Genomic DNA, 72089 nt, shown 5'->3' on the forward strand with positions numbered 1-72089 from the left:
CTTTTTCTTAACCCTGAAGGAAAAACCATTTCTGTAATTCGAACAAACAAATCATTCACGTCTAGAAATTGACACGTGTCCTTATTTTAACACTAGTGAGTTAAAATGAAAGTGCTGCAGCAGCAGGTGATACAGAAAGGCCATGGTAAAAGAGTAAATAACATAGAAAACGCATGGCAAAAGGGCAGCTGCGTGTCAACTGCACAGCCAGCGGCTGAGGAAGAATAAAACCGATAATCTCTTAGATCGGTGATCGGTCCGCATATAAACTAAACGGTGGTGATCGGTCCCCTGCTGATCTGCGTTCCAGGTTTTATTACCTTAATTTCCAAAAAAAATATCCACAAAAATAGAAAAAGGCACAATGGGAAATTTCCATAAATGGGAAAGAAACTTCGCTGCCTTTCCTTTCATGAACAAACCAGCTGCGCCCAACTCTCTCTTTCCTCTCTCCCTCTCCCCTTCTCTTTCCAAAATTGCTGGCTTTCACTGCTCTGCAAATTTCCTGGTCGGACCAAAACTTCAGACCTGAAACCACCCCAACGAAGGTAAACAAAAAAACAGAGGAAAATCAAGTAACTAATTTCTTTATGGTTTTCCTTTTTTCTTCTTCTTCAATTTATGGTAACTACGAAATATTGGACAGTTGATTGTGGCTGGTTGGTTGATCTGGGTTTTGTTTTACTTATTTAGATTTGAAACGCTAGGGTTTGTGGTCAATAATCCTTAAAATTATCAGAAACCCAGAAAATATAAGGTAGTTTTGGAGTTTGTGGACATTTATATATATGTGGAAATTCGAAATGGTTGGTTTATTTTATTTTACTTGAATTATTGTTTCTGAAGGGGGTAGGAAGAATTGGAGAAAATGATGAGGGAGAAGATCAAGATCAGGAAGATCGACTGCTGGCCGGCAAGGCAGGTGACCTTCTCAAAGAGGAGAAGAGGGATTTTCAAGAAAGCTGGAGAGCTGTCGATTCTGTGTGAATCTGAAGTTGGTGTTATCATCTTTTCTCAAACTGGCAAGCTCTTTGATTTCTCAAGCTCCAGGTACCAACCCTGTACAACATCCCACCGCCTTATAAATTCTTTCGAATTTTCCCAACTTGAACAAATATAACCAAGTACATGACTTGATAACTTCTCTTTCTGAGAGAGAGAGAGAGAGAGATTCAGTCATTTGGATCAAAAAGTTATATATTCCCAAATGACCAGAGAGTGCTAACTGGCTAGATAGATAATCTATGCATGTACACAAAGACAAACTAGATAAGGCAGAGAAGAAAGGCTATAGAATCCAAAGGCTAGAGAATTCAAAAGCTCACACAGAGAGAGAGAGAGAGAGAGAGAGAGAGTTTTAACTAGATAAGGTACTATGAATGCTATCTAGAATATCTAGTTCAGGAAAGTGAGGTTTGCTTTTGATTGAGACAGCTTCTAGCTAGGTGTCCTAGTTTGAGAAATTAACATTTTATTACTTTTACATGCTTTCAATCTGTGAAGTGGTGGCGATTTTTTACGTGATGCTTATCTCTTTGCTTTTCATGCTACATACAATCGTGTCCGATGCAGAAGTCTATATGTACAAGAGCCACTGGTCTAGTGAATTATATAATCTTATTACTATTTTACAGTTTCATAGTTTATCTTGCCGCTTTGATCTGATGATATTCCCCACCTATCACAAATTGGTTGTAGATAACAATAAATAAATTAATAGTTGGGGTTTATTATTTTCTTAGACCGTCATTCTCACTAGAATTCAGATAATCAATTTGAAATAAATAATCTGATAACATAAAATGATAGATAAAATACTTTGGCTAGTAAAAGAGTGACCTACTCTCTATGTACCATATATATACACGCATGACAACTTCAACACACGATGTCAGGCTATGTTCCAAAAGTTGTCCTTCTCCCCACCTAAAACTAAAATACCTGTAAATGATTACAGTGAATTTGCTAAAGACTTAAAATACGAAAATTCAATTATATATGCTTTGGATTTTCTTACTAGGAAGAAAGTGATGTGATGAAAACTTGGGAATTCATCATAGAAGCCTTGAAGATCCTTTGAGAAGGAATATGTATGCCTGCGTCAAGTAGGGCAATCGGTGGTGCAGCTATGGCCATATATAACCTGATTTTTCACATGCATGCATGAAATAATGAACTAACTTGAGTAGTTGCAAAGATTAAAACCTTCTTCCATAAATATTGTGCATGAGAGGAAGGGTGAGATTAATATCTTTGACATGTAATTGTGGAATAAGAATTTAGATAAAGTTGTGCTTTTGTTTTAGTAAAGAAAAAAAAAAGACGCTCCACATAGTAAGTGATGATGTCATTTTTATTAATAAAAAGGGAAATATCACTTTTAAAGTGGTTTCTTTAACCTGAAATGTGTTATATAGGATTACTTTATCAATCTGACATCTCAAATCAGCACGCATAGAAATATGCCCTTATTGTAGGATGATGTTTTTTAACTTGTCTACTGTGTCATAAAAAGCTTCTAAGAATTTACTAGATAGTGTGTTACTATTTTGTCATCTAGATATTCCTATTGTTACTATTCGATATTCTCTTTCTATACCATTCTGAACCAAATATATCGATAAGGAATTGTCGAGTGGATTAGGGCTGATATACTCCCACATATAGAGGGGTTTTTTACGCCACCAAAGTCTCCACACCGTAGGCAATTCGAGCTGACCTCATTGCCTTGGTTGACTATGATGAACTACTGGAAGAGGGACATCATATCCAGGTCGACTTGACTAAGATGTGGTCATCAGCACTTGATAACCATGGTGAGTTGGCCTCATTCCCTTTGTTGATAGCCATAAGATGTATAAAGAATTCAATATTTAGTGGAAACAAGTACTGTTTTACACACCTTAAATGAGAACTTTTCAACCTCCATATATTTGGTGACAGAACGAGAGGAGAGGATTCTAGTGCTGCAAGCATTCTAGCATCAAGCGTCTTCTATCATGTTCCTTCAAGTAGGCATGGAGAAGGACTTCTTCTCCCAGCTGGTAGAATTCCTATCTCGGCTATTGCAAGCTTCCCATCAAGCCATATCAATTCCACTCTTGAAATTCCCATCATTCCTGTCAACTATTAACTACAAAAAATTTCGCCATAAGTACAACATAAATTAGTATCCGAGTATCTAAAATAAATCATATTAATATGTTCGTTGTGTGTGATGTTTATGCAATTTGTAGATTGCTCATAATAACTTCTTCTAAAGGATAAAAATTAGGTTTATTTACAACTAAACTCTAGGACTCAATTTTGATTTCACTTTGCCTCCTATAACTCAAAATCACAATTTTACTCCATGAAACTCAAAATTCTTTCCACTTTGACTTGTGGACTATTGCATCTCTTTGAAACTTAAAAGTCGCATCCCTGAAACATGTGGAACCCACCACCCAATAAGACTGTCAACGTGTTAATGAATTTGATTATAAATCTTCATATGGTAACATTCAATAATAAAAAAAAATATTAAAATCAAGTTTTATAGAGTGAAATGAGGAAATTAAGAGCAAGTATTATAAATCTTCACCATGCGTTAACATCTCACATAACAAAATTAAGGCAATCTGGAGCGAATTTGAGTTTTATACAGTAAAAATGAATACTTTTGAGTCAATGGGCAAAATGGGATCAAATCGAATATCTTCGAATATCCCACTCCTACTTTACCTCAAATATCCTCATTCTTAATCATGTCCATTTTTTTTTTCACACACATCCAACAAAGCATTCTCATCTTTACTATTCATTTTTTGCACTTGTTGATGCTTGACCGTCCAACATGTTGTGTCGTAAAGCATTGTTGGCTTTATTGCCGTCCTATAAAATTGTCTCTTAAGCTTTAGTGGCATACGAGGTCGAACCACACACAACATAGACCCATGGATCCATACATATCGATAAAAATAAAATCAATAGAAAAGAAAGAATTGGAATTGATGTACTCTCACTTCCTCCATCCAGCTTGCAGTTATGGTTGAGATCTCCATTCAATTCTCCGTTCTTTTGCAAGGTAGATCCAAGATAAAGAAACTCTTTGGTACTTACTAATATCCAGTCCTCACTCCTATCTCATTTCGACTCCATTTCCCATTGAACATGCACTCAATATATTATGTTTGACCTACTTAGGCGAATTCCTTTAGATTCCAAACACTTCATTGTCAAAGGTCAAGCTTCGCATTTACTCATTTATGCATTTCATCTATCAGTACGACATCATTTGCAAAAAGCATACACTGGGTGATATCATCTTAAATGTGTCCAGTTAACTTATCCATTGCCAATGCACAAAGGTAAAAACTTAATGCTGAGTTTTGGTGTAATCATATGGTAATGGGAAAGCTTTCAATTTGTTCTTCATGAGTTCTTGTTGCAATCTTTGCTCTATCATGCATATTCTTGATTGCTTGGATACATGATACTCATACTCCTTTCTTCTTTAGAATGTTTCAAACTCTCTTGGTACCCTATCATATGCTTTTTTTACGTCTATAAAGACCATGTGCAATTCTCTTGCACATCTCTGCATCATTCCATTGATCTCTATAAGAGATAAATTACTTTTGTAGTCAAGTGCTCTAGTATAAACTCGAATTAATTGTGTAAGACTCATGTCTCTTCCCTTGGTTTATACTTAATTACTCTCTTCCAAAACTTCATTGTATGACTTATTAACTTAATACGCTTAATAGTACATGCAATCGCCCTTATTCTTATATTGTTTTGCTAACTATGGTAGCAAAGCATTGACAAATTCAGGATTGGTAATCAAGCCACCCACCAAAATGTGGACGTAGCAAATATAACAATTAAAGCATATTTGCAATGATGTCCGACTTGATGTGAGAGGAACTGACTTGGACTTTTTAGGCCCATTTTGCTTAGTTAACTTAATAGCCCCAACGTTGGTTTTGCCTTTTTGTTGTGTGTATCCTCTGTTGGTGATCTTAGTATCTCATATGTAATATTCCGACTGAACATTTTGATCCGGGTAACGAGATCAAGCAATAAAGCCTCCAGAAAGATTTGCCTTAATGTTTTGACCTTTTGGCTGGTTGGATTGCAACAGAACCAAATATCTCCAAAGTGATATTGTTGTGGATGGTTAATCTTGATGAATTATCTCCAAATCTGTATTAATTTGTTGTAATTTTGTTTTCTTGTTGGTAAATTAGTTCTGCAGCATTTAACTGTGCATGTTTTTGTTTTATTGTTTTGGGGTATTTTATCCTAGTTTGCATGCATGTTCAAAGTGGTTGATTTCAGTCACAGTTTTTATATTATTTTTGTAAATGAAAAATTGAACCAGAAAAGAACAGAGTAATAACAATCTCATACAAAACCACATACAACATGCGAGTACTAACTTTTGGGATTATTGCAGAAGTGTTTGCAAGCACTAACTAATTCTCTCTCTTATTTTTGTTGAATATTATTATTATATATGTGTCATAATTTATAAATAATAATGAAACGTGCTAATTATATTTTATCCTTTTATGTTGTGAAGTACCAAGGATGTGATTGCAAGGTACAAAAACAAATCACATACTTCTGGGGAAAAATCAGATCAACCCACGTTTGATCAACTGCAGGTAATTCAGTTGAATATTGGTTTTCCTTTTTCCCGTCCTAATTGCTCTTTAATTTTCCAATTTTAGTGGTATAACAATTAACTGTGTCAAGTGAATGTAACACATTCTGTGATCTACACTCGGAGCTATGGAATGTAATTTTACGGCATTTCATTTCTTTAACATAAATAAAAAGGTAAATTACATTTTGCATAGTTTGAGTCCCATAACAAACTCATAACTTGTTTTTTGAACATTGCTATTTCATACATCAACTTACGATTTCGTTGAAATATCATACATTCGTTAGTCAGTCCGTTAATTTAATGTTAAATGATGATGTGTCAAATGTGGGTCCCACATTTTTTATAATGTGATGTCAAATTTGTGCCACATGGACAAACAACTAATTGAAATTATATAAACTATAAAAATAAAATAAATATTTAATAATTAAATTAAAAAAATATTTTGAGGCATCAGCCCACTGAGGCTGTAAGCAGATGGAGCCCAAAATCAGACGACCCTCTGCTCAGTCTAGAATCATAGTTGTATCCAATTTTAATTGTTTGTTTGTCCACGTGGCACAAATTTGAATCAAAATGTGGGACGCGTAGTTGTCACATTATCATGGTTGGCCTTTTGGGCTAAATATGTGCAAGTACGTGTGGTTAAGTAATAACTCCAAGTTATAGCTTTAACTTCCATTGAAGATAAGACCCGCAAGCTTAGGTAATTATAATTTATCAATTTGCTTGTAAGATGTATGGTGGTTAATTAAGCTGGTATGATCGTTTGACGAGAGTCTGCTGAAATTGGTTTGGCATGCAAAAGGCAGATGAAAGGTGAGGAACGTCAAGACTTGGGTCTGGATGAACTGCAAAAGTTAGAAAAATAGGTGGAAGCAAGCCTTGGCTGTGTGATTGAAACTAAGGTATGTTCTAGCTAGCTAATTTATACTGTTACAAGTGAATACAGGCGACCATGGCTTCTAAAATCTAGGTATCCTTCGGATAGAGGAACACATTTTTGAGTCTTAGTACGTACTATTGTGCAATGATCCGGATGATCTATTGCTTAATTAGTCTTTGTTCAAATATCATTCTTGCAGAATAAGACAAATGTCTTAATAACTTTCAAATAGAGAATTTGTTATTAGCTCCATAAAAGTAATATTGCACTTCTTCCTCTAATTTCATATTTTTCACTATGCATGAGTGAACTATGGCTGGGTTTAATCAACACGTTAAGCCTTTGGTCAATTTGAATGAAGACTTTACCTTTTTTTTGGGCGGTTGTAAAGAATGTAAACTTTGACCCAAGTATATATACTTTAATTAGGTTATTTTACGAAATACATAATGTTACTCTTACCACATTTTTTATATCGTACCACATCTGGGGCCTTACGTCTATTAGAAATGTTGTACAAATGTGGTATGAAAAATATGGTTAGAATAACATTTTTGTTTTGGATTATATATCTCTATACAACATCTAATTCCAAATTTTCCATTTTTCAGGAAAAAAGAAGAAGATTACGAGTGAGATTATGGCACTTGAGAAAAAGGTTTGTAGTTAAATAGATGATTGTTGTCTCTGTGTTTATATATAAAATAGAGTTTCCAGAAAGAAAATAATTATCACTAATGAACTTTTGCTTTGTTGTCCTATGCATGCACTGATTATACATGCAAGGAGCTGAGGCTGCTAGAAGCTAACAAGGGATATTCTGCTGTCCTTGCGGAGCTTTTGCTTACGTATCATGGGTGGTTCTCTCAAGCTGATTCATTTCAGCATGATCAGGTCGAATATTACACATTACCAGTTTATAGCACTTAAATTTTCTTTTCTTTTAAGGGAAAAAAGGCCATTAGGGAAGGTCTTAATAAAAGCTTGGGTTGAACGTAGTCCATCTCCTTCGTGGCGAGCTCGAGCTCGTGTTCAAATATAAAACTGGGATTGCCACGCCTTCTTTGACCTTGAGTTTTGATATAGGTTTACCTGTTTTTTTATTTTTAGCCCGTGTGATTACTAAAAAAGAGAACTAATATTTGATGAAACCAACTAGTTTGTACCAAATTAAAGAAAACCCGACTGTTGTGAATTTTTTATTGTACGTCCATAGATTAGCTCAAGTGCTCATCTGGGTTTTGTTCAGAATTTTTTCATGTACCTAATGTTTCTTTGGGCCGTTTGGTTCGTTTCGTCACCCGAAAGAAAAATCTGGAGAAAACCAAGGGTAAAATAGTGGACTAGTGGAGGATAGCACATATGTGTTATCCAGAGAAACTAATTTTTTTTTTTAAATTTTTTTACTTTTCTACAAATATTATCTGAATCGTCTAACCTAGCTACTGGATTAGTGTCTAACATTAATCATACGATAAATTCTTCATTACTTGCACTACCTATGCATATTAATTTGATGGGACACTTTGGATGCAGTCCCTAACTATCAATATTCTTTGATTGAAACCTTGTTAGTTTTTAGTTTTTGATTGAGGTCCCTAACATTAATATAATAATGTAAGTTACTATATTTTTAAAGTAAAAATTAAAAATTGAAATTTGTAATTGTTTATATTAATGAGATTTTAAATAAAACCCATAATTTATGGGATTAAAAATAATAAAATATAAATTATACTCTCTATTATATTGTGTGTGTGTGTGTGTGTGTGTGTGTGTGTGTGTGTATACATATATGTATGGGTACATTAACCAAAATTAACAAAAAAAGGTATTGTACCAAAACATGGATACATTCTCAAATCAACGAAAAAGAATGTACCCATATAAGTTTAAACATGGATTAAAAAATTTGAATGTATTTTATATTAAAAAAAGGGTACATTTTACATATAACAAATTGATATATTTGAGAATGGGTACATTTAAGATTTAAAAAATTGAAAAATTATATGAATGGGTACATTTAAGATTAAAAAATTGAGAATCTTTTTATATATATAAAAAAACTAATAGGTACAAACTTAATTTAATTTAATTTTTTATTATTTTAGAAATGTTTGAATTGAAAATTAATTAGAAGTTTAATAGAGGTGTGAGTATTAAACCCTAAATTAATTACTAATTTTTATATTAAAAATTATATAATAAACATGTAAATTCATTATCACATTAATGATAGGGACTTGAATCAAAATTTGAGAACTAATAAGGTCTTAATCAATGAACAGTAAGAACTAGGGACCGGATACTAATTTTTCCTAATTTGATTAACTGTGAATCAATTGCATGATTTCATGTTTTATTTGTACTGCCTATGCATATTTATATTTATTTTATTAAATGTGAATCACTTGCATGATTTCATGTTAAGTTGTCAACTAATAGATTGTTACAGTGACGATTACCGGCCGTTATTCAACCGAAAATATGGGATTCCACTATCTCAATACTACAGTATACGGCATATAAAATCACTTGCATGATTTCGTACGAGATCGCAAATTCATGATGTTGGTAAGTATAACTGTACGGCCAGGATGCTACAACATTTTCAGTGAAATTGCTAATCAATTTTGTATTCTCTATTTTCAGGCTTCCTTATTTTTCCTGGTTGAGAAGTTGACCAAGATGGAGAGCACACTTCCTTAAAATTAGCAAATGAAGTCGAGTTATTGGAGGACATATCCGGGGGAGTGCCATTTTGTGTTATATTTGTGTTCCATGCAGCATGGCAATAGATTAATTCTTTAGTCTGCATTTGTAAATTTCGTGATATGTTATTAATAAGAAATAAGCACGTTAATTAATAGTTAAATAATAATTGAATCATCACCAATAAAGTCATATGATTGAAACAAAAATCATATGATTTATAAAATATAATTTGTAAAATATGACTTAAATGGATGTTGTTTATAACATTATTATATGTAGACTAAATTTAGTATCCTTAGTATTATTCTTTCTATAATTCAGATATGGTACACATTAAATTCAAGGGAACTTTAATGAAAAGCTTTCGGTACTATTTACTCTAACGAAAAATTATATTTTTACATTAAAAAATCAAACTTGATATTATTCATTTTATCATTTGTTTTATTCTTATTGTTAAAACTCAAAACTTTCATATAATTAGTTTTCTTAAATTCAAAGCTTTGAATTGACACGTGTTGCTCTGTTATAATTGTGCATTCGCTCGGTTTTCCAATTAAATATCCCTGCTTTTCCTATTATGCACATACTGCCATGCACTCTCTCTCTACCATATTTCATTTGGCATTTTCTGTCCTTTTTGTCGGCAATGCCCGTCTTCTCCAGCCGCCGTCTGTCTGACAAACCGTAAATCAAATCTGTTGGGTACAGGAGAAGGAGCCTTCCAGGAGTTAGGCGGGATCTATACCGGTGGATTGGCAACAGGTACTCTTTGATCTGTTAGTGGTGCCGCGGCTCAGCGAACTTACATCTTCTGCAGAGCCATGAAAATAATTTTGGTTTTTGTACAGATCTCAACAAACCACCGCCACAGAAAAAAAATGAACATTCAGTCACATGAAGAGATTGCAGAGAAGAGGAGAGGGAGATATAGAACCACTGACCATAATTTATTTAAATTAAGAAAATCATATGAAGATATTGTTCTACAGAGAAGACGAGAGGGGCGTGATGGCATTAGGGGAAGAGGGTTTGGAGAATGCGGCTACTGAAACTCGGGGGGTGGGGTTTGGGGAGTTTGGTTTCTCAAGTGGGAGTGAGTATTGCCAGCAAGTGTTGCAGCGATCGCTGCTACCGCTGCTGTTTGGGATAAAGAAGTGAGAGAGACGAAGTGGGTGAGGAAAATCAACGGTGTGGTACGTAAAAAGAATTAAACGGAGAATCCCCAGCCTTACTGTCGTCCAGTCCACATATTATAGACGGTCGTGATCGCATTCATCACTCATCACACCAACTGATTTGCGTTCCGCGTTTCTAATCTTATTTTCCCAAAAAATATCTAAAAAAAGAAAAAGGCACAAACAGTGATAACCAAAGGAAAATTTGTCCTATTTTTCCATAATTAGGAAACTTAATTTAGCAACCTTTCCTTTCTTGAACTGCCGGCAGCACCCCAACTCTCTCTCCTCTCTCTTCTTCTCTTTCCAGAATTGCTTGCTTTTCTTTTGCTGTTCTGCAAATTTCCCAAAACTTCAGACCTGAAACCCCCCAACGAAGGTAAACAAATAACAACGGAAAACCCAGTGTAATTAATTTATGTATGGTCTTCCTCCTCCTCCTCCTTCTTCTTCTTCTTCTTCTTCTTCTTCTACTGTAGGCTTATTGGACAGTTGATTGTGGTGGGTTTTTCTGGGTTTTGTTTTTCTTATACAGATCTGAGATGCTAGGGTTTGAGGTCAATAATCTTTAAAATTATGAAAAAAAAACCCAGAAAATATATGCTAGTTTTTGAGTTTGTGGACGATTTTATATATGTGAAAAGTGGTTGGTTTATTTTATTTATTTGAATTAATTGTTTTTGCAGGGGTAGGAAGAAATGCTGAAAAGGATGAAAGAGAAGATCAAGATCAGGAGGATCGACTACTTGCCGGCAAGGCAGGTGACCTTCTCAAAGAGGAGAAGAGGGATTTTCAAGAAAGCTGAAGAGCTGTCGATTCTGTGTGAATGTGAAGTTGGTGTTATCATTTTTTCTCAAACTGGCAAGCTCTTTGATTACTCAAGCTCCAGGTACCCATACTGTACAACATCCCACCGCCTTCTAAATTCTTTCGAATTTTCCTTACCCGAATAAATTAATATAACCAAGTACATGACCTGACTTCTCTCTCAGAGAGAGAGAGAGAGAGAGAGAGAGAGAGAGAGATTCAGCATTAGAATAAAAAAATTATATATGTATATATAAGGAGGAAAGTGCTAACTAGCTAGATAGATCATCCACGCATGTACACAAGCACACATAATCTATGGTGTCAGCTAGATAAGGCACAGAAGAAAGGCTAGAGAATCCAAAAACTTTCCCCCAGAGAGAGAGAGAGTTAACTAGCTAGTACGAGGATAACTATATACTTTCCAGTTCAGGAAAGTGAGGTGTACTTTTGATTGAGACAACTTCTAGCTAGGTGTCCAAGTTTGAGAATATTTTTCGTAGTTTTACATGCTTTCAATATGTGGAATTGTGGTGATTCTTTGTAAGTTACTTGCTGATCTCTTTGCTTTACATGCTAAATGCAATCGTGTCCGCCATGCAGAAATCTCTATATACAAAAGCCACTTGTCTGGTGAATTATGTAATCTTATTACTATTTTACAGTTTCATAGTTTATCTTGCCGCGTTAATCTGATTTCCCCCACCTATCACAAATTGGTAAGTTGGGGTTTATGAAATGAATAATATATGTATATATCCTTTTAAATGGGGTACACCGTTTCCCTTTCTAGATACACGGTATATTATTTCTTAGACCATCATTCGTACTAGAATTCAAATAATCAGTTATGAATAAATAATTTTACAATATAAAATGATTATAAAATACTCTAGCTAGTAAAAGAGTGTAACACTATCTACGTACAATATATATACATACCAATATGTATATGTATATGTATATCCATGTCAACTTCAACACATGATGTTGGGTTATGTTCCAAAAGTTGTCCTTCATCCTCCCCACCTAAACTACAATGACTGTTAATTTGTAAGGACTTAAAATACGAACATTCAAACATATATATATATATATATATATATATATATATATATATATATATATATATGTGCGCGCGCGTGCTTTGGGTTTCTCTTACTAGGAATAAAGTAATATGATGAAAACTTGGGAATTCATCATAGAAACCTTGAAGACCTTTGAGAAGGAAATATGTATGCATGCGTGAAGTAGGGCAATGAGTGGTGCAGCTATTGGCCATATATAACCTGTTTTTTCATGTGCATGCATGAAACAATAAACGAACTTGAGTAGTTGCAAAGATTAAAACCTACTTCCATAAGTAATGTGCATGAGAGGAAGGGTGAGATTAATATGTAGAAATGTAATTGTGGAATAAGAATTTAGATAAAGTTTTGCTTTTGTTTTAGTTAAAAAAAAAACTCCCTCCACATAGTACGTGATGACAATATTAATAAAACTGAAATACCATTTCTAAAGTGGTTTTTTTAACCTGGAATGTATACTATGTAGGATTTAGTATATCAATCTATCATTCCAAATCAACGTGCATAGAAAAGATACCCTTATTGTATGGTGTTGTCTTTTACGTCGTTTATTTTGTTGATGAAAATCTAAAACTAGCTTTTAAGACGTTATTTGGTAGAGAGAGAATAAGCTTTTTGTTATCTAGATCTTCCTATTTTTACTATGAGACACTTTATCTATTCCTTTTCCAAGTCGGATGCACCAATAATGAATAGTCGCGTGAATTTAGGGTTTAGTGATATCATCCATGTCAAATTGACTAAGCTGTGGTCATCACCACCTGCTAACCAAGGGGAGTTGACCTCAATCCCTTCGTTGATAGCTAGGCCACAGGAAGCAGGATACTGATTATCCATGTCAGCTCTCTACTAAGCTTGTCACCACTGAGAGACCTGAAGCCGAGTTGCTCTTGTTCTAATTGTTGATTAGTACCATGTCGGCTTGGGCATTATCTATAGGGCACGTGTCGACCGCAAAGCCCCACACCCCATCACATTTTGAGATGCCAGATGTCCATCAGATATCATTAGATATTGGTGCCTCGAGGCTGGAAACAGCTATTTTTGACCAGTAGTTTTTTTTACAAGTAATGCTATTCATATAATGTTTTTATACTACATTTATATATCATCTTAGATGATATCTAATATGAACAGCCACATCATTTGAAAAATTAGCAAAACAGGAAATGAAGGAAAAAGATTTTTCATATACCACAATCATCATTTAATTAACTAGTTTTTCTTAATTATTAGTTTATTAAATGATGAATTCAATTTAAAAATCTGATTAATTCAAATGATGTGGCTGTCTACATCAAATACCACCTAAAATGGTATGAAAATGTGATACAAAAACATAGTATGAATAACATTACTCTTTTTTTATACTCTCCATCACCTGGATTGAGCCACCTGTCAACCAGCTGTGGGGTCTCTCATGGATGCATAAAGCAGCCACCTCCAAGCAAAAGATTAGGCTTACTTCCTCTGGAACCACTCTCCAGTTCTCTCACCTCTCCCATTCTTCTTGTAAAGGTCTCCTGAATCTAACAGATTTCATTTCGAAGTGGGATACACATGTCAAATAATTATTAAATACAGCACGAAGTGGATGCAGCCCATCTAAGGCGAACCACTCAAATCTCATTGCCTTGTGCATGACATGATCAGTTATTACCGTGCTAGAGCTCACCTCACCTCGGTCTACTACCATTATTCCTTTGATTTTGACCCAAAAATATGTGTTTACTTCCCAAAAGCACACCTCTCTAAACATTATCTAAAGCAACAAAGGAACAAATTGAAAATGCTTTTGTAAATTAAGAAAGAACAAAATGCTACTTTTGGAGCATGGAAGTCCAATCCATTACTTATAGCTTTCCTTTGATGGGCAAGAGAAAGAGATACTTTCTAGTGTATTTTTAAATAATTTATGATTCGTTCATAAGATATAAGAAGATTTTGATGCCTTTGAAAAATTTATAGCTTTCTCTTGATGAGTAAGAGAAAGACATATTTTCTAGTGTCTTTTAAAATAATTTATATCTTTCATTTATAAGATATAAGAAGATTCCGATACCCATTGAAAACAAGTAGTTTTCAATGCCTCTTCTTTCACTATAAAGAAGATAATTTTTCAACCTCTATATATTTGTTTTTTATTTTTATTTTTGCCAACATCTTGAATTTTGCATTGACATATGATCTTTTTAGTCAATACTTTCCTTAAAAAGATAGAAGAGCATGTGATCTAGCTTTCCCTTGATGGGTAAGAGAAAGATATTTTCTAGTGTCTTTTTAAATAATTTATATCTTTCATTCATAAGATATAAGAAAATTCCAATACCCACTGAAAACAAGTAGTTTCCAACACTTCTTCTTACTCATTATAAAGAAGATAAATTTTCAACCTTTATATATTTGTTTTTTGTTTTTTTAAATTTTGGCCAACATCTTGGATTTTGCATTGGCATGTGATCTCTTTTTAGCTAATACTTTCTTTAAAAAGATAGACGAGCATGCGATCATCTACAAGAGCGGGTCATAAAAAACAGAACAGTCGATCCCACTTAATAGATAAGGCTTTATTGTTATTGTTGTTCTAGTGCCTCCTTTTGCTCACTAGAAATAAGACTGGTTCAACCTCTATATATTGGGCTTGTATTAACAAAACAAGAGGAGAGGATGTGGGTACTGCAAGCATTCTAGCATAAAGAATTTTCTACTACTTCCTTCAACGGTAGGTATGGAGGACTTCCTTCTAGCTACAAGAAATCTATCTTGGCTACAGCAAGCTTCCCAATAAGCCATCCACAAGTATGACTACAATATTTTCTACCATAACCTCAGGTAAATATTTTCTGCTTGAAATCTATCTTGGCTACAGCAAGCTTCCCAATAAGCCATCCACAAGTATGACTACAATATTTTCTTCCATAACCTCAAGTAAATATTTTCTTCCATAACCTCAAGTTTTTAAGTTCTTTTTACTCTCTTTTGAAACCCATGTTCCATGGACAAAATTCGTCGACCACCGTAAAAGCTTTAGCCTTGATGCTAAATCCAAGTTTATAAGCCAACACCAACCACCAACTTATTTGCTAAACTTGGGGATTTTGGGATCCTACATCTCAAGCTCTCATGGAAAGTTTAGAATATTTTTTTTCATAGTTAAAAATCTTTCTTAAAGCCGTCGGATACACTTCATCACCACCGGAAGCATTTTAACCGAACATTTTTTTTTTGGCCCAAAATTTTAACATAACATCAAACCAAGCATTTTTGAGTTGCTATAATAATATCAAAGCATTCTTTATAGCTTACCTCTCCTTCAAGATACTTTGGACATTGTTCTCGCAAACTCAAAATTGGGGGACACAAATTAGGTTTCATTCACCTCTTTACAAGCCCAACTTCTGTCCAAATATATCAAACAAATAATCTATAATGCCCGTGTGTGTGATATGTTTATGCAATTTATAGACTACGAGCAATAATGTCGTCTAAAGCTGGATAAAACTTACTATTAAACATGAGACTGGATTGCCAATATTGCCCTAAATTATGGTCAAGTAAGTGCATGTTAAGTTTTGTATAGCTTATGGATAGTCCTTTAGGCTTTAGCACTAGTTTTGAGTGACTGATGAAATCTTGTCTTAACGAGTGTAGGGTTATGGAATTTAAGGATATTTGTCCAGGATCAAGGGGCTTGTTGACATGTAATAGAGGTAGCCTGCCTTCTGACATCTTGTATTCGATTGATTACGAAGCTAAATTAAGTCCTTAAGTACTATAGTAAAGAATATAAGCACCCCCAACCCCCAACACCCCACTTTCGGAGGAGGTTTCCAGTGTTCTGCAGAGTGATCTAGGTATCATTTGGTATGCAGATGAGATGGGACGGAACGGAATGGGATGAGACGGAACAGAACAGAGAGGGAACAAAGACGCCTTCGGATGGAAACAAGGAGGAAGAAGAAGGAGACGGAGAGGTTATAATTTTGTGTTCCATGGATGTGGAACGAATCGTTCCAGGAGGGTGAGACGGAAGGAAAATTTACTCAAAATTCGTCCCGTGGAATAGCTCGTTTCATCCGTTTTAGACGCACCAAAACGTGGGACGAAACGTCTTGTTCCACTCTGTTCCGTCCTGTCTCACGTACCAAACGGTACCTAAGGGACCTATCGTTGGAACCAAATGTGAAAGAGGGTTGACTTGGAAGGTGTACCTCAACATTCTTGCATCAGCAGATAGTGAGGACTTGACAATCGTGTGGAATCAATGATAGTATGATACAACAATAAGCCTCCTAATTAAGTCCTAAGATATACAAGACCAATAAAAGAGTACTATGTGCTTAGATTAATCTTCCAATTAATAAGGAAAAGTGTTTGCAAGTACTAATATTTATTGGGATTATTGCAAAAGTGTTTGCAAGAGCAACATGCAAGTACTATTGGTTTTTTGTTGGATATAATTTTATTTTTTTGTGAATAAGTTATAAGTAATAATGAAACATACTAATTATAGTTAATCCCCTTATGTTGTCAAGTACCAAGGATGTGATTGCAAGGTACAAATCACATACTGGTGGGGAAAAATCGGATCAATTCACGCTTCACCAACTGCAGGTAATTCAGTTCGATATTAGTTTTTTTTTTTTTCTTTTTTTTCCATCTTTGCTCTAAAATTTACATTTTTAATGGTACAACAATTAATTGTGTCAAGTGAATGTAATATATTCTGTGATCTGCACTTGGAGCATCGGAAAATATTTTTACAACATTACAAGTTAGACTTCTATATATGCATGCAGCAGGGTTGGCCTGTTACACTAAATACGTGTAAGTACTTGGGGTTGAGTAATGACTTAAGTTTTAGTTTTAACTTCCATTGAACATTCTAAGTTTTCATGTGATAGATTACATTTATTTTCTTTCTTGTTTTTCTTTTATAAGCTTTTCACGTGAAAGAGTAGATTATCTAAATGATGATATAAATATATTTATATTTCCCATTTAATTAGTTGGAGAAAGAAAACACGATCAGGCTGAGTAAGGAACTTGAGGATAAGACCCGCAAAGCTGAGGTAATTATAATTTATCGATTTGTTTGTAAGATATATGGTGGTTAATTAAGCTGGTATGATCGTTTGACGAGTCTACTGAAACTGGTTTGTCATGCAAAAGGCAGATGAAGGGTGAGGACCTTCAAGACTTGGATCTGGATCAACTGAACAAGTTAGAAAAATTGGTGCAAGCAAGCATTGGCCGTGTGATTAAAACTAAGGTATTACTTAAAACTGATGCTTAATACATATTATTGTGCAATGATCCGGAAGATTTATTACTTAATTAGTCATTGTTCAAATATTGTTCTTGGAAAGAAAAAGACAAATATCTTAATTTTGTTCAAATAAGAAATTTGTTATTAACACTCCATAAAATAATATTGCGCCTCCTCCTCTTAACTTTTTGTCCTATGCTTGAGTGAGCTATGATCGAGCTTAATCAAATAAATAGATCGACACATTGTGCCTCGTATACACCTTTTTTGATCATCATGTTTAATCAAAAGAGTAATACTAAGTAGACCGAATTCATCAATAAGAAATAAGCACGTTAATCAATACTTAAGTAATAATTCAATCATCAACTTTCAAGTGATTTAGTTTACAATATTTAATCTTCCTAACATTACCCTAATAAAAAAGTCAACAAGTTTCTAATCTGACTATTCTTTTGCAGGCGTATCTTTCAAATTTAGACTTTTGGTCAAATTGAATGTAGACTTGACCTTTTTTTTTCTTGGTTGTAAAGAATGTAGAATTGAACCATGTATTTGCCGTACTTTAATTAGGTTATTTTACTAAAGAAATATTTTGGATTATATGTGTATATATAGCAACATCTAATTCCAACTTTTCCGTTTATTTCAGGAAAAAAAGATTATGAGTGAGATTATGGCACGTGCGAATAAGGTTTGTAATTAAATAGATGATTGTTGTCTGTGTCTATTTATCGAATAGCCACAAATATATACAACTAGTCAAGAATTTCCCGAAAAGGAGAATAATAAACATTAATTAATTATTAATGAATTTTTGCTTTGTTGTCCTCTTCTATGCACTGATTATACATGCAGGGAGTTGAGCTTATAGAAGCTAACAACCAGCTAAAGCAGAGGGTAAGAAACTAACATCATCTATATTTTTCTTGTATTTTATTTTTATTTAATGAAAACAATAAATCTTTTTTAAAAAATTAAATTTGGGCGATCTTTTTCTTTGTTGTTAATTTAGTCTACAAAATTTAATCTTCTTAGCATTACTCTTTTGTATGGTAGATGATGATGTTATCCGCTGGAGGAGATATCGGACCTGCGGCGATCATGGAGTTGGAAAACCTGAATAATGTTGGAGAAGAAGGCATGACATCTGAATCAGCCACAAATGTCACCACCTGCTCCAGCAGTGCTTTTTCTCTCGAAGATGACTGCTCCGACATCTTGTCTCTCAAACTGGGGTGAGCCGCTTCCAATATATATGCTGTTTGCTGTTGGCGTTTGCTTTTGACTTTTGGCTTGTCCTTATTTGATGATACGACGAAGAATAAAGGTAGTAAAATACTAGGGAGCTGTGTAGATAAGGGATATTTTGTTGTCCACGCGGAGGGTTTGCTTGCTTATCATGGGTTGTTCTCTCAAGCTTATTCATCTCAGCATGATCAGGTCGAATTTTAAACATTACCAATTTAAAAAACTTTAGGGCCTGTTTGATACTATACTTGAATCAAACTTTTTAAACTCAAAAACAATTTTCAAGTTTTAGGCCTTAAAAACTTGTTTGGTAAGACTATTTTCAAAAACTGAACTCAAGACTAACTAAAAAATATAGTATATTCTCTAAAAACATAAAAAATGAGTTTTTAGAGTTTTTAAACTTAAATTCTCTCATTTTTTTTCTCTCTCCTCCCCTCTCACTCCAAACCTATCTCTCTGTTTTCTTCTTTCTCTCCTTTTTTTTTTTTTTACTTTTTTCGTCTCTCCTCTAATCCGCTTTCTTCATTTTCTCGGTTCTTTCTCTTAACTCCTCTTCCTCTCTATCTCGTCCAATCCTCTCTCTTCTTTCTCTTTCCTTCAATCATCTCTTACTTTCTTTCCTCCTCTCTCCTCTTTCTCCCTCTCATGTGACCCCCTTTTTTTAGATTTCTTTGTCTAGTTTAAGTCTTAAGATTTAAAAATTTTAAATCACAAACCAATCAAGTTTTTGAGTCTTAAAGAAAATTGTTTTCAAGAAATGTTTTAAGAAATGATAAAAAATTTCAAATAGGATACCAAACAGGCTCTTAATTTTCTTTTCTCTAGAGGAAAGCTTGGGTTGAACATAGTCCATCTCCTTCGTGGCGCAAGCTTGTTTTCAAAGGTAGCAATGGGGTTGCCATGCCTTATTAGCCGTTGAGTTTTGATGTAGGTTTTTTGTTTTGTTTTTAGCCTGTGATTAGCAAGTGCTCATCTGGGCTATGCTATTTTTTCCTTTCTCCTGTACCTCATGTTTCTTTGGGCCGTTTGGCTCCTTTCCTCAGCGTATCACGGATTCATGATGTTCGTTAAGTATAATTGTACCGCTACGATGCTTTTATTCTTCAACATCTTCAACGAAATTGCTAATCGGTTTTTGTATTCGGTATTTTCAGGCTTCCTTAGTTTCCCTGGTTAAGAAGTGGAGACAGATGGAGAGTTGCACTTCCTTATAATTTCTAAATAAAGTCGAGTTATTGTAAGATACGAGTGATCTGTGTGTCTTAACTCGAAAACAAATTGGAAGACATCTCTGGGGCAGTACTGTGACTGTGTGTTATATGTAAAATTATATTTGTATTCCATGCAAAGCATGACTTTGATCTAGAATATAACTTGTATTGTATCCAAAAAGCTTTATACAAATGCAGGCCTATGAATTTGGTCTCTAGTTCAGGATTTGTTGGGGATGGCTCGCCAAAAGTTATGAGGTTTTGTAATTACGCTTAAATATTCATTTCTGCCTTAAAAGGGTGGGGACTTGGAGCCGAAAATCGAACCCCAAAAATTAAAAATTAAATAAAGTGGTCTTTTAATATGAGTCCAATTTTATGAGGCTGATTTGAAAGGAGTTCACTAGTGTTGCATCATCTTAGGTGGGGTCTACTAAGAGACTATATCTCCATGTCAGTTATTTATGTTCATATAAGTTTTACATGAATTTCCAGCATTTACCACTGTATAGTTTTTGAAATGAATTTGCTAAATTCCAACGATTTTGGGGCATTAGGTTTATACACGTTTCTCCAAACCCTTATCTCGTCGATTCCAATGATTTTGAAAAGAAAAAATCTTTCTAATTCCTGCGCTGTATAATTCATATTCGAATTATGAGATAGATATATATGATTCATGCAAACAATCAATGCATGCATGAGTTTGAGTTTTAAATACGTGTGAATTAGGGTTGGTGGGTTACTGTAGAACATGTAGCTTATGTTCGATACTCACTTTTTGTTGATTCTTAGTTGTTGTTGTTGTTTATCTTTAGGGGTGGAATGAAATTAAACTACTTGTGTGAATTGAATTTTCCATCTACTTATGTACTAGAATGGGTGGAAAGTTAGTGTTTTTCTTTGATTGTAACTGATTCGTTGTTGTCTACCTACATGTGTGGAATGAAAATAGCAAATAAAAATGGAAAATTCAAGTACCTAGAATTTTTTGTAGGCTTTCTTAGTTTTATTTTTTCAATGTGTGCTGAAGTTTTTGTAGATTTTTTAAAGTTTATCACAACTTATGTAATTATATTGTTCATGTGTTTGTATTGTGTAGAGTTTGTCAATTTGAATTCAAGTATCGCCTCTCTTACTCTTAATCCACAACCACAACAAAAAGTTTCAAGGTAATCTCAAGTTTCTAGTTTAGAAGGTTTATTGGCTTCTCATCCATTAGTTTCACTTTCACAAGGTCCAAAGTCTTCCCAGGTATCGCCTTCTCAAGCTTGTTCACAAGCTCAAAGGCCTCCTGAACCTTCGAAAAGTAAATTTCCAAAAGGATAGGGAAAGAGAGGGTTGAATGATGTAAAGTAGTGACTTAAAAATTGAAGCACCAAAACCTTTTTGTTGAACTGTATGAAACAATTTATTTTTTCGGGTTATACTACTTATGCCACAAGGCATTTTGATTGTGAAATTTGTTTGAACTTTTGTTTTAGAACTTAACCTTTTCAATTGGGTTTTTCTAAAGTAATGCCATAAGACCTTTTGATGTTGAACTTTATTTGAAGTTGAATTTTAGCTTGGTGATCGTGAATTTCTTTTCAAATTTGCAAATGGTATGAAATTGAAACCAAAACCATTTGAAATAAAACTGAACTGCAACTAAATGGTTTGGTTCTATTTCGGTTCAAGCTTCAAAATAGCATCGAACCACATGGCAAAAAAAATCGATTTTGGTTTTGGTTTCACCCCATAACCGCACCGAACCAAACTGTGCCAACCTCTAAAACAAATTTGAGTCTTATTTTGCACCCAAAAAGTTGATATTCAACCTACCCCGAGACTTAAATATATGCTTCATTTTTCCTTGTTTTTCTCAACATCATTCAAGATCAGTCAATAGCGTATGTGATAAGGTTATTATGGTTATCTTGACCAAGTTGTCTATGTGTGGTCCTTTTTCGCAACGCATAATTATTGAGTTCACATCTTTCCTGTTGCGAAAAGAGTTATTTTTAAGAATGTGATTATATAAACGTAAAAGTAGAATCCTATAAAATTTGGAAGTTCTTATCCTATTGTGGTTATTTTGATCATGTTGTCAATAATTTGTCTGACCATCTCTTCAGCGTAGTCAAGAAGCCCAACTGGTTTACTAGGGAGTATGTTCAGCGCTTCCTTATTGAAAAAGCCAAGATTATCGATTACAACAAAACAGTCGCTTGGAAAGCTTTAAAGAGAGGACTGCCAATAGATCATCCACTCCGCAGAGACATTATCACGATTGTGGGCCATGATTTTTCAGGGCTAGAGTAAAACGGATTTGAATACACCTACCTCAGGAGTTTGATCATGGACTCAACAACCTTCATTGGGAGTTGACCAAATGGATCAGTGATGTCACAATCATCCTGTTTCGGAATCATTAGGTGAAGTTGACGTCCGTCGACTTCGCTAAGATAGACCATTCTTGTACTGCAAGATTCGGGAACCTAATCCAACAAGGAATCAACAGGTTTCCTATAATCTTGGAGTTATTATAATATAAGGATTGGCATGCGCCGCAAGTAATCAAACTTTTTGGAGGATGCAATATCTACTTCCTAGATATGCTATGGGATTCTCTAGGTATTCTATACGTATTCTATTATGCTAAAAGGTCCTCCCCTCGACTGGTATAAATACACCCTTCTAGGGTTCATCTCTGGTAACGCAATCTATGCACATTTATTCTCTTACCTACCACTTGAGTCTTAATATTGCTTACAACCTTGAGCGCATGGATGGACCTCCGATACTATGCCTAATATGTTGCCGTGTATGCGTAGACAAGTCCCTGGAGAACTCATTTTTGTATCGCCTCACCATAGGCTGGCTATTTGTCAAAGAATGATCCCAATGAATTTTTTTTACATTATACCATCTTTCTTGAACTACACCAGTAATTTGGTTCCCTTTTCCGGGAATATGTAGGCAATCCTTCACGCCCCCTTTGTCAACACAAGTCTTTAATTAAAGAATTCTCAGATTTTTTTTTTAAATTCTCGGAGTTATGAGACGTACTAGTTCATTCTTCCTTTTTTTTTTTTTTTTTTTTTTGCGTTAGTGAGAATACTTAAAAAGCCTAAATAACACAAAACTTTGAAACTTCGCATATTGTTCAGTTAGTAATTTGGGAAACTCGAAGCGTAACAAGTGCGGTTACGGTTGGCGGGTAACGAGCATGGGGACATGGGATATAGCCCCCTTGACCTGGAACTCCAGTGCACCATCCAACTCTCGAAAAGATTATGCAACTTGAAGGTTGTGGGTTATGAGTTATAACATTTAAACCCATGCTCTATGCATTAGAGGGAATGAACAAAAATGCGATTCGATAATCATCTAAGAGGTGGCTCTGAGTCCCAACCTTGAGTATGATCACTCTTATCCTAAACCAGTGTACTAAGTCAAGTAAGTTTTGCAACACCATATGTTAAGCAGGTCTGAATGAGGCATCTGGACTAGGAAATCCTCAAGAGGAATTTTATTTCAATAGAGCTTCGATACGCGGAAGTACCTTAGCCAAGCCAACTAAGTGTAGTCTAGTAAAAAACACTATGGTCCGACGTATAGGGTTTGACAAAAGGATTTGAAAAGTGTTTTCGATCCACATGCAGGTGACCAAGTCCCAGACGAACTTTTGTTTAAGATTCACTAGGGACAAACCAGCAATCAAAACTAAGGAGGAAGCCCCTTCTTAGTTATAGCCATATTTAAAATCCTCTGACCCGAAAGGGGGAAAGGTGAACGAATAAGACAACATGTTGAGAAAGGAGCACTTATTCAACTCTTTACTCTAGAGGGCATTCTGGGTAAGACTTATCACTTTTTCGTCTTTAATCCGACAAATACATTATGACAAATATATAGTAAAATGATTTTTCATGGGCATTAGACTCAATGTCGGAGTAAGGTGGTACTCCGATAATTGCAGAGGGAATCTTCATGGATACCAAGTTTGAGAGGTAACATTTTTCCGAATCAATGTTACCTAAGGGGCTTTTGAGCTCTGTCTGGGGCCTACAAACGTGCTCATATTCTATTATATTACTTAGTACTTCGAAGTTAAATTACTTTGAAGAAATTTGTCAGATTACCAGATTATTCCATGATTGGGAAGCAAGGATGGAAAATTTTTGCAACATTTTATTCAAATAGGCTAAATGACATGAATAAATTGCAATTGTTTATAACGACATGTTTGTTATAAAGTCTCATGCACAGGGCAAAAAAGATACAATTACTTAGGGAGACAAGCTTTTACCCTTAACATGCAAATTTTCATATGGAAGCTATAAAATAGATTTGGACAGGACCATTAACTCTGATGAAGTTTAGTCGTCATCAGAAGACTCCAATGAAGAGAGACGAAGAGGGCTCCAATGATAAAGAACCCTTTCAAGAATCTCGATGCACTTGTAAAGCTAAACCTAAAAGCTCATCTCCTATACTAGTATAAATACACCCTTTTAGGGTTCATATCTGGTAACGCAATGTCTTCATACTTGTTCTTTTGCCTATTGCTTGAGTTTAATATTGCTTATTAACTTAACCGTCGGAGAGCCTTTGACCGGCACACCCCATCCCGGTCTTAGGCTTACTTGCGATTGTTTGTTCTTTTATAGGTTAACAAGTTTGGGCATCTCTACCAAGCACATAAGTGAAAAGGAAAGCATCTAAGCAACTCCAATGGGTTATAGGCTTTTTTTTTTTTTTTTTTTTTTTTTTTGTACAACATTGTATTTTTACACTAAAAGGAAGGAGAAGTTCGGTTATGCCACACAATGGACAACCTAATCTGACATCTAATTCATCAATTACGAGATTCAAACCTAAAATGTTTCACTTACAAGTGAAGAGGACTACCATCAGATCGTAGTAATTAAGTATATCAATGTTTGTAGGTTGAACTCGAGCGCCAACATATGGTCCTTAAGGCTGAAATGTGTTGGGCACTATGAACACGAAAATTCTGTAATGAATGAAACGAGAACACGTGTATAAAATAGATTTGTATTGATGAATTTGTAGGGTTACAATCTCTGTTTACAAATTTCCTTTGATTCAATCTTCAAATTTGATGTAGATGCATAGGTTGTTGATCCAAGGGTCGCAATGACTTGATCTCGGACGAACAATTGAACGATTGCTTCAAGTTTTGAGCTTGAAACAATGTGTGGATAGTCTTCACCTCTAGGTTTGCGTATGACCTGCGGCAAAGGTGATGTTGATGTGGGATTTTGTTTATTTAAGGGTCTTGGCGACTTGATCTTGAATCAAACATCGTTACCAGTTTTAAGCTTGCAACAAAGTCTTGATGGAATCATCATAAGTGCTTGTTGATTCTTCAAGAGAATGCTTTGGCTTTGGTTGAAAGAAAGCTTCGGCTTTGGTTGTATGTTCTTCGAAGAGAGCTTTGGCAGTGTATTAGTCTTCAAAGATTTGGCAAAGGACCTTGTATTTATAGACTTCTCAAAGCTTGCTTTTGGATGGATTTGGCTTTGATTTGTTTCTTGATTCATCCATGGGAGAATTAGGCATGTTTTGTGTCTTAAATTCAGCCACTTTCCCTTGCTTGGCCGAAATCTATGGGCTTTCTTGCCTATTTTGCGTGCAATCTTCAATTCTTGCTTGTTTTGTGAAGATGCTTTAACTTTCTTTCCGGTTTTGGGAGCAATTTGGGCCCTTTCCCTTTTGCCGCATTTTAGGAATGCTTTTGAGCTTCCTTTGCTTGATTTGTGCCACATGTCATTGATGACTTGTCCATTTATGACATGTCATATACCATGTGGAGCTTTGTGATGCATCATTTGTATGCAATGAAATTTACATGTCTGAAAATGCCCCCACTTCAAGGCGCGTCGTAGGCATGTGCTTGTCACATGTAGGAAATGTATTTTGAAGTCCTGCAATGTGAAAGTTCTAACCCAAGGGTCGTTGAGACTTGATATTGAATTAGTTTGCTTCTTCAAGGCGTATTTCTATAATGTAAATGATGAATTTTGTCAAGGGCTGTTAAGGTGTATTTATTGAATAAAACATTTCTTCAAGGGCCGATGAGACTTAATCTTGAATGAAATGAAAAATTTCTTCAAGGGCCGTAGAGGCTTGATCTTGAATGAAAATTTTGAAAATGGATAAATCGGCACATACTTATTGTGCGTATTGATTTTCCATAATTTTTTGACAAAATACATTTGGTGTATTTTGGGACTTTTTCCTCGTGGGTATGGGAAAAAAAATGCTTTTCCTCCCTTAGGTAGGAATCTCCTTCAATTTTGGTAATGAGGGTGATTTCCTTCAAGATGTTGGAAAGCTTTAGTGATTTCCTTCAAGGTTTTGGAAAAGTTTAATGCTTGTCCTTGGGTAAGTAGGATTTGCATTTTTTTTCCTTTTCCTTTCCATTTTTTTGGCCAAGGTGATGTTTTTCCTCTTGGTTTGGGAAACTTGAAGACTTGTACTTGCCTTGGAAGGATTCCTTTTTGTATTTTGGCAAGGAAATGTACTTTCCTTTGATGTTTTAGAAATTGCAAAGCCCTTTCCTTATTTCTTTGTGCTGAAATCAACTTGCCTTTTTTTTTTTTTGCTTAGAATTTGCTTCCTTCTTACACCTGGAATATGCTTGCTTCTTTTGATTTTCCTTTTGCTAGTTGGTATGTATTCTCCATATAGCATTAGGAAGCAATTGACCCTTATTTATAGGACAATTGGGTGTGTGTTTTTTGTCACAACAATTCCTTGTCGTGTGCACTGTTCTTGCTGTTAGCGTGTGTGTTGCTTGATGCCTTGAGTTGTAGCTGCTTGAAGCTTGTTGCAGTGCGTCACTTTTTACCTTGTGGTATTGTGCAAAAGACTGCTGCGATGTTACGCCATGTAGTGGCTTTGGGTCGCAGTTTTCCCTCAGTGGTGACATTGCCATATAGTGCAAGAAACTGCTTGCGTAATCGTTGCGGGGTTACGGGGTTGCATAGTGCGATTGCATAGCATTTTGGTTTTCTTTGCTACTGTAGCGTGCTTTGAAGGACCGACTTGTACTCTTTGCCGTGATGCTCAAGCTTTGTGGATGATTTCTTTTCGTCATTGTGATTTTGTCATCGTCATCCTTCAACACTCACGAGGTTTGTCTCACATGTCTTTTTCTTTAGTGAAACAATATTTTTTTTCTTGCCGTCCCACCTTGTGCTAATGTTGCCTTTTTTTTTTCTCATTCCAGCCATGGTATTTTTCAAGTGCTTTAAGAGCAATACCATCACCATTCTTGTGAAGGAAGGTGATTCGCAAGATAGGGGAATGACGTTGGAGCTTTGTGCACCATTGATTGGCCCTAAGGTGCTTGTTCTTCATGCATAGTCGTGGTTTTCTGAAGTATCTTGGGGGGTGACAGATTTTGGTTGACCAAATACGAAGAAAAAAACGTGTACATCAAGGATTCTTATCTTGAATCCTTAACACCATGTTCGTGACAATCCACCAGCTTCGTTTGAGTTTCTTGGTGGTCGCATCCGTAGTAGAGCTATAACTTGGAATAACACCTTGTCGACTACTGGAGAAGCCATCTTTGTTGAGTTTTACTGGGAGTGGCTTGAAGATGTCTTGAGCCGATCCAAAGATGTGCTTACTAACGTAGGTCTTTATTACGTTGTATACGCATCTTTGATTAGTTATGATCACCATGCTTCCGTACTTTGTGCATTTTTCAAGAATTGGTGTTCAACGACCAACACACTTCACACGACACAAGGGGAGATGTCGATTTCACTTTGGGATCTCCACAAGATAGGAGGCTTGCCAATCCAGGGTAAGTTTTATGACGAGGTTGTTCCTAGCATGGAGTAATTTTCTCATCGCAATAGCCGAGGATTGTCTGCGTGACACACCTCGACCTGGAAAGGTCGAAGCATGCTAGCCGTCACTGTGAGGTGACGTAACCATAAGGGTAAGTGATGCAAAAAGTGAATAAAATTAAACCTAATTAGAACTAAACAGTGAAAGAGTGCGCAATTCGTAGGTTGAACCCATTACAATTATTCAGAGCGTGATAGACAGTGAGACTACAAAAGAGTAGTCAAAGCAACCAAAGTACACTTATTACATAATAGTGATAAGTTCGTACATCTAAACAGAAGGAAATGTCAGAATTGCCGTGACTCCTCATTTTCCACAGAGAGCACAGCTATCTAGGTCTTGGAGGGGCGAAAAAAAAAGTTGAGTGGGTCATCAAAACAATGCTTATAAGAAAACCTTTATCTTTGAATATACTAACCCCTCGCTGTAAAACAAGTATAGTTTCCTCAAAACATACTACGTAAGTATGAAATCCAATATATATCAGCCATATAACCAGAAATATGCCAAGTAAATGATGTATCATATGCCATAATAATAATCATGTGATAATCAATATAACTAGTGCTCATCCATCTAAGCTAACACACAAGTTCGAACAAATGGTTTCTAACACGAACATGACTGGGTGTAATCAATATGCTCTAGTACTACGATCACGTGAAGATTGGTGCAAAAGCACATCACATACAAGTCGGATCGCCTAATGCAATCTACCCGACAAGACTGGCACCTAAACTTTGATCCAAGGTGAGCGAACGGTGCGGATGTGAACATACACGTGAAGGACTGGCCCTGGCCCTGGGGCGAGTACTAACACCGGGTGCAGCAAGATGAGCATGTACACAAGTATGTATGAATGCCATGACAGTAATATCACAATCATATAGCAGCATTTATCACAATTTATATCACAATAATGATACTAGGCAAAATAGGCGTTAAAGTGACATAAATATGTGTTTATGGAAACTATAAATATATATAGGTATAAAACAACTGCCCACTCACAAGTACGTCGTTGGGTCGTAGCCCCCGAGCCTAGCTTGGCCTCGAAAATCCTCAGAATAAGTTTCCCCTATATGTGAAATAACTAAATAACATTAATTAAAGCACATAACGGAAACCTAAATAAAATCCCCATAGTTTGCTCAAACCTAGGGTATAAATATATGAAATCGATCTACTCGACGACATGAACGCACACGCGTCAACCATGCGCCGGTCGGAGGACGAATGCGCCCCCACACGCCGCCTAAAGTGGCGGTCCATGCGCGCCCACACGCCCCCGCGAGTAGTACTCGCCTTCTTCACGAAAATCTGCAGTTTTGCAGATTTTTGGGTCAACTTCCAGAGCCCATAACGAGCTCGATTCTCAACCAAATTCACTTCTACAAAAGCCAAATTAAAGCTAGGAATGTGATCTACCGATCCCAATTTATAGAAATTTTAGAATATAGTCCGTGTTGTTCAGAAATTTGGTCTGAAAGTGGCCAAACGACCACGGCTGAAATTTTCCAGAAAACTAAACTTTTCTTCCCAACTTCTAGAGTTGATTTCTAACTCGTTACTTAACCAAACTCAGTGATTCAAAAGCCATTTTGAAGTTAGGAATGTAGAGAACACGTTTGTACCTAGAAGAAGTCCAGTTGTGGTCGAGGTTGGCCAGAACAACGGTTTGAAAATGACTAAATGGCCACGGTTCTTATATGAAAAACTTCGGGTTCTCCTTCTTCTCGAGTTTCTGGGTAAAACCACACGTTCAAAACAGCAACAAAGGATCAATAACAACCCATAGAAGTGAAATGAAGGTTCTAAGGGTTTCTTAATGCTTACCTTAGCCATGCATGGCTTGAAAATCGTAGTATCAAACTTGCCGAGTCGGACCTTCCGAGTTGGTGAGTTAAAACTCGTCCACACTAGATTTCAAGGACATGGTTGTGATCGTGGGACTGAGATAATCACAATGGGGTAATTTGTTTTTCACGTTTGTGAGTTTTGGTGTGTTTTGTGGTTGTTGCAGAGAGGAAGAAGAAGAAGAAGTGTGGCGTGGAAGAGGGAGAAGAGAGAGAGAGAGAGATATGCTTTTCTAATTGAGGGGGGGGACAGAACATACATAAAAAAATGGGATAGCTGAGACTGAATGATGAAGGGAAGTGTACGGGTAGGATTTAAAAGGAATCCAAGGATAGCTTTTCAGATTTCCTACAGTAAAAGGAAATCGAAATCTATCCGAAGTAGATATTTTACACTTTAAAATTTACACATACTCGTACTAGCGTGTACAATTTAAATGCGATAGCGAGAAATAAAAAGGAAAGCGATAAGAATAAGTCCACGTCACTTGCCAATAAGGCATAATCATCAATATACATCCTCGGGGAGAAATTACATAGGAAAATTAGGGACGGGTCGTCACACTGCGAGTTGCCGTTATTTGTTTTGGGTGTATCACAAGCTTTCCCAGGATCCTCAGGGTAAGTCTGGTGTGAAGATATCTTCATGGATCCGATTTTGGTATTGGGCTGCCGTGAAGTACAATAAGTCTTCAAAGAAAAGTGGCCCTAACATGACAACCAAGCCAAAGGGAGACTTAGATCCGTTAGGTGTCATTGGTTCAGCTGAGCGCCATGCTCCCGCCGAGTTGAAAGTGTTTGACTAACTTGGCGTAGTGTTCAACCCATTTTCTTAGCTTTTTGTCTTTGTAAGTTTATTTTCCCCAAAGATGATGTCAACTTTATCCATCCTGGAGTCTTTAAAGTGGCTAGCAAGATGGTTGCCAGTGAATCTTTTAGACTCGCCATTCCAGTCTTAGCCAATATTTATGACGGCTTAAGTATTGTTTCAAACTCAGCGAGCAATGAAGATTGTGATGCGGTACTACCCTACCATTATGTGTATAGTTAGTTGGGTGAGTACTTTGGCACTCATTTTTCTTCGTCAACTTTAGACAGGTTAAGGCCTTCTTCATCAACTTTAGCCAAGTCGGTGCCTTTGATGACAAAGTGCTTTGGCTTGCTTTTTGCAAAAAGCCTTGATGATTTGCAAGTGCAATCGTTGTTTAGAAGCTGTGAAGGTTTAAGAATGGATCATCTGGCAAGGGTTGGCTTGGCGCGGCGAGGCCTCATAGATGATTCACACCTTTGGTTCTCAGACTTGTCTTATCTTACAAGTTTTCGCTCGGTGTATGTTTCTTTGCGGCAATGAGACCGATGTATTGTTCAACCATATATATGCATTAAGAGTAATCCAGTGACCCGTGCCTATGTAGGTTAGTGGTCAAAGGTACACCATGATAACTTGGGGACGGACACCAATTCTTCTCGTTTACGTAATGATGCTCTAAGAGAGGGTTGTTCTGCGGTTTTACACAGCTGGCACCTTTTGATTGTGTAAGTGCAGCTCCTTTGCAAGATGGACCTGCGGCCTTAGCTCTTGAATGCCCATGTTTTTCTTCTCAGCGTTCGGATGCTTCTGAAGAGGCAGGTGACAAAGTTGACTCGTATGAAGATGAGCTTGTTTTACAGCAGCATCAACAAGTTTTGAACAAGGGACCACTTGAAGGTGCCTAGGATGACAGTGATGTCAATTTTTGTCATAAGAAGAAGAAAGTCTTTAGGCATCCTCAATTTGATGGCCGTGCATCACTTGTGAACGATGTATGTATTTGATTGGTTTAACTTTTGTTTCTAACATCTTTCTTTGTCTTCTTTAGGCTTGGGCCCTCTTGTTCCTTTGATTTAGAGAACATTGGCATTCATTTCTTTATGAAAATGCTATTTGAAAGTAGTATACCCAAGGACGAGGAGATTGGAGACCCACCCGGTGTAGAGATTATTACAAATCCGCCAAGTTGCCCAATGTTGCGAAATTTAAACTAATCGAAATTAGTCCAACTTAGTTCCAAATTTTATGCTCGTAAGCGTACGAATCGTTTGATAGTATAGAAAGCAAGCACTTAATATCGTCCCTTAGAAAATGATTTAATTCTTATCAACTAACTTAAATCCAATTGCAACGAAGTGAAACTAGCAAAGATTGATGAAAGATGGTTTTGAGAATTGAAACTAATAGTAAAAACAAATAAAAACAAGAAAGTTTGATCACAATGCAAAAAAATGACAGCCAAGAAAAGAAGTTGTAATTCAATCGAGTAAAACACTAGAGCGTCCGACTCACCATAACGAATCCTACTTATTTCCTGCAACGAATTATTAACAAATACTCAATCTCATTGATGGTCAAATTTCCCTAACACATGTAATATCTATGGCATCTAGACTATTACGTATATCCCAATTTGCAACCATCCATGACATCTGGAATAGTTTAACATCATGAAACTCATTACGATCAGTGGAAATTTATATTAAGACTGCACAAATCCTAGAGTATGGCATCTACTACTAGGTAATTCATGGTATCTATTTGCAAGAAGCTATCACTCAAGTTGAAAACATGGCATCTGCACAACTTGCATCAAATTTACCATGTAAAAGTCAAGATGGTAGCTAATCACCAAGACTAAAACCAAGCATATAAACACAACAAACGATACTTAATGAAATTGAAAACTTGAAATAATTCACTTTAGAAATTAAGCATTCATAGTCATGGCTACATCGTAGCCCTAGCTAAGGAAAATTAATTCCGAAACATTACTGGAAATATCATTGAATTCATAATAAAATTAAAAGAAAAACTAAGTTTAGAAAAGCCTGAAATCCCCATGCTCTGCCATTGCTTACTTCTCTTTGTCTCTGTCGCTGCCTAGTCTTCTCTTTCTTTCTTTTTTCAATCATCACCAGGCTACCTCTTTGATTCCTCCAATTAGCCGTTTTCTTTTTCGTAACCATCAAGACCTTAATGCCCATTTATTGCCTTGTAACTGCAGTCCTAGCCTCCCAATCAGTTTCTTCGACTCTCCAGTTGCTTAGTAACTGAAATTTTAATCTCCCAAATCAATTGACTTCTAATAAATCTGAAAGTGGCTGAATCCCCAAGTCAATTGACACCAGTAAATAATGGACCAATAACCAGAACCCATGCTCCTTCTAAGAACCCACAAACTGAAATCAGAAATGGAAATTTGGGTTTCCATCTCTTGTTGAATTTTATCGCTTAAAGCCCCTTGCTTTGCTGCAATTGTATGTGGCGGTTTGCTCCAGAAAATTTGGATTAGACCTTTCTCTCATCTGTCGGTGTAAATGGAAGGATAAGGCCTTCCTTTGTGCAATTGAATAAATCACGTGCCATGTCTTCCCATTTTGTTGACTTGTCAAACCTCTTTTTTGGACTTGTAAAACAATATGATTCCTACACAAAAATTCAACCAAATAAGCAGCTCTAATTTCTGAAGGAAAGTAAGATTTGGATGAGCCAAAAATGTAATTAAAAATTTCCTAACTTGTGAATATCACTTCAGACCAATTTCAATTTACAAAAAAAATGACAAACACACTTCCACTCAATCCACTTAACTGAACAAAACCACATTCCAACTACTTTACTTGAATTGAACTTAAAAGGATTGAATTCATAATTTTCTCCAAACCATGTAATTTCATTCATTTTGAACAAACATGACACAAGAAAATGTAGCTTTCGGAGTAAAATAAGTAGTAAAATATGTGCTCATCAAATACCCCCAAACTTACATTTTGCTTGTCCTCAAGCAAAAGAAGAAAACATAAGAACAAGTAATAGCATGGAAAACGCTAGTTTCCCCCTATGCGACCCTCAAAGAATCTTAGTCAAGAGTTCATAATAATCAAGAAATTTCGTAAGCACAAAGCAAGTAAATCAACCACATTCGAATTCTTAGCAAAAACCTTTCAATCATCCTTGACGTATAGTGTGTGGACTAACCATGCCAATGCATTTCTAAGCTTCTTAAAATCATCATATGCAAACAAGTGACATCCTCACCGGGCATACACTCATTCACTCATATTTTTGGATAGTGTGTTTCACTCAAGTGATCTCAATCAAACATGCCGCCATATGCTTGCTTGTCAACCTACCTCGCTATTAATATCATGTAATTACTTGAATCTATAGGACTTTAGATGGGTTGTAATGGGGCTAAGGGTGATAGGCTAGTGAAAGAAAGGATATGGAAACCAAAAATTTTGAGAAAGTACACATTAGCAGTTTTCCAACACCAATATCACACCCACTCAAATTGAAAGCAAACTACATAACCCGTAACATTTGTTGCTTCCCCACTCAACTTCATATGGAAATTAATACTCTGCATCCAAAGACTAGTCCTCTAAAACATACAACTGCATTCTCAAGCTTTACTTTTGATAACATGTACTTGTGCATAACACATTTTCAACATCTCAACAATTTTTTTTTTTACTCAATGAAATTGATACTACCACAATAATGACAGTAGCTTGCATATTTTTAACCCTTTCCTGTTTTTTAACATGCTCAAATCTGCAAAGCTACATCACCCCTCAAATTCACATTTCATTGTAATACGCACGCTCCATCCACTTTTTCTATATAAACAAAACCCCAAAAACACAACCTATGTAATACTTTCTCAAAACAATAAGGGATCGATTTTTGTGTATGGGCTCAACTCCAATATCGGAGCATGGTAAAGAGATGTGGCTAACAAAGAAATGGCTTAGTTAAAGGCTCAATGGGCTACTAAGGATACAATTAGCATATAAGGTAGGCATGAAAGGCTCAAACGATCCAAAAATAGCCTATATCACTTCCAAGTTATTACATGAATTGATGAATGATTCGAGAGGTATAAAGCAAGTTCTAGAGATACATGTAAGAATGAGATCATACACACAAGAACAAATGTGATTGATGGATGATAGTTCAATCATATAAATAGGCTCAAAAGCTCACAAGGATTACATTAAGCCACTATATTCACATATGAAGTGTTAAACCATGCTTTAGTTTCACATCAACAAGGCAACGTGCATTTGGTCTTTTCAAGGATGATCGAACGGGTATAAAGCTAACAAAAAGAATAAAGAGATTCACCTAAAACATGCTTACAACTTTCTCAATAACCATAGTTCGAATTCAATTCAATTTCATCATTGGGTCAGGAAGCTAACAAAAAACTAAATGAAAACAAGAATTAAAAACAAATTTTTTTTTTTGTATTTTTCAAAGTTTTCTATTGTTTTTTTTTCTTTCAAAAATTATAACCAAAACACTAACTAAAAGTAAATAATTAAAAAGGAGGACCCAGCCAATTAAAAGCAACATGCTTATTTCAAATTAAATAGTCGGACTAAACAAATTTTCTTCAACCAGGGCTTAAAAATCTCACTCCTACCCCTAAACTTAGATGAGACATTGTCCTCAATGTCTGAAAGCAAGCACATAAAAATCACTTGGAAAAGCAATGAATTAAATAACTTAGTCAAAGAACTTCCCTGGATTATGGTTCACATGGCAACCACGGTGTGTTCAAGGTAGTAGCCACCCCTAACTAAAACACTTTAGTCTTCCATTCAACGTTGTATGGCAGCAAACATTTCCCTACACCAAGAGAAAACAGTCAACAAGTAGCAAACGAGTGAAGATAGAAAACAAAACAAACAAAACGAAAAATATGAAATGAAACAAACAGAAAATATAAGAAAAGCATGGGTTGCCTCCCACGGAGCGCTAAATTTATAGTCTTCAGCTAGACTATATGAGGTTTATGCTGGATCTCGAAGGGAGGTCACCGTCTTCATGGTATCAAAATTTGTTTCCACGTACGGCTTCAATCTTTGACCATTAACCTTGAATATGCTTCCCGACTCCAAGTTTTGAATTTCCACTGTGCCATATGGATAAACTTGCACCACCATGAAAGGACCATACCATTGAGAATGAAGCTTTCTAGGAAACAACTTTAATTTGGAATTGTACAGCAACACCTTTTGTCCAACATGAAATTCTTTCAGCAGAATGTTCTGATCATGCCACTTCTTAGTTCGTTCTTTATAGATCTTGGCATTTTCATATGCATCGTTCCGGAATTCCTCCATCTCACTGAGTTGTAACAATCTTTTCTCCCCAGCTACTTCCATGTCAAAATTTAGTGTCTTGATTGCCCAGAAAGCCTTGTGTTCTAGCTCAACCGGCAAATGACATGCTTTACCAAAAATGAGCCGATATGGAGACATGCCAATTGGAGTTTTGAAAGCAGTGCGATATGCCCATAAAGCATTGTCTAACTTCTTCGACCAATCTTTTCTCGAAGCACTCATAGTTTTCTCTAGAATCTTCTTGATTTCCCGATTTGAAATTTCCACTTGTCCACTTGTATGAGGGTGATAAGGTGTAGCAACCTTATGTGTGATTCCATACCTTGCTAAGAGAGCTGCAAATTGCTTGTTACAAAAGTGAGTTCCTCCGTCACTAATAATAGCACGAGGGGTTCCAAAACGGGTGAATATATTTGCCTTAAAAAATCGGAGAACAACTCGGGCATCATTAGTAGGAACAGCTACAGCTTCCACCCATTTTGACACATAATCAACTGCTACCAATATATACTTGTTCAAGAAAGAAGAGGGGAATGGCCCCATAAAATCAATTCCCCACACACCAAAGAGTTCAACTTCCAGAATATTATTAAGAGGCTCTGATTTCTACGAGAAATATTTCCGGTCCTTTGACAGCGATCACAAGAGGCAACAAAAGCATGTGAATCCTTGAATAAAGAGGGCCAAAAGAACCCAGATTGGAGAACCTTTGCTGCTGTTTTTGAGGCATTGAAATGTCCCCCACACGCAAGAGAGTGGCAATGATTGAGAATGCTGATTTGCTCATCTTCGGGTACACATCGGAGAATCACTTGATCTGGACAATGTTTATACAAGTACGGATCATCCCAGAAATAGTGTTTGACCATGGAGAGAAATTTCTTCTTTTGTTGAAAACTCATATCTTTCGGAATCACACCACTAGCCAAGTAATTTACAAAATCGGCAAACCATGGGACTTTTCCATGTTGGACAGCAAACAAGTGTTCATCTGGAAAAGTTTCATTGACCGATATAGTTGATTCCACCTCACCATCTTGAATAAGCCTTGACAAATGGTCTGCCACCACATTTTCGGACCCATTTTTGTCTCGAATCTCGAGATCAAACTCTTGAAAAAGAAGAACCCATCTGATCAGCCTCAGTTTTGCATCTTTTTTAGACATTAAGTACCTCAAGGCCGCATGATCTGTGTATACAATAACCTTCGAACAAATAAGATAGGACCGAAATTTATCAAGTGCAAATACTACAGCAAGCATCTCCTTCTCTATGGTGGAATAATTGAGTTGTGCATCGTTTAAAGTGCGGCTTGCGTAGTAAATAACATGAGGAAGTTTGTCCTTTCGCTGCCCCAAAATAGCTTCTATGTGTTGGAAGTATGCCCACAAAGCCACTAATTTGATGTAATAGCTTTTGGAATACTTATTGTGTTAAACTATTATATGTTTAATGGAGGGCAAATCTTATTGTTAATCACTATTTATTGTATCATGTGTTTAAGCAATAAGGGAATCCAAGGAATGTATTTGTTCTAAGAGATAAGTGATCTAATGAGTTAGATTATCGAGACCTTTCTCTTATGTTCATTCCTAAAACGTTCCTAGCCATAGGATTGCTAATTGGGCATTGACAATCCACTAAGGCTAGTATGTGTTATGTTGACTCAATTGTGAGTATAACTAGTCTCAAGTCATTTGGTGTTGGACACTAAGACAAACACATAGGTGCTCGAAAGAGTACTCGAGTACACTGAACTACGATCAAAAGAGAGTTCGAACATACATGTCATGTATGAACTCTAAGGTTGCAATATGCAAAGTAGTCATTTGACCTGAGGCATCATAGATGTCTAATGGTTAGGTCCTTGATCTTTGATCATGTCAACGGTATTCCTTTGGAGTGTCCACGACATTGTTGGGGTCAAGCTATCTAGTCATGTAGGAATATGAATGCACAACAAGGGATCTCTAACCTTCCATGGTGGAGGGAGAATACTCTAAGATATGATTCTAAAGTCTTTGGCCAAAGCAAATGAATATGACTTAGGAAGTTTGTTCCAAATCATATTCAAGGGAATCATATAGGAAAGTATCACATTGGATAGTAGACATGAAACAAACTATCACTTAAACAATGTGATTAAGAGTATTGTATTAGAGAAGGACCGTATTGCATTGTAGTTGTAACTGGATAGGTTCTCCAACCAATTCTACTTAGCTTGGGTAACCATGACATACTGCTAGGTGTCACTCATGGTTTGTGGAAGCCCAAATGATTAGGTAACACTAATCATTAAAGGGAGAATTGAAATGTGGTTTCAATTCACAATTGATAGTTAAGAGTAACATCGCCCACTGCCTCGCTAATTGGAACCTAATGGATTGTACACCGAGTAAGGATGTATGTGAAGAAATTATATGAAATGGATAAGCAATTAAATGGTTTAATTGAAGAATGGTCAAGATTAATTAATTAGTTAATTAATTTTACGAAAGGTTCGTATTGGGCTTATATGTTGGTTTTGGGTTTCGGGGCCCAAAAGCGTTTTGGTCCAAAAGGCCCATTATGTTTAAGTTGTATGACAACAAAAACAAAATGGGCAAATTAGCCCAATAACAAGGAGAGGCCGGCCATTAGGGTGAATGGGCAAGTTTGCTTAATTACAAGTTTGCCACTCACCAAAGAAAATGTTATAAAAGCAACTTTATAGCAATTTTCTCATTAGGGTTCTCTTGTTGAAATTGGGTGAAACATTTTCTCTCATTTTTCTTTAAGAGGCCGGCCACTAAGGGAAGGGACATCTAGCAATCTCTTCTTCCCTAAGTCATCCATATCATCTTCACAAGATACATCCTTGGTGAAGAGACTTAGAGACATCAAGCTTTTGGTGTTTTGGAGAACAAATCCTTATTTCCTCAAATCTTCAAAGGAGCACTAAAGGGTGGAAAAAACAAGGTGGATTCAAGGAGCTTGGAGGTGACTTGAAGGCCCTCCACTTGGGTGAATCCCTTGTGTAAACAAGGATGAGCTTCAAGGGTAAAGAAACTCTAAATCTTTACTTCTCTTTAATGTTGTTAAAGAGTTTATTTTGGTTCACCATATACTAGACTTTGAAAGTCATGGGTTTTATGAATTGTTTTTGGATGCATGCCTACTTTAAAGTGTTAATAGCTTGCATGTGTATTCAAATGTTCATACTTGTTCTTAGCTAGGACTAATTTTTTCCTTCAAGTGGTATCAGAGCCTAGGCCTAGTGTATGGTGAATCCTTTTGGGTTTTGTGATGTTCATATTTTGTGATTTAAATGTTGTAAATGTTACAAGCTTTGTTCTTGCTTTTGAATATATAAATTTTGCTAGAAAATTTAGCATCTCAAATGTTGTAGATGTATTTCATTTAAGCATGAATATTGGAACTAAAATTTGGTGCCATCAGTTTTGGGAAATTCGGCCAAATCCATAGGATGATTTTTTGGGTTCATGTTTGTCTTGTTAAAATGGTTTTAAAATGACTTTTGGAACCCCTAAGTACCCTAGGATATTAGCCCTCTTTTGAGTGGTGAAAAATTGAGTTTTGATGAATGAAAACATTCATGGAGCTATTATGAGTTTTCAGGGTGTTCTTCATTGTTCTTGGTGTTCTTGCCAAGAACATAAAGTTTTGAAGTTTTGATTCAAAAGTTTTATGTTTTTCATAAAGTTTTGGTTTATTATTTGATGGGTAAAGGTTATTGGTGAGATGTGATGAAATGGTTTTAATGTTTGTCATAAAATTTATTTTTTCTTACAAACCATCACTTTCACCCTTTTCCTCACCCACCAAAATCAACTTGCAAAAACTTTTTAGAATTTTTTTCAATTTTTCATTAAATGGCCGGCCACCCCTAGTGGGGGTACTTTTGGGGCCTTTTGTGCAATTACATAAAGTTTTAGATACTTTTGTGTATTTGCATTTTGGCCCAAAAGTTTACGTTTTTACGTTAAGGCCCTAAACCTCTAAAGGACAAATTGTTTTGATCCTTTAATGATGTTTTTACATTATTAAAATTTTGGGATCTAGTTGTAATTACATGTAGTTGTGGACTATTGTGTTTTTACAAAGTGACCCTAAAAGTTTTTGTATTTGCATTATGGCCCAAATGTTGTGGTCATAGTTTCATTTTGGCCCAAAAGGATGAGAACAAAAATTGTTTTGTCTCTTAAATGAGAATTGGATTTTCATTTCATTTAGTTCCATTTAAATCAATTCTATGGATCCAAAAACCAATTGTTTAAAGTTGTTTTCTTAGTTAATATGATTGATTAAGAAAAGGGTGATTATGAACCAAAGGCCACGATAATTGAGCTATGTGATTGGCCGATATACATTATGAATGTTTGGGTTTTAGTAGTATAGATTTGAATGTAATTTGATTAATTCAATTTGTTGTAAATGGACATAAGTCCATCATTTGATTTGTGTTGTAAAAGGGCATAAGCCCTTCTTATTATTTCATGTATTCCTTTTGTTTATATGTATGCAAAATGGAATAGTTGGGTCCAACGCCCAATAGGAAATAACGGTTTAATTGGATTAAATGCGTAACTAAAATCAACAACTATCTACCTTAAACCCAAGGTCCAACACAAGGCTCGTGTTGGATCAAATAAATCGGTTCATAATCATCCTAAAACCTAATATGACTATATAGTCCATATGAGGATGCAATGCATTCGTTAATAGTTCTATATAGTCTCGCTTGTTTCTTCGAAATAGTGGGAGTATTATAAACTACTAAATTCATATTAAACTTGGACCAATAGTTGTGATAGGCCCAAGTTCTTTTAATGTGATTAAAATGTTTTGATGTAGCCCAAACTACTCCCTCAAAATGAAGATTTAAGTTGATAAGCGAGAGATGTTTAGAATATCTCTTCGTAGGCCTTCCACCGTGGTGGGCTCCAAGCGTTTGTGACTCATGCACCGGCTTCACCCTATCATGGGGGAGTACAAAGTATGTGCTTACATCCAGGAGGAGTCCATAAACATATGATGAGGTGAGTGTAGGCAACGAGGGTAGCCGACATCGTATCATCGTGAGGCTATTCTTGAACCCCTTCACAAACTAAGCATGGTGGGAATAACTTAAACTAAGTGCAATGGTGTCAACATCGTATCATCGTGAGGCAACATTCTCTAGAGGCCAAACGGATGGGTAATTACAAAAGTTGTAAATGAATAATGCGTTATTCTCTCATCATTATTTTTGCTAGCCAAACATCGTATCATCGTGAGGTGGGCTTGGTAATGGTGAGTCTCCCATAACCCGCTAAGAGTTCAATATGACTCTCGAATTCTATTGAGGGATGTGGAATTTGCCAAAAATAGTGGGTGGTACTATTTGATTAAAAGACCCAATCAAATAGTTTTAAACAAACAATCTAATACGATTTCTGTTATGTTATGTAGTGAACGACATGCCTAAAATTATACCTACCATTATACTTGACAAAAGTGGCCTTAAGGGCCAACGTTTCCTTGCTTGGTATCGCCATATTGAGAATGTCTCAAAGGTGAAAGACATATTGTATGTGCTTAAGCAATCCCCTCCTCATGTACCTCCTATGAAACTAGCTTCAAAGGAGGAGTGTCAAAATTATGTTAGACACTATGAGGATGACTTACAAGCCAAATGCTTAATCCTTACTTCACTTAGTGAGGAGCTTATGAAGCTACATAAGCACATGGACACTTCTTGTGCCATGGTTGAAAGTTTGCATAAGATGCATGACATTGAGACTAGTAATGTACGATTCTCAAATGTTTGTAGTCTAATGAATGCCAAGATGGCAAAGGGGGCATCGGTTCATAAACATGGACAAAAGGTGGAAAAGATATTTAGAGATCTTAAAAGTTTAGGAACTTCCATCGATGGGAAAATGGCCCAAGACTTTTTCCTTGCATCTCTCTCGGATGATTTCACTAAGTTTATTGTAACTATAAAGTGAATAGATTCGATCATTCTTTGAAAGAGATGATTGACATGTGCTGTAGATTTGAAAAAGGTTTCAAAATGGACAGTGGGAGTGAGAATGCAAACATAAGGAAAAGGTTGCATAAGAAGAAGGCAAAGAAATCCAAAGGAACATGCTTTCATTGTGGAAAGGATGAACGTTGGAAGAAGAAATACAGGGTGCGCATTGCGAGCCTTATGACAAGAACTTTTGAAGAGACTATTTCTGTCATAGAGAGTTCTTTTACAGTGAGCTCCAATTTCTGGATATTTGATTCAGGCGCTAGTCAACATATCTGTAATACGATGCAAGGACTAGTGGGGAGCAAGTCACTGAGCAATGGGGAGATGATTGTGCGAGTTGGGAACGGCATTAAAATCTCGGCAAAAGCAATAGGCACCTACATGCTTAACCTACCCTCTAGGGAAGTCCTGAAACTTAAAAATTATTTATATTTTCCTTCATGTATAAAGAATTTGATTTCCATCTCTAAGCTTTTACGAGATGGGCACTCAGTATTGTTTGACAAAATGAGTTGCACTTTATACTTGAACGGTCGTATTATCTCTCATGGTAATATGATAGATGGACTTTTTCACCTAGAGACGAATAGTGGGATGCACTGTATTGCAAGCAGGAATACCTCAAAACCCAAAAGGGCTAGAGAAGATGTTAACCAAGAAAAGATGTGGCATCTTAAACTTGGACATGTGAACCTTGATAAGATTCGCAAGATGTCGAAAGACGGATATATCCACCCATTAGGTAATGACCAGATGGGTACTTGTGAATGTTGCTTGAAAGGGAAAATGACCAAATCTCCATTTACTGGAAAAGGAGAGCGTGCCACTGAAATTCTAGGGTTAATCCACACTGACGTATGTGGACCTATGTCTACTACGTCAAGAGGAGTCTCCTACTATATCACATTCACCGACGATCACTCTCGGTTTGGCTATGTGTATCTTATGAAGTACAAGTCAGAATCCTTTGAAAGGTTCAAAGAATTCAAGAATGAAGTTGAGAAGCAAACTGGGAAACAGATAAAGACCCTAAGATCAGATCGAGGGGGTGAATATCTGAGTAATGAGTTCCTAGATTATCTCAAAGAGTGGAATAATATCACAGTGGACTCCTCTAGGAACTCCACAACTTAATGGAGTTTCTGAAAGGAGAAATCGAACCTTGATGAACATGGTTCGTTCTATGATGAGTTCTGCTGATCTACCAGTAACATTCTGGGGATATGCTCTATATACAGTAGCTTACTTGCTTAATAGAGTACCTTCCAAGTCAGTTCCACAAACGCCCTATGAGATATGGCATGGAAGAAAGCCAAGTCTTAAACATGTTAAGATTTGGGGTTGTGAAGCATATGTTAAGAAGCTTGAAGCTACTAAGCTTGAAGCGAGATCAGTAAGATGTTATTTTGTGGGATATCCTAAAGAAACTATGGGATATGAGTTCTACCATCCTGACGACCAGAAAGTCTTTGTCGCCAGAACTGTTAAGTTTCTAGAGGACGAATTTGTTCTCAAAGGAAGGAACTATAAGCAAACAGATGGAAATTAATGAGATTAATAATGAACCACAAACGAGCACTCGACATATTGACAATCCTGTTCCTGAACCCCTAGCTCTACGTAGATCTGAACGGGTTAGTAAGCCACCTAAGAGGTATGGCTTAGACAATGACTTTGATGAATTGTACCTTCTAGGTGACAATGAAACAAAGGAGGACCCTAGAGACTACAATGAAGCAATGTCCGACATTGATTCAAAGAGGTGGCAAGAGGCCATGAAATCCGAGATGGATTCCATGTATCAAAATCAGGTCTGGACTCTTGTAGACCCTCCAGAAGGTATTGTACCTGTTGGAAACAAATGGGTCTTCAAGAGGAAGATAGACGTTGATGGGAACGTGGAGACTTATAAGGCTAGATTAGTAGCTAAGGGTTACAGGCAAATAGAAGGGATTGACTATGAAGAAACCTTCTCTCCTGTAGCCATGATTAAGTCCATTCGGATTTTGCTTGCGATAGCTGCGTACCATGATTATGAGATATGGCAAATGGACGTGAAGACGGCCTTTCTGAACGGCTACCTAGAGGAAGAGCTCTATATGACTCAACCCGAGGGTTTCGTGTCCAAGTATGAAAAGACTAAGGTATGCAAGCTTCAAAGGTCCATTTATGGACTTAAGCAAGCCTCCAGGAGCTGGAACATTCGTTTCGACACTGAGATCAAAACGTTTGGTTTTACTCAAAACGAAGACGACAATTGTGTTTATCAAAAGGTCGTTGGGGATGCAGTTGTATTCCTAGTGTTATATGTAGATGGCATATTACTATTCGGGAATGACACTGCAGTACTTTCTTCTGTAAAAGTGTGGTTGTCCAAAACCTTCCACAAGAAAGATTTGGGAGATGCATCTTATGAACTTGGGATAAAGCTCTATCGTGATATATCCAGAAAATTAATTGGATTATCCCAATCTATGTACATTGATAAGGTGCTAAGTAGGTTCCAGATGGAACAATCTAAGAAAGGTTTTCTTCCTGTTGGACATGGAATTCACCTTTCTAAATCCATGGAACCTAAAACTCCTGAAGAGATACGACAAATGAGTTGTATTCCTTATGCTTCAGCCATAGGAAGTCTCATGTATGCCATGATATGCACAAGGCCAGATATTACATATGCTGTGAGCATTACTAGTCGATATCAATCTAACCCAGGATCAGAACACTGGGGAGCTGTCAAGACGGTCCTTAAGTACTTAAGAAGAACTAAGGACATGTTCCTCGTGTATGGAGGAGCATCAGAGTTGCAAGTGGAAGGCTATACAGACGCAGATTTCCAATCTGACGTCAATGATAGAAGTTCCAACTCCGGATATGTATTCACTCTGAATGGTGGAGCGATAGCTCAAGCCAAGGAACCCAGGGCACATCAAAAGAACAAGCATTTTGATAGACACTTTAATATCATTAGAAGATATGCTGCCGAGGGGAAAGTCAACATCCTCAAAGTTGCTTCAGCCGATAACGTAGCAGATCCACTGACAAAGCCAATGTCTCAGATCCAACTTGACCGTCATATGGAAAAGATGGGTATTAGATACATGGGAAGGTGGCTTTGAGTGCAAGTGGGAGATTGTTGGAAGTATGCCCACAAAGCCACTCATTTGATGTAATAGCTTTTGGAATACTTATTGTGTTAAACTATTATATGTTTAATGGAGGGCAAATCTTATTGTTAATCACTATTTATTGTATCATGTGTTTAAGCAATAAGGGAATCCAAGGAATGTATTTGTTCTAAGAGATAAGTGATCTAATGAGTTAGATTATCGAGACCTTTCTCTTATGTTCATTCCTAAAACGTTCCTAGCCATAGGATTACTAATTGGGCATTGACAATCCGCTAAGGCTAGTATGTGTTATGTTGACTCAATCGTGAGTATAACTAGTATCAAGTCATTTAGTGTTGGACACTAAGACAAACACATAGGTGCTCGAAAGAGTACTCGAGTACACTGAACTACGATCAAAAGAGAGTTCGAACATACATGTCATGTATGAACTCTAAGGTTGCAATATGCAAAGTAGTCATTTGACCTGAGGCATCATAGATGTCTAATGGTTAGGTCCTTGATCTTTGATCATGTCAACGGCATTCCTTTGGAGTGTCCACGGCATTGTTGGGGTCAAGCTATCTAGTCATGTAGGCATATGAATGCACAACAAGGGATCTCTAACCTTCCATGGTGGAGGGAGAATACTCTAAGATATGATTCTAAAGTCTTTGGCCAAAGCAAATGAATATGACTTAGGAAGTTTGTTCCAAATCATATTCAAGGGAATCATATAGGAAAGTATCACACTGGATAGTAGACATGAAACAAACTATCACTTAAACAATGTGATTAAGAGTATTGTATTAGAGAAGGACCGTATTGCATTGTAGTTGTAACTGGATAGGTTCTCCAACCAATTCTACTTAGCTTGGGTAACCATGACATACTGCTAGGTGTCACTCATGGTTTGTGGAAGCCCAAATGATTAGGTAAAACTAATCATTAAAGGGAGAATTGAAATGTGGTTTCAATTCACAATCGATAGTTAAGAGTAACATCGCCCACTGCCTCGCTAATTGGAACCTAATGGATCGTACACCGAGTAAGGATGTATGTGAAGAAATTATATGAAATGGATAAGCAATTAAATGGTTTAATTGAAGAATGGTCAAGATTAATTAATTAGTTAATTAATTTTACGAAAGGTTCGTATTGGGCTTATATGTTGGTTTTGGGTTTCGGGGCCCAAAAGCGTTTTGGTCTAAAAGGCCCATTATGTTTAAGTTGTATGACAACAAAAACAAAATGGGCAAATTAGCCCAATAACAAGGAGAGGCCGGCCATTAGGGTGAATGGGCAAGTTTGCTTAATTACAAGTTTGCCACTCACCAAAGAAAATGTTATAAAAGCAACTTTATAGCAATTTTCTCATTAGGGTTCTCTTGTTGAAATTGGGTGAAACATTTTCTCTCATTTTTCTCTAAGAGGCCAGCCACTAAGGGGAGGGACATCTAGCAATCTCTTCTTCCCTAAGTCATCCATATCATTTTCACAAGATACATCCTTGGTGAAGAGACTTAGAGACATCAAGCTTTTGGTGTTTTGGAGAACAAATCCTTATTTCCTCAAATCTTCAAAGGAGCACTAAAGGGTGGAAAACACAAGGTGGATTCAAGGAGCTTGGAGGTGACTTGAAGGCCCTCCACTTGGGTGAATCCCTTGTGTAAACAAGGATGAGCTTCAAGGGTAAAGAAACTCTAAATCTTTACTTCTCTTTAATGTTGTTAAAGAGTTTATTTTGGTTCACCATATACTAGGCTTTGAAAGTCATGGGTTTTATGAATTGTTTTTGGATGCATGCCTACTTTAAAGTGTTAATAGCTTGCATGTGTATTCAAATGTTCATACTTGTTCTTAGCTAGGACTAATTTTTTCCTTCACTATGGCATAATCGCTTGCATCGCACATCAGTTCAATTGGGAGACTCCAATCGCGTGTTGTCATAATAGGGGCTAAAGTGAGCAGATTCTTCAAGATGTTAAAAGCTGATAAGCATTCATAATCGAACTGAAAAACCACATTTTTCTGAAGAAGATCACTAAAAGGCTTGGCTATTTTCGAGAAATCCTTGATAAATCTGCGATAGAACCCTGCATGACCAAGGAAACTTCGAACTCCTTTCACTGAAGTTGGTGGTAGAAGATTTACAGTCAACTTAACCTTCGCTCTATTAACCTCAATACCCTTCGCTGAAATTTTATGCCCCAAGACTATGCCTTCTTGCACCATGAAATGGCATTTTTCCCAATTTAACACCAAATTAGTCTCCTGGCATCTTTTCAATACTAGCTCCAAATTGTGAAGGCAATTATCAAACGAAGACCCAAGATTAGAGAAGTCATCCATGAATACTTCTATAAAACGCTCCACCATATCAGAAAATATACTCATCATACACCTTTGAAAAGTAGCCGGTGCATTACATAATCCGAACGACATCCTTCTATACGCAAAAGTACCAAATGGGCAGGTAAAGGTAGTCTTTTCTTGGTCTTCGGGAGTAATAGCAATCTGATTATATCCCGAGTATCCATCAAGAAAGTAATAAAACGCATGGCCAGCAAGTCGTTCCAGCATCTGATCAATGAACGGAAGTGGAAAATGATTTTTCCGTGTGGAATCATTTATCTTTCGGTAATCTGTACAGACTCCCTACTTCATTTTCTGCCTTGTGGGCAGCAGCTCATTAGTATCACTTTTGATCACCGTCGTACCTTCTTTCTTCGAAACAACGTGAAATGGACTTACCCATCTACTATCAGATATCAGGTAGATCCAAAAGCTTAAGAACTTCTTCACGAACAACTTCCTTCATAAGCGGGTTGAGTCTCATTTGAGCTTTAATGGTAGGCTTGCTATTCTCTTCAAGTAAAATTCTATGCATGCAAACCGTTGGACTGATTCCCTTTATATCAGCTATAGTCCATCCCAACACCATTTTATACTCTTTCAGTACCCTAAGTAATTTTTCCTCTTCAAGTGGACTCAAACTTGCAGCAATTATGACAGGTGGGTCTCGGCAGCCCCTAAATAAGCATACTTTAGATTTTCTGGCAATTGCTTCAACTCTAACTTAAGTGCAACCTTAATAGATGGTTGAATTTTCTTTGGAGATGGTCCCAAAGCCTTAAAATAATGTCTCCGATGCTGATTGTGTACAGGAGCAGAATATAACATTGCTGAAATAGCAAGTACATCTTCATTTGTTCCACCACTCAATTCAGAATGAACCAAGCATGCTTCCAAAGGATCATCCGGATGTTGCTATATATATTTCAGATTCACTAGCTCTTCCAACGCCTCAACTCGAAAGCATCTTTCAGAATCACTTGGATATTTCATAGCCTCAAAGACCTTGAACACCACTTCCTTGCCTTGAACTCTCAAAGTGAGAAGACCTTTTTGGACGTCGATAAGAGTTCCAACGGTAGCCATAAATGGACGGCCCAAAATGATTGGAATTTCTCGATCCTCCTCCATGTCAAGTACCAAGAAATCAACCGGTAGAATGAATTGATCAACTCGAACTAGAACATCTTCAATGATTCCTCTTGGATATGTAACCGAACGATCAGCAAGTTGTAAAGATACCGAAGTGGACTTCATCTCTCCAAGACCAAGCTGTTTAAAGATAGTAAATGGCATTAAATTAATACTAGCTCCTAAATCAAACAAAGCTTTTTCAAAGGAAAATTTGCCAATTGTACAAGGAATAGTAAAACTCCCTGGATCTTTTAACTTTGGGGGTAGCTTTTGTTGCAAAACGGCACTGCACTCTTCAGACAATATCACTTTTTCGTGTTCCATAAACCTCTTCTTGTTAGTGCAGATGTCCTTTAGGAATTTTGTATAACTCAGAATTTGTTTCACTGCATCAAGCGAATGAGTGTTAATATGTACCTTTTTAAATAAATCTAAAATTTCAAAAAAGTTCTTGTCTTTCTTAGCCCTTTGCAAACACTGAGGATATGGAACAGGTAGTGAATAAATCTTTTCTTGTGCTAACTCCTCATCTTGCAATGTGAGTGAATCATTCTCAGGTTTTTCAGACTTCTTTTCTTTCTTTGCACCCTCCGTTTCTATGGTCTTGCCACTCCTTAATGTAATAGCTTTAATGTGCTCTTGGTTCTTCGGATTCACTTCCGGCTGACTTGGAAATTTCCCAATCTCTTTTTCATTCAACGCACTAGCAATCTGACTAACTTGAACTTCCAGCTTCCCAATTGAAGCTTGCTGATTTTGGAGTGTTGTCTGAGTTGCTTGAATGAAGTTATTTGTGTTTGTAGCAAGTTGAGCTATCAAGTCTTCTACTGGTGTCTTCTTTTCTTGTGGCTGGAAATTTATAGGAGGTGGCCTAGCTTGAGGATTCATAACATTTAGATTGTTATTCCATTAAAGATTTGGATGAAAACGCCAACCAGGATTGTAAGTGTTTGAATATGGGTTATTCCGCTGACAAGAAAAATTATTCACTTGATTTGCTTGCTCTTGCATATACTCCGAAAATGAACCAATGTTTGGGCACTCAGTACTTGCATGTATACTTGCACATATTTCACAAACCACATCAAAAGACTTCACAAATTTAACGGTCATCAAATTATCAAACTTTTTATTTAAGTTAGAAATCTGTGCAGCTATGGTAGACATGGCATCAATCTCATGCACTCCAGCACGTTTGGGTGGTCCTCTTTCCACTCCCCACTGTTGAGAATGAGTAGCTAATGTCTTGAAAAGTGCTGATGCCTTGACAACTGTCTTTGTCAGTTGAGCTCCTCCACTAGCAGCATCAATCATTCTCTTGTTTTCGGGAGTCAGTCCTTGATAAAATGATTGCAGCTGCAACCATTCCGGTAATCCATGATAAGGACACTTCATCAATAAATCTCGGAACCTCTCCTAACTATCATAAAAAGCTTCAGAATCAAATTGGGCAAAAGTCATGATTTCATTCTGTAACTTAGAAGTCTTCGAAGGAGGAAAGAATCTTTGAAGGAATTGATTTGCCAACTCATCCCAAGTTGTTATAGAATTAGTTGGCAAATAGTTAAACCAAGACTTTCCCTTGTCCTTGAGTGAAAACGGAAACAGCCGCAATTTGATAGCATCATTAGTTGCCCCATGGATCTTCAAAGTTTCACATATCTCGACAAAGTCACTAATATGTAAATTTGGATCTTCAGTAGAAAGACCATAAAATGATGGCAACATCTGGATGAATGACGGCTTCAACTCAAACTAATTAGCCGTAATTTCTGGACGCACAATACAAGATGATGTAGCTCCAACAATAGGAGTCGAATAATCCATAAGAGCACGATTTTCATTCGGGATTATATGGCACAAGCTAAAGACTTCGAGAACAACGACCGTGCATGAACTTCACAAAAACACCTGAAAACAAAAGATGCGAGAACCAGTGACACCATATGCTCATACCAAATTCAAACTCCACATATTGAAACGCATGACACTCAAGATGAAGTTAAGGGTTGTAACGGGGCTTGGGGTGATGGCTAACAAATGAAGGATAAGGATAACAATCGTTCTTAAAGCAATAACAAGTAAAGTAATGAAATTGAAACTTAGAATTCACTTAGATTGCAGAAATCAGCTTTTAGACACGAAGGGAAAATTCAAGCAATAATTAGGGCCGAATTCTATGTTTTGGACCCTTTCTTCAACAAGCAGCACTTTAAAACTCTTTTTCGCATATTTTTGAACTCTTTTTTTTTTTTTTTCAACTCTTCTTTTCTTTTCAACAAGCATAATAACTCAAACTTCCCCCACACTTGTTTTCTGCCATACATTAATCAAAAGAAATTCAATTTGAATCATGTTTTACTATGCTTCAAGAACAAGGGTATGGATGGTCCTAAACTAGGCTAGGTAAGGATAATGTGGTTTAACAAAGAATGTAGGCTATCAAGGCTCAATGGGGTTAACTTAAACATATAACGATATGGGATACATGGCAGTTTGGCTTTGGTGGTGGTAACTACACAACTTCATCTTGAATATGTTTTATGCAAATCAATAGCATGCTTTGAATGAAATAGGCATGAGTTCTAGCATTTGGAACTAAATGATGAAACGCCTTCTAAGTAATAACCAAGCAAAGAATAATGAGATCATGCAACGACTTTAGAAAACAAGAATGCACAGATTTTAACTCTCCAAATAAACGTTTAAGCTCAAGTCTCACAAGGTTGTAGCGTTAGTTTGAGTTCTTTCCTTCAAGCATGTTACAAAAACTAATTTTTTTTTCTTTTATGATTACATGTGATTTCATAAGTTATAACCACAACCACGCATAAATAAAGAGTAAATCAAACTTTCATCCATGTTTATAACTCTCTTTAACAGTCATGCAATTACAAACCGAATCCTCATCATTGTGTTGGAAGGTACCCTAAGACACAAATAAGCGCACAAAAACAACTATTTTTTTGGATTTTCAAAAACAATTTTTCAAATTTTTATGAATTTTCGGATTTTTTATGTCAAAACACACTGAAACACTCCAAAACAGCTTAAAAAAAATACTTAAAACAACAAGGAACAACACTAGAAGTAATGGGTGATAAATTTCTACGAATTTCATGCAAAACAATGGTTACCCCCCCCCCCCACACTTAAATCAAACATTGTCCTCAATGTTTCAAGCATATACTCACACAAAAAACAAGCAAATAATAAACGACAAATAAACATGACAAATATGGCAAAGTAAAAACCAGACATAGTAGAGTTTAAGAACGCAAATCTGGTTTTGGAGATAGTTGATCTTGTTGACTTTCCACAGCTTTGCTCTTGAACGGGGTGACACTTAGCTTTTTACTTGCAAGTGATGATTTGATGATATTGTACGGCGAAGCTTTGCTCTTTGGTGATGTTGCAGTTCCTTATTTGTTCTCCAAGCAGATGTGGCAGCTTCTCTAGTTCTTCAGCTCGGACTCCTTGTGCTGGGTTGATTGTACGAGCTGCATTCTTCTCTGCTTGTTTCTTCTGTACGTTGTCTCCACATGCTGCTGGTATCATTTTCGCTTGCCTTATCTGTTCTTCAGGTAGATGTGGCAGCTTCTTTGGAAGTACATCAGCAGTGGAAGACGAGTACTCGAGAGCAATTTCTCCATGTCCTGCAGGTTAGAACAAAGACAAGGAAAAGGACATGGAGAATGCATGATATGAGATACTCTTGCTTTCAACCTTTATGATATGAAATACTTTTGCTCTGGATGGGTTGTTTGCAGGGGTATCCCAGGGAATGAGAAATACAGAGTGACTTGAGAGGGTGTGTTGGAAATACATTCTCGGAGATGAAGAAGTGCTGAGAGGGTGTGCCTTTGCTGTGGAAGGCGAAGGTAGATACTTATAGGACTTTTCTTCACAACCGGAACTATTCCCTCACTCATTGTCGGCAGCCGGTGGATGGATGAATAGTACAAATTACGCGCTTTCTGACAAAGCTGCCCGTAATTTCCGCAAAGCTGCCAGTTGCATATGACGAGTGACGACACGTCTGGACAATTTGATCTTTTGAAATTCGGTGTTCGGCTCGTGGTTTCTGAGCAAGCCCAGCCTTTAAGAAATGAAACGCCTCTTTTGAGAAAAGAATCCGACTTTTGAGAAAGGAGCCCCGACTCTTCGATTTGCGAGAGGATGCTTCTCTGAGGAGCACCTCTTTGATTTCTTCTTTTTATAGAGGCGTTAATTTTGTTCCACAACACACTTGAGCTCCCTCCTGTAAACACTCCCTTCTTGCACTTGTTTAATCTTGATCAGTCATCCTCTCTTCTTTCTTCACCACCTCTGAAAATGTCTGGCCCTTCCGATCGTCGTTTTGACTTGAACCTTGGTGAAGAGGCAGCTCCGCCTTCGCCAGACAACATATGGCGCCCATCCTTCATATCCCCTACCGATCCCCTTACCGTGGGGGATTCGGTGATGAAAAATGATATGACAGCTGCGGTGGTGGCCCGGAACCTTGTCACCCCCAGAGATAACAGACTGCTAGCTAGACGGTCTGATGAATTGGCGGTTAAGGAGTCTCTGGCTCTTAGCGTGCAGTGTGCGGGTTCTGTGTCCAACATGGCCCAACGCCTATTTGCTCGAACCCGTCACGTTGAATCGTTGGTGGCTGAAATACAGAGTCTCAAAGAGGAGATTAGAGGACTCAAGCATGAAAATAAACAATTGCATAAGCTTGCACACAGTTATGCCACAAACATGAAGAGGAAAATTGACCAGCTGCAAGAAACTGATGGTCAGATTTTACTTGATCACCGGAGGTTTGTGGGTTTGTTCCAATAGCATCTGCCTTCGTCTTCTGGGGCGGCACCGCATAATGAAGCTCCAAATGATTAACCTCCGATACCTCTTCCTTCCGTGGCCCCACCGACTGCTGAGACTTCGCCGACTACTGCAACTCCGCCGACTACTACGACCTCTCCCAAGCAGCCTTTGTGAAGGCTCCCTCTTGTATTATGCTATGTTTCTTTATTTCCCAGTTTGCTGTTCATTTCCACGAAGTTTAATGTTAAAATCCTTTGCATATTTGTTAATGTTTCAAAATAGAAAGTCATAACCAAAAATAATTAAACAAGTAATAAAATAGACAATCAAACAGAATAAATGGGTTGCCTCCCTTAAAGCGCTTGCTTTAACGTCTTCCAGCCGGACGATGAACACCTTCACTTCTCCTTGGAACCCACGGCATGCAGTGGGATCTCCTCCACAACATGCTCCACAAAGTTCTCGTAGTATGGCTTCAAGCGATGTCCATTCACTTTGAATTCTTGCCCGGTTCTCAAGCTCTTAATTTGGACTGCACCATGCACAAAAAGATTAGTAACAACAAACGGGCCAACCCATTTGGAACGTAACTTACCAAGGAATAGACGAAGGCGGGAGTTGAACAACAACACTTTCTGCCCAATTTCGAAAGTCTTGCCTCGAAGCATCTTATCATGGAATGTCGTGGTCTTCTCTTTGTAAATTCTAGCATTCTCATAAGCTTCATGCCTTATCTCATCAAGTTCACTCAATTGAAGCTTTCGATGAATTCCAGCTTGGTCCACATTCAAATTGAAGGTCTTGATGGCCCAATGAGCTCTATGTTCTAATTCCACGGGAAGATGGCAAGGCTTGCCATACACAAGTCGAAAAGGAGACATACTAATGGGGGTCTTGTAAGCCGTTCGATATGCCCATAGTGCATCATCCAGCCGTAAGCTCCAATCTTTTCTATTTGGCCCAACAGTCTTCTCCAAAATCTGTTTGATCTCACGATTAGATACCTCGGCTTGGCCATTGGTTTGGGGGTGGTAAGGTGTGGAAACCTTATGCGTCACATGATACTTCTTGAGTAATGCCCCAATGGTACGGTTGCAAAAATGAGACCCTCCATCACTGATTAGCACCCTAGGCATCCCAAATCTAGAAAAGATATTAGTTTTCACAAAATCTGCCATAACTTTAGAATCGTTAGTTCGAGTGGCTTTCGCTTCCACCCACTTTGAAACATAATCAACGGCAAGTAATATGTAGGTGAAACCAAAAGATGAAGGAAAAGGACCCATAAAATCGATACCCCAAACATCAAAGATTTCAACAACAAAGATGGGTACCTGCGGCATTTGATCTTTTTGGCTAATATTACCTGTCCTTTGGCAGCGATCACATGTTAAACAGAAGGTTCTAGCATCTTTAAACAAAGTAGGCCAATAAAACCCACATTCAAGAACCTTAAAAGCTGTCCTTTGGGTGCCAAAGTGACCCCCACATGCATATGTGTGACAAAAACTTAAAATTGAGTGAAAATCTGATTCATGCACACATCTTCTTATAACCTGATCTGAACAATATTTCCATAAGTATGGGTCATCCCAAACATAAAATCTAGCATCCTTTTTAAGTTTATCACGTTGGAATTTGTTTAGGGTGCTAGGAACTTGTTTAGTCACCAAATAATTCACCAAATCCGCGTACCAAGGCTCACTTACCTGGATAGACATTAGTTGCTCATCGGGGAAGGTTTCAGAAATTGGCGATGCTTCCTCATGCACCATTCGACTTAGATGGTCAGCCACCACATTCTCCACGCCCTTCTTATCCCGAATCTCAATGTCAAACTCTTGTAGAAGCAACATCCATCGAATTAGTCTAGGCTTGGCCTCTTTTTTTGTGAGTAAATACTTGAGAGCTGCATGATCAGTAAAAATAATAACTTTAGTACCAAGTAAGTATGATCGGAACTTATCTAATGCAAATACCACAGCAAGTAATTCTTTTTCAGTGGTGGAGTAATTTAATTGAGCATCATTTAATGTCCTAGAGGCATAATAAATAACATGAGGTTGTTTGTTCTTTCGTTGCCCCAAAACAGCACCAATCGCATAATCCGAAGCATCGCACATCAACTCGAATGGAAGGCTCCAATCTGGAGGTGTGATAATGGGAGCCGAAGTAAGAGCTTCTTTTAATTTCTTGAATGCCGTGGAGCATGCATCATCAAACTCGAAAGCCACCTCTTTTTGAAGCAATCGGCATAGTGGTTGTGAAATCTTGGAGAAATCCTTTATGAAACGCCTATAAAAACCTGTGTGACCAAGAAACGAACGAACCTCTCTAACCGAAGTTGGAGAGGGTAAGTGACGAACAAGGTCTACCTTAGATTTATCCACTTCAATGCCTTCTTCAGAAATAATATGTCCTAGAACAATACCTTGCTTAACCATGAAGTGACATTTTTCCCAATTAAGCACAAGATTCGTTTCAACACAACGTTTCAAAATTAAGGTCAGATTACTCAAGCAATGATCGAATGAATTACCAAACACGCTGAAATCATCCATGAATATCTCAATAATTTTCTCCACATAATCAGAAAAGATACTCACCATGCATCGTTGAAATGTCGCAGGGGCATTGCACAAACCAAATGGCATGCGCCTGTATGCAAAGGTGCCAAAGGGGCACGTGAACGTTGTCTTTTCTTGGTCCTCCGGAGCTATCACAATTTGGTTATATCCGGAATATCCATCAAGAAAGCAATAAAATTTATACCCGGCTAACCTTTCTAACATTTGGTCCAGGAATGGCAACGGAAAGTGATCCTTCCTTGTCATGGCATTTAACTTCCTGTAATCAATACAAACACGCCAACCGGTCACCATACGAGTGGGTACAAGCTCTTGTTCTTCATTCTTCACCACCGTGATCCCGGACTTCTTTGGAACAACCTGCACGGGAGACACCCAACGACTATCAGAAATAGGGTATATAACACCACAGTCAAGCAATTTTATAACCTCCTTCTTTACTACTTCCAACATGGGTGGATTAAGGCGACGTTGAGCCTCCCGAGATGGCTTAGCTCCCTCATCCAAAAGGATGCGATGCATGCACGTGGTGGGACTAATGCCTTTGATATCCGCCAAGGTCCATCCAATGGCAGATTTGTGCTCCTTTAACACCCTTATCAACTTGTCTTCTTCTTGGGCCGTGAGTGAGCTAGATATGATGACGGGTAGTGTTTGATCTTCTCCCAAGAAAACATACTTCAAGTGACTAGGTAATGGCTTCAACTCAAGTGTAGGTGGCTGCACAATGGATGGAAGTAACTTGTTAGCCAAAACCGAATCTAAAATTGAGAGTGAAGACTTACCAGAATGTGATGGCAATGACTCGAGGGCCGCGACCATTTCAAACACTTCACCACAAGGGGGCACGGCAATATGGTCAGATTCCATGCCGTGGGTTGCTTGGATTCCCCCACACTTGTTTCTTGCTCCTATGCCGTGCACTAAGGCTATTTCAAGTGCATCGTCGTTCATTCGATCCAAATGTACCTGTGCCAAAGAATCAACAATGTCAATAGCGAAACAAGAATGGTCCTCCATTGGATATTTAATGGTTTCAGAAAGATTAAAACGAATAATGTCTCCATCAAACTCCATGGTTAATGTTCCCATAAACACATCTATTTTTGTTCTCGCTGTTTTCATGAATGGTCGGCCTAACAAGATTGGCAATGATGGAGCATGGCTTGAATCCTCCATTTCTAAGACATAAAAATCTGCAGGAAAGATAAGATGATTGACCTGCACTAAAACATCCTCAAGGACTCCCTTGGGATAAGCGTTAGAACGATCGGCCAATTGAATTATCACGCCATCCTGTTTTAACTCACCAAGGTTCATTGATGCATAAATGGAATATGGCATAACATTAATAGAAGCACCTAAATCTAACATGCATTTTTCAAATCTAGTGTTTCCAATTACACATGGGATAGTAAAGCTCCCTGGATCCTTACACTTTGGAGGTAACTTCCGTTGCAAAACCGCGGATACATTTTCACTTACCTTCACAACTTCTTTGTTTGAAATTCTTTTCCTAGTTGTGCATAATTCTTTTAAAAACTTTGCGTACCTGGGCACTTGCTTAATAGCATCAAGTAAAGGAATGTTCACTTGGACTTTTCGAAAGGTATCCAAAATGTCCTTTTCGCTTTCTTCTTTCTTCGATTGTGCAAATCTGCGAGGGAAAGGAACATTGGGCAGATTAGTGTTCGAAATCACAACATTTGGAACATTCTTACCTGAGGTGGACGGATGGGATGCCTTAGATGGCTGCGGCATGGGTGATGGTACCCTTGCCGTGGGGTAGGTGTTCTCATCTTCCTTGAGTTGTATCTTCTCATCTTCCTTGTTTCTCACCTCTTTTCCACTTCGTAATGTGATAGCCTTTGCAGATTCGAAGCCACCCTTTGGATTGACCACCGTAGTGCTTGGTAACTTACCATTTTCACGGAATTGCCCAAAAAATTCGGCCATTTGGCCCATTTGCTTCTTCAGCTCATTAACCTCCTTTGCTTGGTTCTGCATTCCCTGCGCCATGGTGGTTAGTAACTGATATGTTTTATCATCATTCATAGACGTACCTGGGTTGGTTTGGGAAGATTGTGCCTGAGGAGGTGGTTGTGGTGCCATTGGCCTTGGAAAGAAACCCGGGGGTTGTCGGAATCCACTTTGTTGGCCATATTGTGGTGCATCTCTCCATCTGAAATTGGGGTGGTCACGCCATCCCGGGTTGTATGTATTGGAGAAAGGATCATTCCTTGGTTGGTTTTGATTCCCATAACCTACAACATTGGCCGATTCCCATCCTCCATTCTCAATTAATTGAGGGCATTGATCAGATTGGTGTCCTTGAATTGAGCATACACCACAGATTGTAGTTCCTTGCGTTTTGGGGCCTTCAACCAACTGCGATAACATAGACGTAAGGTTAGCCATTTGGGATTGTAACTCAGAAATAGAACTTACCTCATTGACATGATGTGGCCGTGGGGTGTCTCTTTGCCCAACACCTTCATATTGTTGTGCATTGAGTGCTCGATTCGCAATGAGGGTTTTGGCATCCCTAGGTGTCTTATCCACTAGAGCTCCTCCCGCGGAAGCATCCAACATTTGCCGTTCAAGTGGTAAAAGACCTTCGTAAAAGTATTGAAGAAGTAGCTCCTCCTTCATCTGATGCTGTGGACAAGAAGCAACAAGTGATTTAAATCGTTCATAATAAGATGGGAAAGATTCACCTTGGCTTTGCTGAATTCCACTTATTTTTTTACGCAGAAGAATGATGCTAGAAGTTGGGAAAAACTTCTCCAGAAACGCCCTCTTCATACTCTCCCAAGATGTAACTGTACCGGGAGCCAACTCGTATAACCAATCCTTGGCTTTGTCCATTAAAGAGAATGGAAAAGCCTTCATCTTTAAAATACTTCCGTCAACGGTAACCGGAGTCATACTTGAGCACACCACTTCAAATTCTTTCAAATGTTTGTTCGGATCCTCCATGGACAGCCCATGGAACTTTGGAATGTGGTGGAGCAAACTTGACTTTAATTCGAACTCTTCGGTTTTACCTTGAGCAGCCATGGGATATTGGATACACAATGGTGCGGCATTATCCAAACCCGAGGTGGCAAGCTCCTTGAGCGTACGGTTGTCCATGGCTATACCTTGCTCTTCTCCACCCACTTGTGTCGTGGCCTTCTCTTCAACCTCAACTTCTTGCTCTTCTAATTCAGGCTCAGGACTAGGAGGATTAGACTCTTGCAATTTCTTTTTCCTTCTCAAAGTTCTCTCAAAATCACCGTCAAAGTCGGAGATATGCTCACGAACAGGTTGTGAGCTACGGGTCATAAACTAGTACCTAAAAACAAAGAAAACAAAACAAATCAGCAACTTAAACAGAAACTTAAACAAAATACAATAATTCGAAAGAAAACAATCCAAGAGATTAGCAAAGTTGCTAATCCCCGGCAACGGCGCCAAAATTTGATGTGAAAAATAAGTTAACATACAAAATTAAACCCTCTTTTTATCAAATGTAGTAAAGTATGTAAGTAGGGATCGTTCTAGGCCGGGGATTAGGAGGGATTGCTAAACACTTGAAAACTGACTTAAAAACATAAAAACAAAATTTAAAACACTAAACTAGACTCAAAGAATGCAAAACTATACTTTAAAATACTTAAACAAACATAAAACTCAAAACAGCAACCTAATGACTCAAAACTGCCTAAAAACCACTTTCTGGGCAGTTTTGAGAACCTAACAAGAACTTGGACGAAGTTGGATGAAAACTTGAATCAAAACACTTAGAAACACAAATCAAAACACTTTCTAACTAATCTAAGACTTCAAAATAAAGGGGGATTTGTTTTGGACGAAAATTGAAAACAAAACAAAAACTTTAAAACAAAACAGATTGTAAAACGTTTTTGGATGAAAAGGATGGATAAAAGGCTAGTTAGGAGGTTCTTCTCCACACATGACACACTTGCAAACAAAATGATTTTCAGTTGTTCTTTCAATAAATTATGAAACTCAACACCCCAAGTTAATTAGATACGCTTAAATTAACCTTCAAGTTCTCCTTAAGTTAATGAATTGGATGGAAAAACGCATACAACAATTCAAAGCATTCCTCAAAGGTTCCTTACGTGATGAGCACAATAAAGATACAATCAAGAATCATGAAGCACAATGAGAACTATAAGTGTTGACGAGGCATTCGTTACTATGATGAGCATGAAACTAGTGCCAAGAATTCATTCAACGCGATCGTTTTCAAGCGACCTTCACTACTTGTGATTATAAGATTGTAACTATTAGGTGAAACTCCCTCATAATCTAGCATCATATTCATGCATGAAAACTAAGCGTGCACTCTCAATCAACATACACAAATAAGTTATCAATCAAGTAGATGAACGAATTGAATCCGCAACTTATGAAATAACAACTGAATGTAATCAAATCATATTGCAAGCATGTACATGGTTTCAAATCACCCCCCAACTAAGGGGGTTTAGTTCCTCATTCTTGCAATACAAAGATACATAAAATTAGACATTAAAATCAAAGGAAAGAAAACACCTAAAATGCTCCAACTTGGAAAGCAAGTGCATCAATGGATCTCCCTTCCTCCTTGTTGCGGCATGAAGCTTGTGGACAGATTTTTGGGTGGATTTATGGTGTAGAATGGATGGGGAATGATATGGAGGGGTTTAGGGTGAGTGTGGAAGAGTGTTTGATGGTTGGAAGGTGGTGGAGAACTAGGCAAAGAGGGTGGAAGAAGGTGGAGTGGCTGTTATGTTTTCTAGGCACTAGAATGGTGTTTTTGGGGTGTTTTGCTTCCTAGGGTGTGTATGGACGAATTTCTGTTATAAAATGATGAATATGGGGGATTCTCCTTTGGCCAAGGGGTGTAAACATGTATTTATAGGCCCCAAAAACCTTAGAAAATCAGGTTAGGTTAAGGATGAAATGCATGGTAATTTGTGTGTGTGGTGTGCAATGGTCCAAGGGTGAAAATGAAGTGATGATGCAAAGTGTGAAGGGTAAAATGGAGTGGTCTTGAAGCTAGGGAGCATGAATGATTGTGTACATTGCATAGAGATGGAAAGGGAGGTGAAAATGTGTTAATAAATTGGTCAAAGGTGCAGCAACATGTGGTACACAAGGCATGGGATTCCAAATGTGAATGATGGAGCATCAATTGGTGCATGTAATGGATGTAAATGTTGTCTAAAATCTAATGAGTGAAGGGAACAAGAGGTATCAAGCAATTGAGTGTAATAATTAAATGAATTGAAGCATGAAATTAGAAATTATGTAGGGGACAAGAGTGATCAAGCATGGCATGGAATCCAAAGGGAATTCTATGTGGTTTGCATGGCAAGGAATGCAAGTTGGGGTGACAGATTTTTGGGCTGTTTTCTTCATCTTTTGGACCATAATTCTTCATATTCTTGGCCTCTTTAGTTCTCAAATTCGTCCATCCACTTGGCCCATGCATTTGCTATCCATTCCAAGCCCGAAACATGCTCCAAAGGCCTCCAAAATGCATCTTCTTGCATACTTTGTACTTAGAGTCTGAAAACACACGAAAATGACTTTAAACATTAAAATAACTAAGGAAACACGACATAAATGCACAAGAACAAGCCAACTAAGTCGCATAAATATGCACATATTTCACAAACCACATCAAAAGACTTCACAAATTTAACGGTCATCAAATTATCAAACTTTTTATTTAAGTTAGAAATCTGTGCAGCTATGGTAGACATGGCATCAATCTCATGCACTCCAGCACGTTTGGGTGGTCCTCTTTCCACTCCCCACTGTTGAGCTCCTCCACTAGCAGCATCAATCATTCTCTTGTTTTCGGGAGTCAGTCCTTGATAAAATGATTGCAGCTGCAACCATTCCGGTAATCCATGATAAGGACACTTCATCAATAAATCTCGGAACCTCTCCTAACTATCATAAAAAGCTTCAGAATCAAATTGGGCAAAAGTCATGATTTCATTCTGTAACTTAGAAGTCTTCGAAGGAGGAAAGAATCTTTGAAGGAATTGATTTGCCAACTCATCCCAAGTTGTTATAGAATTAGTTGGCAAATAGTTAAACCAAGACTTTCCCTTGTCCTTGAGTGAAAACGGAAACAGCCGCAATTTGATAGCATCGTTAGTTGCCCCATGGATCTTCAAAGTTTCACATATCTCGACAAAGTCACTAATATGTAAATTTGGATCTTCAGTAGAAAGACCATAAAATGATGGCAACATCTGGATGAATGACGGCTTCAACTCAAACTAATTAGCCGTAATTTCTGGACGCACAATACAAGATGATGTAGCTCCAACAATAGGAGTCGAATAATCCATAAGAGCACGATTTTCATTCGGGATTATATGGCACAAGCTCAAGACTTCGAGAACGACGACCGTGCATGAACTTCACAAAAACACCTGAAAACAAAAGAAAAAAAAAATTAAAATAAAACAAATACATGTAGCAATTGAAATAAGAAAGAGATAGAATTAAATTTCAATCCCGGGCTGCGGTGCCAAAAACTTGCTGCGAAATTTAAACTAACCGAAATTAGTCCAACTTAGTTCCAAATTTTATGCTCGCAAGCGTATGAATTGTTTGATAGTTTAGAAAGCAAGCACTTAATATCGTCCCTTAGAAAATGATTTAATTCTTATCAACTAACTTAAATCCAATTGCAATGAAGTGAAACTAGCAAAGATTGATGAAAGATGGTTTTGAGAATTGAAACTAATAGTAAAAACAAATAAAAACAAGAAAGTTTGATCACAATGCAAAAAAATGACAGCCAAGAAAACAAGTTATAATTCAATCGAGTAAAACACTAGAGCGTTCGACTCACCATAACGAATCCTACTTATTTCCTGCAACGAATTATTAACAAATACTCAATCTCATTGATGGTCAAATTTCCCTAACACATGTAATATCTATGGCATCTAGACTATTACGTATATCCTAATTTGCAACCATCCATGGCATCTGGAATAGTTTAACATCATGAAACTCATTACGATCAGTGGAAATTTATATTAAGACTACACAAATCCTAGAGTATGGCATCTACTACTAGGTAATTCATGGTATCTATTTGCAAGAAGCTATCACTCAAGTTGAAAACATGGCATCTGCACAACTTGCATCAAATTTACCAAGTAAAAGTCAAGATGGTAGCTAATCACCAAGACTAAAACCAAGCATATAAACACAACAAACGATACTTAATGAAATTGAAAACTTGAAATAATTCACTTTAGAAATTAAGCATTCATAGTCATGGCTACATCGTAGCCCTAGCTAAGGAAAATTAGTTCCGAAACATTACTGGAAATATCATTGAATTCATAATAAAATTAAAAGAAAAACTAAGTTTAGAAAAGCCTGAAATCCCCATGCTCTGCCACTGCTTACTTCTCTTTGTCTCTGCCGCTGCCTAGTCTTCTCTTTCTATTTTTTTTCAATCATCACCAGGCTACCTCTTTGATTCCTCCAATTAGCCGTTTTCTTTTTCGTAACCGTCGAGACCTTAATGCCTATTTATTGCCTTGTAACTGCAGTCCTAGCCTCCCAATCAGTTTTTTCGACTCTCCAGTTGCTTAGTAATTGAAATTTTAATCTCCCAAATCAATTGACTTCCAATAAATCTGAAAGTGGTTGAATCCCCAAGTCAATTGACACCAGTAAGTAATGGACCAATAACCAGAACCCATGCTCCTGCTAAGAACCCACAAACTGAAATCGGAAATGGAAATTTGGGTTTCCATCTCTTGTTGAATTTTATCGCTTAAAGCCCCTTGCTTTGCTGCAATTGTATGTGGCGGTTTGCTCCAGAAAATTTGGATTAGACCTTTCTCTCATCTGTCGGTGTAAATGGAAGGATAAGGCCTTCCTTTGTGCAATTGAATAAATCACGTGCCATGTCTTCCCATTTTGTTGACTTGTCAAACCTCTTTTTTGGACTTGTAAAACAATATGATTCCTACATAAAAATTCAACCAAATAAGCTGCTCTAATTTCTGAAGGAAAGTAAGATTCGGATGAGCCAAAAATGTAATTAAAATTTTCCCAACTTGTGAATATCATTTCAGACCAATTTCAACTTACAAAAAAAAAGACAAACACACTTCCACTCAATGCACTTAACTGAACAAAACCACATTCCAACTACTTTACTTAAATTGAACTTAAAAGGATTGAATTCATATTATTCTCAAAACCATGTAATTTCATTCATTTTGAACAAACATGACACAAGAAAATGTAGCTTTCGGAGTAAAATAAGTAGTAAAATATGTGCTCATCACCCAAGTTTGCCATGTGTAGGTGAAGGTATGCAAGAGCCTGTCATGCATCCAACACCTTTGCCAACTAGCTCCGAGATCTCTCTTAGATGGCCAAACCTTAGTAGCACCAAGCAACTTTTCCATCGTATCGACCTTCGCTCGGCCATGGATATCAAGAGCCACATTGAGAAGGGGATTTCAAAGTGCCCAGTGAAGGACCTTGTGTTGCTTAATGAGGACTTGTCGAAGCTTGTTTCTGCGATTAATGACCTTAACGTTAATTCCTCACTCTTGAGAGTCAAAATTGCCGAACTTATGGCCACCTCAACTGAGTATTCTCCTTGCATTCTATTTCCTCGAAGAAGTTGAGTCTAGAGGTTAGAGCTCAACAACTTGCGACAATAGACTTATCAATTACCCAAGTTCGGTCTTCTCAGCAAGCTGCTTTGGAAGGTTATCAAGTCACAATAACTTCTTTAGCTTCCGACAAGGCACATCTAGAAGCATTGGCGGGTGAGCAAGAACAGTTGGAAATCAAAGCATTACGACTTCAAGGTGTTCTCTCGGAGCAGGAAGCTATACTTTCTCAACATCAAGAGGGGATTTCACGCCTAAAGCAAGAGAAAGGCACGGCCATGGAAGTGCCCACCTTGTCCCCCACTGATGTGGAGACTTTGAAGACTTTGGAAGGCTTGCTTGAAGACTATCGTCGTAGTTTTAGGGACATAGGTTTCATGTAGTGTCTTCCGTTTTTTGTACTTTAAGCATTCTTTGATTTTTTGCTCATTTTGTAATACGGCTTTGTAGCCGAATTCTTCCTTTAAAGAAATAAAGTATTCACAATCTTGAATTTGCTCTTTATTCTTCAAAGTATTTGTGTTTTTGTTGATGATGTGACTGTACTTGAAGTTTTGAAGTTTCAAGTTGTCTACGTACCCTCGGGTGAGGAGGGATCAATTCATGACGTTGTTCAAAGGAATGATGGATTGCTTTTAATGGTTTTGATGGTGTTTTTTTTATAATGATTTTGATTTTTTTTTTCTGTTTTACCGTACACAGTTTATGCTCTTGCGGGCCAGAAGTGTTGGGTGTCACCTTTTAAGCCTGTACGAACAAGAAGCATTAGGTGTCACTTTTTAAGCTCGTGCGAACAAGGAGCATTGTTGTCATGTTCAGCTTAGGCTTATGCAGGCAAGGAGCATTGAGTGTCGCCTTTTAAACTCGTGCGAACAAGGAATGTTGAGTGTCGTCTTTTAAACTCGTGAGAACAATGAGTGTCGAGTGTTGCCTTTTAAGCTCGTGCGGACAATGAGCATTGTGCTGTGTGCAGTTTAAGCCCATGCAGGCGATGAGCGTTGGGTGTTTGGTTTATAGGTAGTAACACTTCAAGAATCTGCCATTGATGGGGCTAATTTTTAAGCCGTCTTCTGTTATGATTAAGTAGGCGTTGTTGGTGTAGACTTCTTGTATTACGTAAGGTCCATCCCACTTTGATGTGTACTTGCTTTTTGTCTTGTGAGTTGTGATGATGGGCCTTCATAAAGCCAAGACAAGATCTCCAGTTTGGAAAGACCTTGGGTGGACCTTCTTGTTGAATGCCTTGGATAGCTGTGCATGGTAGCATTCCAAGTGTTGTTGAGCTTTTAACCTTCTTTTGTCGAGTGCTTCCAACTCTTGAAGTCATAACTTTGCATTTTCCTCTTCAATCAAGCCTTCTTATACAACAGTCATTAGTGAAGGGATTTGACCTTCAAGCAGCAGAACAACTTCTATGCCATATACGAGAGAATAAGGCGTAGTTTGGGTATGAGTCTTATGTGTCATCATATATGCCTAAAGTGCTTCACTTATTCTTTCGTGCTAGTATTTTTTTGTTTGGCCGATCACCTTCATCAGGAGGTTGCATAGCATTTTGTTGAATGTTTTCGCAAGACTGTTGGCCGAAGCATGGTACATGGAAGACTTGTGGTGCTTGAATTTGTATTTCTCACAGAGCTCATCCATGAGTCAGTTGGAGAACTGTTTTTCGTTGTCGGTGATGATGTAGCGAGGCACACCATATCGATGGATGATATGCTCTTTGATGAAATGGACAACAGTTTCCTTCTTGACTTCCCTTAAGGGTACGGCTTTAGCCCACTTAGAAAAGTAATCCATTGCGGCTAGGATGTAGGCTTATCCTGCAGATGACTTTGGAGTGATTGGTCATACGACGTCTAATCCACATGCATCAAACGGCCATGAAGCAACTATAGGATGTAATGGTTCAGGCAGTTGATGTATGAAGTTGGCATGGAATTGGCAGGCTTGGCACCTTTTAGCGTACTCCAGACAATCCTTCACCATGCTTGACTAGTAGTAACCCATTTTTTTGAGCTTGAAATGTAGCTTTGGTCTAGACTGATGCACGTCGCATACGCCTGAATGTGCTTCTTCCATAGCTTAATTGGCTTTTTCCTCACCTAGGCATCTCAGAAGTACTCCTTTAAAAAAACGTCGGTACAGTGTTCGTTTGTAGTAGAGGAAGCGAGATGCTTTTTGATGTATTTCATAGCTGTGTCTAGGATCGTCTGGAAGCTTTTCATGATCCAATTAGTCAATCAGTGGCTGTCTCTACTCTTTAGTGTCGACTGGAAGTACTGAGTGAAGGGAAAATTATGAGTTTTTATATGGGATTTCGAAAATGACTATCATGCATATACAAATCAAATTTAATATACAAAAGCAGCGGAAGCATTTATAACAAATTATCAAAGCTATAGTCATGCAAATCCCCTTCAAGGTTCATAGGTTTATATATAATGCATCAAAACAATTTTAGAGAAGAACAAAGTGAAGGTTTAGTCTAATACCTCTTGATCTAGACTTGAGACCAAGGATGGACCACCTCCAAGCCCTTTGTTCCTTGAACTCCTTGAGCCTAGCTTCCCTCCTTGCCTCCTCCACTTTGAAAGAATGAGTGCTCTTAGGTTCTCTTCAAGTTTCCAAAGTTGAAAACCTCTAAAGATCCTCACCCACTAGTGTAGTGAGAAGGATGAAGGAATAACCAAAGGGTGAAAGATGTGTTAGTAAAATCACCCCAAGGTGGCCGGCCTTTGATGTGTTTTAGAGAGATATTTCTTTTGCCTCTTTGTTGTTTTAAACACACAAAAACCCTTATGAACAATATCTCTATAAAGTTCCTTATATAGACAAAAGAAACCTAGTCAACAACTTGACTAAATATCTCACCCTCTTCACCTTAAAGTGGCCGGCCCTCTTTGTGTTGTTTGGGCTTTGGGCTTTCATTTATTTCAAGTCATCCAATGCTTGAATAAAAGCCCAATGGGCCCAATTAAACCCGAACGTTTCTTTAAGCCCAAAACGATCTTTATCGCTTTTATGATTTCTTTAGACTTTCTAAATTAATCACAACACTTAATTAATCCAATTAATTATTTCCATCATCCATTAATTACTCACTACAAGAGTGTATCGGTGTACAATCATTTTAGGTTCTAATTAGCAAGGCAGTGAGGTGATTGGCATCAATCCAATTGATTATATTTAATTCAATCACTTAGTGAATTAAAACTTCATTTTAATTCACCTTTCTTCTTTGATGACTACATTTAATCATCTAGAAAAACTCACAAGCTATGAGTGACATCTAACCATATGTCATAGCTACCCAAGCTAATCTAGAAGTTGTTCGGAGAACATATTCATTTGGAATTACAATGTAATTCGATCCTTCTCTAAAACAATACTCTCAATCACATTACTAGGGTATGGATATATTATGTCAAACCCCTAATGTGATTATTCCTTCTTATATGATTCAATTGAGTCGTATAGGAACACTTTCCTTTATTACGCTCGATACTTCGGCCGAAGATTCCCGAATCATATCTTAGAGTATTCTTCCTCTCTTATCGAGGATTAGAGATTCCTTGTTGCGCATACACTTGCCTTCATGACTAAGTGGCTTAACCCCAACTATGCCGTTGACATTCTGATAGAGTGACTTTTGACATAATCAAAGATCAAGTACTTAACCACAAGACAACGACGATGCCTCAGGTCAAAGGACTACTTACATTATTCCAACCATTAGAGTTACTTTCTTGACATGTGAGTAGACCTCCATGCAAGTACTCACATTCGATTGTGTTCAGTGAACTCATTCCCTTAATGAGCACCTACATACTTGTCTTAGTGTCACCACACGAATGGGATGAGACTTTCCATCCTTCCAATTGAAGCAGACACAGTATGTACCGGTCTAAGCATTGTCGTATCCCTCCGACAATCCAATGACCAGGAACCTTTTGGACATAATGGTTATGTGAAGAAGGTCTCTGTAGTCTAACATCATTAGATTACTTCTTCAATCAATCCATTGTCCATGGATTCACTATTTAGGACATATATCGTTTATTGAGATAGTCCTAATTAGTATCTTTGCCATTTGATGTATAAGAGTCATCTATACATCGATTCATTTGTCCTGAAAGGTTTCTTCCAAAGATTGACTTTCAGGGCATACCACTTGCACTAAAGTCAATCACTAGTGTATCTTATACATGCTAGTTGAGAGAGCTTATGCTCGTAGGTTAACTTGGTTATGTATTAATCCTTTTTATTTAAAAGGGATTTACTTATCAAATGTTTCTAAAACATTTGATGATGTCTCTTTATTGTGTTCGAATACTTTGATGAGACCTTGATTCCATGGCTTGAGCTATCACCCCATTACGTCGTAGTATCCTACTAACGACCTTATGGTTTGGATTCAATCATTGGTTCTAAAAGAACCTCTTCCATTCAAAACACTTTTTGAAGCAGTTTCTAAAACTATATATCGACATATATTTCGTTTGTATACTTTATACAAACTTTGCTCCAACCTTGAGACCATTGTAGTACAATACTAACAATTCATTCATATGATCAGTACTTCATCCATTATGAAGTTCCATTTGTTAAAATGGCTTATTTTCACTTTGGTTAACAACCTAAGTGAATGCACGCTTCCAGAGTCCCACTCTGATGTTTCTTTCTTAAAGGCAATAATACTTTATCTTGCTTTGGTTCTGATCCTGGGATATAGTAATTCTTTATCAAAACTACATAGAGCAATATTATTACATGAGATGTTGAATTTGGTTTGTCTTGTTGTTAAACCATATGTTGTGACTCATTTTGAAACTTATTCCCTTTTGTTTTATCAACTTGTCCATATGCTTGGTTATTTAGCTTGTTCTCATAAAAGAGAATGATGGACAACTCCCAACATATAACCATTTTATGCTAGGTTGACGAAACCAACATTCAAAGACTATTCTTTAGAATGTCACACAACAAAAAATTTTAACGTTTGAAGAGCTTGAGTCTTTTAACAATTAAAATTGCAAACTCTTAATAATAGTCAAGTACTATTATTCTTTAGACAACTATAAACCAATCATATTTAAGTTTATATCCATTTTCACACCTCCCACTATTTCTCATGACTTTAATGAGAAATAATTTCATACATTCAAAATGTATAAAAGTGGAGTATTTTGGTAGAAGACATTGTGTAGTAGCTTTAAAACATTTCAAGCTTATTTGTTTCAATCTTCACTAAGTTTAATGTCTTGTTATTAAGTGAATAAAGTCTTTGAACATTTTATAGATTTAGACATTTCTTTCTTGGTTTAATCACTAACACAATTGACATTTTAAAACCTTTTAAAGAATGCCCAATTAGTTGTTCAAAATTACTAATTGAATCAAGAGTGATCTTGATCATTGTGTTTCAAGTGATAACCATATAAGAAACGTTTTTCTTATTACTTATATCATTATAATGTGATCTTCCTTTTCTTCAAGAAAGGATTCTCTAGACTTTTGTCAATTCATATAGAATTCATAAGTAGACAAATGGAACCAAATCTAAAGATTCATTGTATCCTTTTATGTCCTACATGTGAGATCTATCCACAATTGATAAATCTAAAGTTTGGTTATCACATTACAATAAGTTTGGTTATCACATTACAATAAGTGATATAACTTTTGATTTATATTTTGGTCTATTTCAATGCCACAGTTCTTGACACTGAAGCCAAGGAACTGTTGGAAGTATGCCCACAAAGCCACTCATTTGATGTAATAGCTTTTTGGAATACTTAGTGTATTAAACTTTTATATGTTTAATGAAGGGCAAAGCTTATTGTTAATCACTATTTATTGTATCATGTGTTTAAGCAATAAGGGAATCCTAGGGATGTATTTGATCTAAGAGACAAGTGATCTAAGTGAGTTAGATTATCGAGACCATTCTCTTATGTTCATTCCTAAAACGTTCCTAGCCATAGGATTGCCAATTGGGCATTGACAATCCGCTAAGGTTAGTATGTGTTATGTTGACTCAAGCGTGAGTATGACTAGTCTCAAGTCATTTAGTATTGTACACTAAGACAAACACATAGGTGCTCGAAAGAGTAATCGAGTACACTGAACAACGATCACAAGAGAGTTCGAACATACATGTCATGTATGAACTCTAAAGTTGCAATATGCAAAGTAGTCCTTTGACCTGAGGCATCATAGATGTTTAATGGTTAGGACCTTGATCTTTGATCATGTCAACGGCATTCCATCGGAGTGTCCACGGCATTGTTGGGGTCAAGCTATCTAGTCATGTAGGCATATGAATGCACAACAAGGGATCTCTAACCTTCCATGGTGGAAGGAGAATACTCTAAGATATGATTCTAAAGTCTTTGGCCAAAGCAAATGAATATGACTTAGGAAGTTTGTTCCAAATCATATTCAAGGGAATCATGTAGAAAAGTATCACATTGGATAGTAGACATGAAACAAACTATCATTCAAACAATGTGATTAAGAGTATTGTATTAGAGAAGGACTGTATTGCATTGTAGTTGTAACTGGATAGGTTCTCCAACCAATTCTACTTAGCTTGGGTAACCATGATATACTGCTAGGTGTCACTCATGGTTTGTGGAAGCCCTAATGATTAGGCAACACTAGTCAATAAAGGGAGAATTGAAATGTGATTTCAATTCACAATCGATCGTTAAGAGTAACAATCGCCCACTACCTCGCTAAATGGAACCTAATGGATCGTACACCGAGTAAGGGTGATAGTGAAGAAATTAAATGAAATGGATATGCAATTAAATGGTTTAATTGAAGAATGGTCAAGATTAATTAATTAGTTAATTAATTTTACGAAAGGTTCGTATTGGGCTTTTAAGTTGGTTTTGGGTTTCGGGGCCCAAAAGCGTTTTGGTCCACAAGGCCCATTATGTTTAAATTGTATGACAACTAAAACAAAATGGGCAATAAGCCCAATCACTTACAAGGGGCGGGCCATAAGGGGTGAGTGTGAGACTTTGCTTAATTGCAAGTTTGCCACTCACCAAATGTAATGAAGTATAAAAGCAACTTTATAGCATTATTTTCATTAGGGTTTTTCTTTGAGGCAAAGAGGTGAAACATTTTCTCTCTTTCTCTCTACAAAGAGGCCGGCCACTTAGGGAAGATTTAGCTAGCAATCTTTTCTTCTCTAAGTCATCCATTTCATCTTCACAGCTCACCCTTGGTGTGGAGACTTAGAGACACCAAACTTTTGGTGTTTTTGGAGATCCTTTCCTCACATCATCAAGGAGCAAAGGAGCACTAAAAGGGGAAAATCACAAGCAAGATTCAAGGAGCTTGGAGGTGACTTGAAGGCCCTCCACTTGGGTGAATCCCTTGTGTAAACAAGGATGAGCTTCAAGGGTAAAGAAAATCTAAAT

The 72089-nt window shown here is 37.2% G+C and overlaps 2 protein-coding genes across 2 annotated transcripts; both read left to right on the top strand.

Moving 5' to 3' along the window:
• Positions 1-269: 269 nt before the first annotated feature.
• LOC103441715 (MADS-box protein SVP-like) lies at positions 270-9412 on the top strand. Its single transcript, XM_070827289.1, has 8 exons — positions 270-548; positions 847-1050; positions 5567-5651; positions 6465-6564; positions 7154-7200; positions 7329-7436; positions 9001-9119; positions 9198-9412. Exons 2-4 carry the CDS (start codon positions 869-871, stop codon positions 6477-6479), a joined length of 282 nt encoding a protein of 93 aa, XP_070683390.1. The 5' UTR covers positions 270-548; positions 847-868; the 3' UTR covers positions 6480-6564; positions 7154-7200; positions 7329-7436; positions 9001-9119; positions 9198-9412.
• A 914-nt stretch (positions 9413-10326) lies between these two features.
• LOC103428870 (MADS-box protein JOINTLESS-like) lies at positions 10327-18844 on the top strand. The gene is made up of 8 exons (XM_070827290.1): positions 10327-10817; positions 11125-11327; positions 16869-16947; positions 17343-17401; positions 17503-17605; positions 18255-18296; positions 18461-18502; positions 18662-18844. Exons 2-8 carry the CDS (start codon positions 11137-11139, stop codon positions 18842-18844), a joined length of 699 nt encoding a protein of 232 aa, XP_070683391.1. The 5' UTR covers positions 10327-10817; positions 11125-11136.
• The last annotated feature ends 53245 nt before the right edge of the window (positions 18845-72089 follow it).

The sequence above is a fragment of the Malus domestica genome, chromosome 08 (assembly GCF_042453785.1).
Source record: "Malus domestica chromosome 08, GDT2T_hap1".
Taxonomy (NCBI): Eukaryota; Viridiplantae; Streptophyta; class Magnoliopsida; order Rosales; family Rosaceae; genus Malus; species Malus domestica.

Excerpts from the sequence above, each read along its gene's own strand:
- LOC103441715 (XM_070827289.1), top strand. The coding sequence starts at position 869 with ATGATGAGGGAGAAGATCAAGATCAGGAAGATCGACTGCTGGCCGGCA. Across the intron at positions 1,051-5,566 it reads TTTGATTTCTCAAGCTCCAG|TACCAAGGATGTGATTGCAA; the intron begins GTACCAACCCTG and ends TATGTTGTGAAG.
- LOC103428870 (XM_070827290.1), top strand. The coding sequence starts at position 11,137 with ATGCTGAAAAGGATGAAAGAGAAGATCAAGATCAGGAGGATCGACTAC. Across the intron at positions 17,606-18,254 it reads GCCGTGTGATTAAAACTAAG|GAAAAAAAGATTATGAGTGA; the intron begins GTATTACTTAAA and ends CGTTTATTTCAG. Across the intron at positions 18,297-18,460 it reads TTATGGCACGTGCGAATAAG|GGAGTTGAGCTTATAGAAGC; the intron begins GTTTGTAATTAA and ends TTATACATGCAG.